Source organism: Glycine max, chromosome 4, assembly GCF_000004515.6.
Source record: "Glycine max cultivar Williams 82 chromosome 4, Glycine_max_v4.0, whole genome shotgun sequence".
Taxonomy (NCBI): domain Eukaryota; kingdom Viridiplantae; phylum Streptophyta; class Magnoliopsida; order Fabales; family Fabaceae; genus Glycine; species Glycine max.
Window position 1 is genome coordinate 37,348,711 of NC_016091.4, and position 72,089 is coordinate 37,420,799.

General features: G+C 36.1%; 3 protein-coding genes, 1 long non-coding RNA gene and 1 other non-coding gene across 8 annotated transcripts; 2 read left to right on the forward strand and 3 right to left on the reverse strand.

Annotated features, from left to right (window-relative positions):
* Positions 1 to 6,175: 6,175 nt before the first annotated feature.
* On the forward strand, positions 6,176 to 28,038 carry LOC100781522 (serine protease SPPA, chloroplastic). Its single transcript, XM_003522930.4, has 13 exons — positions 6,176 to 6,783; positions 7,422 to 7,605; positions 7,699 to 7,836; positions 8,728 to 8,898; positions 8,975 to 9,078; positions 9,622 to 9,689; positions 17,789 to 17,955; positions 18,534 to 18,603; positions 20,968 to 21,122; positions 25,924 to 26,029; positions 27,204 to 27,291; positions 27,386 to 27,529; positions 27,617 to 28,038. The coding sequence occupies exons 1-13, from the start codon at positions 6,358 to 6,360 to the stop codon at positions 27,845 to 27,847; spliced, it is 2,052 nt and encodes a 683-aa protein (XP_003522978.1). The 5' UTR covers positions 6,176 to 6,357; the 3' UTR covers positions 27,848 to 28,038.
* Positions 28,039 to 35,982: 7,944 nt separating this feature from the next.
* LOC121174750 (uncharacterized) lies at positions 35,983 to 39,868 on the reverse strand. Of its 4 annotated transcripts, XR_005891043.1 has the most exons (4): positions 38,408 to 39,855; positions 38,215 to 38,261; positions 37,628 to 37,740; positions 35,983 to 36,347 (listed from the first exon to the last, which is right to left on the reverse strand). It is a non-coding gene; the product is annotated as an uncharacterized lncRNA (long non-coding RNA). The 4 variants fall into 4 exon arrangements; XR_005891042.1 differs by lacking the exon at positions 35,983 to 36,347 and having other exon boundaries at positions 37,556 to 37,743; positions 38,408 to 39,849; XR_005891041.1 differs by lacking the exon at positions 35,983 to 36,347 and having other exon boundaries at positions 37,556 to 37,740; positions 38,215 to 39,868.
* Positions 38,530 to 38,686, reverse strand: MIR4397 (microRNA MIR4397). Its single transcript, NR_048732.1, has one exon. It is a non-coding gene; the product is annotated as a microRNA MIR4397 (primary transcript).
* A 2,524-nt stretch (positions 39,869 to 42,392) lies between the features above and the next one.
* On the forward strand, positions 42,393 to 44,024 carry LOC102665781 (pentatricopeptide repeat-containing protein At1g18485). Its single transcript, XM_014774705.2, has one exon. The coding sequence runs from the start codon at positions 42,621 to 42,623 to the stop codon at positions 43,410 to 43,412; it is 792 nt and encodes a 263-aa protein (XP_014630191.1). The 5' UTR covers positions 42,393 to 42,620; the 3' UTR covers positions 43,413 to 44,024.
* A 4,608-nt stretch (positions 44,025 to 48,632) lies between these two features.
* LOC100809300 (WD repeat and HMG-box DNA-binding protein 1) lies at positions 48,633 to 58,849 on the reverse strand. Its single transcript, XM_003522218.5, has 12 exons — positions 58,439 to 58,849; positions 56,619 to 57,721; positions 51,455 to 51,631; positions 51,137 to 51,250; positions 50,808 to 50,912; positions 50,509 to 50,643; positions 50,350 to 50,405; positions 50,156 to 50,255; positions 49,950 to 50,069; positions 49,686 to 49,812; positions 49,461 to 49,591; positions 48,633 to 49,377 (listed from the first exon to the last, which is right to left on the reverse strand). The coding sequence occupies exons 1-12, from the start codon at positions 58,713 to 58,715 to the stop codon at positions 48,838 to 48,840; spliced, it is 2,985 nt and encodes a 994-aa protein (XP_003522266.1). The 5' UTR covers positions 58,716 to 58,849; the 3' UTR covers positions 48,633 to 48,837.
* Between the last annotated feature and the right edge of the window lie 13,240 nt (positions 58,850 to 72,089).

A 72,089-nucleotide genomic window follows, 5' to 3' on the forward strand; every position in this document is an offset into this window, starting at 1 on the left:
TCTCAATGCCCCACCACAAAAACCATGATTATGAGGGGCCAAGACATTTATAGTAGCCAAGATAAGGCTACTACTTCACCTTCCTCTTGTGAAAGTGAAGAAGCAAAAGGGGAAGAATCTAGTGAAGAAATCTACCCCCAAGAAGATGGACAACCATTAGTGGTTAAAGAGAAGTGTAAGGAGGTAAGTGTCTCCTCCAAGAGGTTAGCTAAGAAGGAAACTCATTTTACAATAAAGACAAACATTAAAGAAACTTTCCCTCTTAGACAACCTCCACATTTTCTCTTTTGTAAAAAGACACTTGTTAGCACTACCACACCTCTTGGGCTTGAGGTTATTTCTCAAGTAAAGGAGTTGTTGGATGAGGGTTTGGTTCATAAGAGCTTAAATCCTTGTGCTTTGTTGGTGCCCAAAATAGATATTATTAGGCACCAAATCCCTACAATAAGTGATATGATGAATGTGTTGAGTGTTGCAACCCTCTTTTGTAAAATCAGTCATGCACCCAACGTCTTCATGATTGATGTACATAGGGACTCATTAGGTAGGTTTGTTCTTATTTTTGGTTTTATTACAAACTTAGGTGCTCATATGGGACACCTTAGGTTTGTCGTATTTTTTTGTAGGAATAATCAACATAAAAATACAAAAAAACGTACACTTTATTGCATTACTTTCCTTAATTTTTTAAATAGTGATCATGGGGTTCCCACAGACCCAAAGAGAATAAAGGTCATTCCTGATTGGCCCCCTCCACCAAGTATAAGGGAAATCTGGGGCTTCCATGACTTAACAAACTTTTACAAAAGGTTTGTCCCATATTTTTCTATACTTGTAGCACCACTCATTGAGTTGGTGAGGAACCATGTTTCCTCATGGGAAGATGTCCATGAAAGAGGTTTTCACACCTTACCCTACTCTAACATACCCAACACCACTAATACATATGTTTTTTTTACAGGTTTCGAGGGAAGGAGCCTAGAGTATGAAGAACCTCGGGATTTGAGGTCAAATCCTTTCCAAGGTGGAGGGGATGATGCAATCCTACCCCCCAAAGGGTATTGGATAGAAGACTCCAAGAGGCTTCAACTAGAGCTACTAAAGAAGGCCCTAGGGTTCTCATGAACCTTAGGGTAGATTTTTTAGCCCATGGGTCAAGGTTGGATCCATTCTTCTTTGTAAATGTTAGAATTGGTTTTTCCTTCTTTTGGGCCTTGTATTTTGGCCATTCTAGTAGTATAGGGTTTTAGCCTTGTATTTCAGGGCATTTTGAGTAGTCTTTGTAATAGGGACTTTTTTTTATATATTTTCATGTATTTTGGCATGGGGGTGAGCTTAGCTATTATAAAGGGTGTGTGTAGCTAAGCTCTAGCTTCTTTAGGAATCTTCTCAAGAAAGCTTCTCAAGGAGGTGAACTTAGTTATTAGAGGGGTGTGTGTAGCTAAGCTCTAGCTTCTCAAGGAAGTTTTCTCAAAGAAGCTTCTCAAGGAAGTTTTCTCAAGAAAGCTTCTCAAGGAAGCTACCTAGTCTATAAATAGAAGCATGTGTAACACTTGTTGTAACTTTGATGAATGAAAGTCTTATGAGACACACTTCAAAGTTCCACTTCTCTCCCTCTTTTATTCCTTCAATTTCGTGCTCTCCCCTTCTCTCTTTCTTTTCCTCCATTGAAGCATCATCTCCTAGCTTCTTATCCAAGGGTCATCTTGGTGGTGAAGCTCCTTCTTCCATGGCTTATTCCTTAATGGATGGCGCCTCCTCTCACCTCTATTCCTGTCTTCCGCTGCATCTCCATGGTGTAAAATCACCATTGAAGGACCTCATTGAAGCTCAAAGATCCAGCCTCCATAGAAGCTCCACAAGCAAGCTTCCATCACTTTGTTAGTTACTTGTTTCTTGATTTCTGTTTTTCCTCTTCACTTACCACTTTCTCTTTAGTTCTTCATTAGTCACCACTTCATTTTTTTCTTTTTCAACTTCTTCCTTTTCATCATTTTTTCTACAACTCCTTCATTTTTCTTTTTCTCAACACCATCCTTCAAACCAACCACAGTCCCCCTCCTTGTTGTAATTGCTTTGCATTGTTCCTTTAGGTTAACCGGTGTGTTTGTTGAAAAAGATCCACTTCCATGCTCAGGCAAATGTTTTGCAAGCTGTCCAACCTGAACTTCAAGATTTTTAATGGAAGCATCAGTGTTCTTCTAGTTTGTGATGGACATTTTCATAAATTGAGTTAAAGTATCTTCTATTTTTGACATTTTATTAGGCTAAGCTTGTTGTTGTTGTGGTGGTGGACCCCTAGTTGAAGGATCTGCATAAAATTTGTTAGAAGGACTTGCAAAAGAGTTAGTGGGCCAGAATGTGCATTATTATTTTGCTGCCTCTAACCATAAGGATGATTTGAACCTGAGCCACCTCCGTAGCCTTGGTAATTTCCTTGAAAGTTCTATTGAGGTCTACTTTTGATTCTGCAAATAATGGGCCTCCTCTTCCTATTGGCAATCACCAGGTGCTGAACAGTGGTCATTCTGATGGTCACCACTATAGAAATCACATCTTAGAACTTGTTGAACTTAATTAGCTTGGTGCATTTTTTGTGATCCACTTTGCTGAAATTGTTGAAGAAGTTGGCCTATCTGTTTTGTTAATGCTTCTATTTGCTGAGTCAAGAGTTTATTCTAAGCTAGAATTGCATTCTAAGTATCTAGCTCCATTATGCCTTTCCTTTGAACTAGAGCCCAATCATGGTGACTATGATAATCATTAGTTGCTATGGAGTCAATGATTACAATTGCTTCCTCAGGGATCTTGGACATCAAAGTACCCCCAGTTGAGGCATCGAGAATCATCTTTGTTTGAGGTCTCAAACCACTATAGAAAATATGTAGTTGTGCAACAATATCAAAACTATGGTTTGGGCACCTCCGCAGTAAAGAAGCAATGGTTGATTTTGCACTAATGAATCTAAATGAAGGAAAGAATCTCACAATGAATTTTTTTCTCCACTTCTTCCCAAGTGTTGAGACTTTTGTTTGGATGTGATTGGAGCCATGTCTTCGCTTTACCTGCCAAGGAGAATGGGAAAGCTCTGAGGTAGACAACTTCAACATCTTCGTCAGAAGCTCCCATTGTACTGCATAGCTCCATGAAGGTAGACAAATGTGTGTATGGATCCTCATGATCCATTCCAGCAAAAAGGTGTGAACCAATCAGATTGAGCAATGTTGGCTTCAACTCCACAACCTTGTTGCTGAAAGAAGGAATGACTATGTTGTTGTAATGCTTTGGTCCTTGTTGATAAGCATAGTCAACATGAGTCCTCCTTGGTGGTCTATTTCCTTCTCCTCTATCAGCCATAATGTCAATTACAAGTGGCTTTTCTAGTGAAGGAGAATCAATAGAAGAAGATTCACCCGGTGGCTTAATGGTTGCTTGTTTCTCTTTCTTTCTGTTCTTCTTCTACCTTGGCAATTTCCAGGTCAAATAGAAATTTATTTGCATAAACTTTTACCTTGCATAAAGGAAAAAGAACAAACTACAATAATCTGTAAACACCTAGGTTAGCGAAAATAAAATATAACGAGAAAATTTATACAAAATCAAAATAAAATAACTAAAGTAAAGAAAATGGCCTATTAAACTAAAAAATTAAATTCGAAAGAACTGAGTGAGCGATTAAAGTCCCCGACAACAACAACATAAACTTGTTAGACTATTGACAAGCGTACCAATGTCGTCGTAGGTGACAAATTTTATAAAAGAGATCGTCTCCATAAGGACTTGAGTTACTCAGCTTCTCCAGATAAAAGTAAACAGTTCAATAGTTATGTACAACAAATTTAATTGAAATCTGATGCGTTTAATGGAAATAACAAAATTAGTGCGTCGGAAATACATAAAATTACCAAAACAAGTAAAATGAACTTAATCAATTCAAGAAAAACGTAGGATTGGATTTCATCATTCATATCCTAGTATCCAAATAATATTAATAAATATGAATCATTTTCTAACATAACTGATGCACACATTAAATCACTCCAAACCGATCCATCACATTCGAGAATCCTAAGAATATTTACTGAATATTGATTCCTTGCATATGAAATAAATATCCTAACATTACAATCATAATCTCGTGTTATTTGCAATCAAAACGTTATGTTTTATTCCTAGCAACGTAATGTAAAGAGAAAATTCATTCAATTCAAATTCTAAGAGTACTTTCCAGTCAAACTTAAAATCCAATTTCATGAAACTAGTAATTAAATAGAATCAAGCATTACAAACATAATGAAATCACCAATAATGAGTAGAAAAGATTCATATATATATATATATATATATATATATATATATATATATATATAATATAAAAAAAGATACATAAGGGTATGAAAATTACATCCAATCTTTTAGAGAAATTAGCCGATCGATCATTGTGTAGAGCACAAAATCAACAAAAGAAATGATGAAGGATGCAATTCACAGTCACTTCTCTATAGCTCTAGCTCCACTTTTCTCTCTCTTCTCTCTTTGTTTGTGTTTCTTCCTTTGGTTTTTGCACTCCACATTTTGTTCTTCTTCTTTTGCATGACTTTTAAATAAAATGGTCCAAGAGGTGCCAAACCAACTCACTCAAGCGAGTTATACTCACCCAGGTGAGAGTTGGTTCCTTCAAGGTGAAGTAACCTTATTAGCCTAAGCAAGGCGATTGCTAGCCTGGGAGAGTGGCACTATGAAATTCTTCAAAAATGACCCTTTTGCTCTTCATGTTGACTTGATTTCTGAATTCAACAAACAACCATCAAAGCATAAGAAATGTATGGATGAATCTTCCATATTTAAACAAAAATATTTATAAATGTACAATATATAAAATAACTAGAATTAAGGGAAGTTTATAAGAAAATTATTAAAATCAAAAGATAAGTGCTAATATTCTAATCCCAAAAATAACTAAAATAAGACACATATCACATATGCTCTAAAACAATAACTTTGATCTAGTTCATTTGATTAAGTAGAATGTGTGAATTATTATAAATTTCGGTACATATCTTTGATTCCTATGAATTAAAAAACTAACCTAAGGGAGTGTTTACTAGAGGGAATATTTTTTCATTCCCAAGAATCATGATTGTTGGAAATCATGGAATCATGTTAATCATGATTCTTAAGTATGAATAACATTTATTCAGTTAGTCATAAATATTCTTGAAAATATTTAATATTTATATATAAGTTTTTTAGAATCAAAGATTTAGGGATTATTTTTAACAGTTATTTTAATTATTTATCACATTAAATAATACAATAAAAGTAATGTGATATTTTTCCCCTAGTAAACAAAATTAACTCAAAAAAGTTAAATTTGGATAAATAATCAAATTCATTGTTGAAGGTATGAGGCAATAAAAAATTTGTTCCTGAAATATTAAAAACTCAAATTTAGTCATTGAATATACAAAAAGTGCAACAACTTAGTTCCAAAAATAATTTAATGACAAATTGATTCCTAAACTTTGCAACTTAATGTTAAATTGGTCCTCAAAAAATACAACTTATTGTTAAATTAGTTGTTGAACATTACAACTTAATGATAAAATGATCTCAAAATTTAATGACAGAATTAATTTGTCATGTTTTTTGCACGTTTAGAGACTAAATTTATATTTTTCACCTTTCAAAGACAATGTGTCATTGCATCACAGTTTTGGAGACAAATTTGACTATTTTACTTATTAGATTTTTACCTATGACTATAAGAAAGGCTAAAATATGTTTGTTTTCTCATAAATATGAAAATGTTCATAATTCATTCATGTAGAATTTTTAGTATATTTTTTTATCCTTATAAAATTGAAATGTGTCATTTTTAGGTCAGAGATAAAGTTTGAATATTAAAATCGCGGTGTAATGTTTTTTACATCAATTATACGTATGATTGATGTAAAAAAATCATCATCGTAAATTCAAATTTATCCAAATTATACCCTAGAAAAAAGTGACAATTTTGTGAAAACGAAAAATATATTAAAAATTTTCCAATAATAAATTCTGAACATTTCTATATAAAACTTATTTTAGTTCATGAAACTTCTTGTTTTTTTTTTTTTTTTTCTTTTTGTAAACTTAACTAAAAATTTGTTCCATACCAAAATTTCCCCGAAGGCTTAAAGAATCCCCGTTCCGGATGAGATAGATAATAAATGAAATGAAATGGCAGGCTGACAGTAAACGACGACGTGGAGGAAGGTGAACCTCGTCGTATCATCCGCTTCCTCCACTTCCTCCACTTCCCTTTCCTTCCCATTTCATTCCTTTCCTGCCACACTCATTCATCCTCCCTGAGAAATGTCGAAGCTGCTGCTTCTACCCACTCCTCCCCTCACCACCTCCATTCACCGCTTCAACACTTCATCTTCGGCTTCTGCCCTTCAATTCCAATGCCGATTCTCCCTTTCTCTTCTCTCTCGTCTCCACCACTCTCCCACTTCCTTCCGCTCCCTCGTGCGTAGAACAAGAGACCTTCCCCTTCGCGCTTTCGATTCCTCCTCCGATGCCAATAGCGAAGAAAAAGAAGAAGTAAAGGAAAATGAAGAGGGCGTTGACAACCGGAGTGGAAGTAGGATTGCCGACGAGGATTATCCGAGCGGCCAGTTTGACTTCGAACCGGTTACCGGATGGAGAAGCTTCCTCGTCAAGCTCAAGATGCTAGTCGCGTTCCCTTGGGAGCGTGTCCAAAAGGGCAGCGTCCTCACAATGAAGCTTCGTGGCCAGGTTACTTTCTCTCTCTTCTTTCTCACCCTCCTTTTTCATCCCATAGGAAGAAAAAATAACCAAGCAATTGTATTAGTCTTTGGATTATTTTAATTTTTTTAGAAAAAGGTTATGCACTCACAGTGTAACACAGTCTTCGCATTTGTAGAAAGTTTTCAAACGACAATTTGTGATTGGATGATGGTATAAAACTGCAAAGGCATTGAACTCTTTTTTTTTTTTTTTTTTGAGTAAACCATCAATTTAGTCTTCGAAGTATCACCTTATAGTTCTTAAACTAATGAAATTATATTAGTAGTTATTGAATCCACCAATTTAGTTGCTAAGTTGATATATTTTACCAACGTGACTAATTTGAAGAAATCTTCAATACTGAAGGAACTATGCAGCGTGGTTTCTAATATTTTAGGGACTACCTATATAAATTGACAATTCGAGACTAAATTGATGGTTTATTCGAATTTTTTTTATACACAAAAGTTTGGGAGATGGTGCAGAAATAAAAAAAGGTAAGGTAATAATTTTGTAATTATTTATGCAGAAAAACTAAATTAGTTCTGACAGTAGCGAATATATTCACACATTTTTCTAAAGTGATATGTTTGAATTCTAAATGTTGTGTTGTTTCCCATGTTCAGATATCTGATCAAGTGAAGAGTAGGTTCTCTCCAGGACTTTCTCTGCCTCAAATTTGTGAGAATTTTTTGAAAGCAGCGTATGATCCTCGTATTTCTGGGATCTATCTTCATATTGATAGTTTAAATTGCGGGTGGGGTAAAGTAGAAGAAATTCGAAGGCATATATTGGATTTCAAAAAATCAGGTAATGCTCTGGACTTGTGTTGCAACTTTTGTATGGAACGAAGAGGAATCGGGATTTTGAATGGCATTCTTTGATAGTTGATTATGCTTGTAGGAAAATTTGTTTTGGCTTATGTTCCTTTATGCCAAGAGAAAGAGTATTATCTTGCATCTGCATGTGAAGAGATATATGCCCCACCCAGTGCTTACTTTTCTTTGTTTGGATTGACTGTTCAAGCCTCATTCCTCAAAGGTAAGATGATTTTTCTAGTTTTCTTTTCCTTGCATTTTTACAAATTTGACTTATAGTGATTGTCCTTGATTTATTTTTTCTGTTTCCTTACAGCATGCCCTACATGTGTGCGTGTGTGTATATGTATAGCCATGGGTGTGTATGTATGTGTGTGTATAACTGCACAAGACTCCAATTTCGTCCTTCAAAGATCATGCAACATAATACTGGTTCTGCATTTATTAGTGACATCATATTGTTTCTTCAATCCTGATTAATGTCACTAGTTTCATCCTTTTGTAATATCTTTGCCATTAAATTGGTCATTTCACTGAAATCTAATTGATCCTTTAAAGGACAAAATTGATGCTATTTAATATGTGTCTGATAAAAGGAGAACAATTCAGATATATGTTTGGAGGGCCAATTGGATATTTACTTTTTGGGCAAGTGAGAGATGGGCATAGTTGGAGGTGGGGGAGATTTCAAACCTCCTAAAAGGTCCTCCTATTAGCAGTTCCCTTAGAAAACCATTTTTGTGTGTATTATGCGCATAGATTCTAGAAAGGGACTTACTAGGTATATTTCCTTTTCTATGAAGTTCGTACAGAATTTGGTACAATAAGTCTTACTATGATAACCTGAATTATAGTCAGGTATGGATATGCTTTGTATTACATTAATAGAAGTATGAAAGTCGTGCTATGTTAATTTCCCACATACTATTATAATGCTCAATGTCTCTAAACTTTTTTTGGTTCTGGAAAAATGTTCTGTACTGTCATGCACATGCTGCAGATGCATGTCAGGAAATTATTGAATATTAATAAATCATTTTAAATATTTAAATTCTATGATGGCTATAAATAAGCCTAAACTTGTGTTTGACATCATTTTATTACTTGTTTTCAGGCGTTTTAGATAACATAGGAATTGAACCACAAGTGGAAAGGATTGGAAAATACAAAAGTGCAGGAGATCAACTAGCTCGAAGAACCATGTCTGAAGAAAATTGTGAGATGCTGACCACGTTACTTGATAATATCTATACAAATTGGCTGGATAAAGTCTCTTCTGCCAAAGGTACATTGGCATTTGATGTTTTCATTGAATCTTGAACCATTATATTAACTTCTGAACTTCTGCAAGTTTAATACAGGAAAAACAAGAGAAGATATTGAGAACTTCATAAATGAAGGTGTTTATCAAGTAGACAAGCTGAAAGAAGAGGGACTCATATCAAATATAAACTATGATGATGAGGTACATAGTTATTCCCCAGTGCCGTTACATGAACAACCAATTTGATCTTTGATTGCTAAACTCATAGGCATAGGTGTGAGTCTAAGCCTTGGCTAGGGGTGGTGTTTAGTTAAAGCCCCCCTCATAGTGGCAGACTTATGGATTAGAACTTGTAATTTAATGTTGTTGGTAAAGTTCACCTAGGATCACTATCTATTTCAACTGTGACCAACCATCAGGTTATATGAAAGACTATTTGTGCATGTAGTTTGTCATCTTTATAATTATCAATAGAATAATATTTAGATGGAATCTCATCTAATGATTTGTGGTGGGTATTTTTTAATGGAAAAAATCCTGAATATAAAGAGTTTTTGTTCTTTTCACTAAAAGTTTGTTGGTTTTATTGCTTCTTCGTGTCAGAATTGTGGATTATATTGTATTCACTGTTGGTTGTATTCATATATATTGATAATTAACACTGGTTAATAAATGTTTTGAAGGATGTGAATACATCTCAAGCAAAGACGGTTAAAAGGATAAGAAACATTAAATGTTTTGCAGATTACTGCCATGTTGAAGGAGAGACTTGGAGTGAAATCAGATAAAGATCTGCGTATGGTGGATTACAGGTAGCAATTTCTATATGCTATTATGCTTTTGAGAATGTACCGTGGTTTATACTATTTATTTGAACTGGCTCGAAGTTAGCTTTAGAAATATCTTACTAGGGAATTTCTCATTCCATTCCATGGTCTCATAAAGAACACCTTCTGCCTCTTACAAGTTTCATTCCCAATCATCACTTTACTTTCAACATTAGAAATTTAGACTATTCAAGGGCTGTAATATTTTCTATGATCAAATAAGTTCAAATCAAATTTCCCATTAATAGAATCATTCATATCAATGGCCATTTCTTTTCTTTTTCACCCTAATTTGAGGATTATTCTAGAACCCTAGGTTTCCCTGCACATCTTTGCTTCAAAGGGGATGCTACCAGACATTAAGTTACTAAGTTACTAATTGATAACAACACACTCGGCAGGCACCCAGTTCCTTCTGCTCCTTCTCCCCTCCACCATAATCACATCCAGAAAGTTAGGCGAGATGAGGGATGGAGAGAGAGAAAGAGAGAGAGAGAGAGGTCTCGTGAGAGAGGGAGACAGAATGTGAGTGAGAGAGAGAGTTCTCGAGAGAGAGGGAGATACAGAGTGAGGTAGACACACAGAGCATGTAAGAGGGAGAGGGAGAGGTTGCGAAATTGAGAGAACGAGGGAGAGCGATGGTGATAGGACCAGAGGCAGAGCCTCTCCTACACCAAATAGAAGATGGACAAGAAGGTGGCAAAGCATGGGTCGAAAGGAAAAGCCAGTTATCGGGATGCACTTCAACAACTGCAGGCGGGACAATGCTGGTGATGAAGAAGGAGCATGGACAAAGGTGGTTAGTAAAAAGACCGCGAAAGATATGAAGAAGATCCTGAAGGTTGACAATCAGACGCAGAACCAAGTGGTAAGGGGGCAACATACACGTTACTATATGAACTGGAGGGACAAGGATGACATTACGTCATACTTTACCCATTTTCCTGAGGAAGCTGATGAAGAGATACTGTGGAAGCATTTTAAAAAATGGGGTGATGTGAGGGAAGTCTATATAGCAAAAAGGCGCAATAGGGAAGGTAGAAGATATGGTTTTGTGCGTTTCAAGGGAGTCTTGGATGCAAGAGGGTTGGAGGTGAAGTTGGACAATACTTTCATCAATGAACACAAACTGTTTGTCAACTTACCTAGGTTCACGAGGACAGCTCGGACTGATGGGACGCAGCAAAATACTGTTATGGGAAGAAACAGCACTAGCACCACTTCTAAACTCTGCGATGCCCCTATCGATCCCTACCGGAGATCGTACGTGGAAGTGGTGTCTAATGGGAAGCTTTCAGGACATACGACGAGCAACGCAGCTGTCGTACCTACTATAACGCTTACCCCGTCTGCAGGAACGGGACTCTGGTGTAAGGATGCATGGGTGGGGAAGCTAAAGGAGGTTATGGCAGTAGACACCATAGAGGATCGTGTCGCCTGGGAATTGGGGTACAATGTTCGTACCAGATTTCTTGGAGATGACATGATTCTCCTCTCGGGGTTATCGGATGACAAAGCCCAACTCATCATCCAAACGGAGAAAGAGGATGGCAACTCACTCTTCTACGCGTTGGAGAAATGGAAACCGGGGTGTCGGTCTAACAACAGGGTGGCTTGGCTTCAAGCATGGGGCTTTCCGTTAGAGGTTTGGGAAGTCGAACACTTCAAGAAAGCTGTCTCCTTCATTGGCGACGTCATCGAGCTGGATGACGACACAGAGGACCGAAGAAGGCTTGACTGCTTGGATGCTGGTGAGGGCACCTCTCCCGCCATCCATAAGGAGCGAGGTTGCTGTTCGAGTGGGTGAGTTCGAATACCGGGTGTGGCTCGTGGAGGAGATAGGGACACACGGAGGGATGAAGCGGAACGGATTGTCTCCGTCCGACGAGTGGTCGGAGGAGATAACCTCGGACGACGGAGGAGACTTTGGCGGTGCCGACGACGATGATAAGGAGACTAACTTTTCCTTCTCGCCGGAGTTATCCACTAAGACGGGTTTTGGCATTAACCGTTGGTCAGGGGAAGAGGCTGATGGGTATTGCCGTGGCCCAATGGGCAATACCCAATATCGTGATACCCATCGGGACGAGGCAGAAAGCACCGATAAACAGAGTTTTGACCCTGATTTGGCAAAGGTTGACCTTGAACCTAGCAGGGCAGTAACGGATACCCAGAAGGACTTCACGAAAATGGTAGCTTGCAATATGGCTCAGACTGCTGCTCTAAAAGAAAACATTAAAGAAGGAAAAAATTTGAATGAAGGTGATAAAGTGAGCTCTGAAGGTAATTATAATGGGGAAGCAGAGGGAGAAATAAGGTGCCTTCAACCCCAATCGGAATTGTGTCCCAAACAGTTAACTACAGGTGTTGGGCCCAGTCATAACTTGGGCCCATTACTGTTGCCTGGGAGGTGCAATAAGAAAATAGATTGCCCTACAGCCCAACCCCCTCTACAGACACCAGATAAATACTCTAGAGTCTATGTTAGACAAAAATACCCCCTGAATAAACCCAGCAACATGCAATTTGTGGAAAAGTAACCCCAACTACAAAAAGCAGACGACGACAGGGAGACTATCATTCATAATTGCGTTAAAACACACAACCCGAGCCAGCTTGAGCCAAATAACAAGTTAAAAAGCAAGATCAAAAGTAGCACAGAGGTGATGGAGGAGGCCCACCAACTATGGGATGTTGGAAAAAGATTAGGCATGGAGGCTGAAACAGACCACTCTGAATTCATTAAACACTATGCTAACATGGAATCCAGAGATCGAAAGGAAGCTATGGAGTTGGGCAATAGGAAAACTCATAGATGAATATCCTATCCTATAACATTAGAGGGTTGGGTAGAGGTATTAAATGGGCCTCTATCAGGAACTTGGTTGGGAAGCATAAGGTGGATCTTCTTTGTTTGCAGGAAACTAAGAGGGATTCTCTTGATAAGGCAGCTGTTCAAGCCTTGTGGGGACACCCAGATTTTGCTTGGGAATGGTATCCAGCTGTGAACACTGTTGGGGGGATGTTATGCATTTGGAATAATAACAATTTCAAGGTTGATTTTAGACTATCAGAAAAGGGTTTGATTCTGCTGGAAGGGGTTTGGATGGCTGAGATGCAGAGAGTGGTTGTGGCTAATATTTATGCCCCATGTGATTTAGAAGGTAAGAGACAGCTATGGCAGTCTTTGAGCACAAGGAAGCTTCAATCTCAGGTGGAGTATTGGTGTCTTGTAGGGGATTTTAATTGTATTAGACATCCCTCTGAGAGAATGGGTAGCAATCATAGTAATTCAGACTCTAATCTGATAACTGAATTCAATGATTGGCTACATGACATGGAGGTTGATGATATCCCCTGTGTGGGCAAGCAGTTTACATGGTTTAGGCCAAATGGAACCTGTAGAAGCAAATTGGATAGGGTGCTGGTCTCTGATGCTTGGTTAGCTAAGTGGCATGACACTTCTCAATTTATCCTTCAAAGAAATTATTCTGATCACTGTCCTATATTTATGCAATCTAAATGCATTGATTGGGGCCCTAAGCCTTTTAAGGTGTATGATGGTTGGTTAATGAACAACGAATTTTACAAGGTTGTGAGGGATTGCTGGTCTGAAGCTCAGCCTACTGGGTGGGGTGGATATGTGCTGAAATGTAAACTGCAGAACCTCAAGCAAAGGCTGAAAAACTGGAGCAAAGATAACTTTGGAGACATGGGTAATAAAGTTAAGCAGTTTCAGCAAAAGCTAAATGATCTGGAAAATTCTCTATCAGCACAACCCACTGATCAGCAAATCCAGGAACTCAAGAAGACTCAAGCTGAGCTTTGGGAGAAGGCAACTATTCATGAGTCTTTTGTAAGACAGAAATCTAGAAGCAAGTGGATTAAAGAGGGAGACAACAATACAGCATTTTTTCACAGAACCATTAATTACAGCAGAAGGAAAAATGCTATGAGGGGTCTGCTGATTGAAGGTTCTTGGGTAGAAAACCCTAGCAGGATTAAGGCTGAAGTAATGCATCATTTTCAGAGCAGATTTTCTGAGCCTCATTTGCTTAGACCCAACTTAAATGGAGTTGCTTTTAATGTCCTGGACCCAATTCAGAGGGATTTGATGGTGGAGCCATTTAAAGAGGAGGAGATATATTCTGCTGTGTGGGCTTGTGGCAATGACAAAAGCCCAGGGCCTGATGGGCTGAATTTTAGATTTATCAAGCAGTTTTGGAAAGAGCTGAAACCTGATTTCTTAAGATTTCTAGCAGAATTTCATGTGAATGCTGCTTTTCCTAAGGGCCTCAATTCTTCATTCATTGCTCTTATTCCTAAGATCAAGGATCCTCAAACTATTAGTCACTTCAGACCTATATCTCTCATAGGATGTGTTTACAAGATTATTGCCAAAATCCTATCTAATAGGCTAAGTAAGGTTCTGGATCATCTTGTTGATGAAAGACAGTCAGCATTTGTTAAGGGTCGACAGCTGCTACATGGAGTCTTGATTGCTAGTGAGGTTGTTGAGGAGGCTAGGAGGCAAAAGAAATCTTGTTTAGTGTTTAAAGTGGACTTTGAAAAAGCTTATGACTCTGTGTCCTGGCAATTCCTATTTTATATGATGAGGAGAATGGGGTTCCATGAAAGGTGGATTGGTTGGGTTAAAGGCTGCCTTTCATCAGCTTCAATATCCATCCTTGTAAATGGAAGTCCGACTGAGGAATTTAAGCCTCAAAGAGGTTTGAGACAAGGGGATCCCTTAGCCCCTTTATTATTTGTCTTGGCTGCTGAAGGGTTAACAGGTTTGATGAGGGAAGCAGTCTCTAGAAACTTATTTCAGAGCTTTTTGGTAGGGAAGAATAAGGTCCCAGTGAATATGCTCCAGTTTGCGGATGACACCATCTTTTTTGGGGAAGCTTCTATGGATAATGTTAGTGTTATCAAGGCTATCCTTAGAAGCTTTGAAATAGCTTCTGGCCTGAGAATCAATTTTGCCAAGAGTCAACTGGGAGCAATTGGTCAATCTGATCAGTGGATCAGATGTGCTGCTGATCTCTTGAATTGTGGTCCACTGCAGCTTCCTTTCTGCTACCTAGGGCTGCCTATAGGTGTCAACCCGAGAAGGAAGGTGGTGTGGGAACCTATTATCAACAAATTTGAGGCTAGACTGAACAAATGGAGGCAGAGGAGCATATCCATGGCTGGTAGAATCACCCTAATTAATGCTGTCTTAACAGCTCTGCCATTGTTTTACATGTCTTTTTTCAGGGCTCCTTCAGCAGTGACTAACAAGCTCATCTCCATCCAAAGAAAGTTTCTTTGGGGTGGTAACCAAGAAGGGAAGAAGATAGCTTGGGTGGCTTGGAGTCAAGTGTGTGCAGCTAAAGAAAGGGGAGGATTGGGAGTTAAAGACATTACAGCTTTTAACAAAGCTCTCTTAATCAAATGGAAATGGATGAAGTTTCACCATCCAGACCAATTGTGGAATAGAATTTTAATTTCAAAATACAGGGGATGGAGAGGATTAGATGAGGGGCCCACAAGGAAGCACTTCTCATTCTGGTGGTCTGATTTGAGGTCTACAATTAATCACAGCAGTATGGCAGATGTGTCCAGACAATTCATTTGGAAGCTGGGTAGGGGTGATCAAATTCTTTTTTGGGAGGATTCTTGGGTGGAAAGAGGGATAAAGCTAAAAGATAAGTTCCCGGAATTATACCAACTCTCATCTCAGAAATTTCAGACAGTGGCAACCATGGGATCCTTCTGAGAATCTGGGTGGGAATGGAGCTTTTCTTGGAGGCGAAATCTGTTTGATAATGAAATGGGAAGAGCCTCAGAGTTTATTGATCAAACTGCTGCAATTAGGCCGTCTGCAGTTTTGAAAGACTCATGGTTGTGGGGAGCTGACCCTAAAGGAATTTTCTCTACTAATTCTGCCTATCTTTATATTAAAGCTGATCACCTTCATGAAGATCAATGTCTTGGTTTCCATCACCTATGGAACATCAAAATCCCTCCTAGAGCCTTAGTCTTTGCTTGGAGACTTCTATGGGACAGATTGCCCACTAAGGATAATTTAATTAGGAGGCATGTTACCATTGAAAATGATTTGTGCCCTTTTTGTCAGAGCAAAGCTGAATCTGCCTCCCACTTATTCTTCCTGTGTCATAAAGTTATGCCTCTATGGTGGGAATTCAGCTCATGGGTAAAGGAACCTAGAGTGCTCCATTGGAGGCCTATGGATAATTTCATCCAGCACTATTCCATGTCAGGATTGAAAGACACTAACAGAAGGTGGAAAATCGGGTGGATAGCAGCTACAACATCAATATGGAAGCTTAGAAACGACATTATCTTCAACAATCAGCCTTTTGTCATCTCCAAGCTGGTGGATAATACAATTTTCCTCTCTTGGTCCTGGATGAGGGGGTGGGAAAAGGATTTTACTGTTCCTTTTCACCAATGGTCCTCAGCCATGACTGTAGCTTTTAAGTAATGTTTGTCATGTTGGGATGGGTTGTATTGTTTTTGTTGGGATGTTAGATACTGTTTATTGCTGTTTGACTCAGGAGACACTACCTCCTGTGATTTGTTGTAGTACCTCTGGTACTATGTATCTTTTATTTTCAAATTAATATATTATAATTTTGGCCGTTCAAAAAAAAAAAAGTTATTAATTGATGATAAGTTGGTGTCATGTATTTGACTTTCTTGGTTCAGTAAATATATGTTTGGCATGGTGCCAGCGCTATTCATTATACCGTCTTTCGAATTATGTTGTTGCAACTCTATAGTGTTCTAATATGTAATGATGCTTAGTTCACTGGCTATTTCTATTTTGGAATTTTCATGCAAGATTTTATTCTATAATAAACTATGTCAAATGTAACACAGTTTTCCTGTTGATTACTAGCACATCCAATACACGTGTATAGTTTTAAAACAGAGTTTGATATAAATACACTGTAATAGTATATTGATTAGTTTTAGGGGGGCATTTGGAAGAGATTCTATGAGATTATGGGTCCATTTGTTACAAATTTTTTTCGTAAAATAATCACTTTGTTAGTTTTTGATGTGTTTGTTTCAGCTTTTCAAAATAATCAAAAGCTGAAAAGAATATAAAATCTAATTAAATTCAGAAACCATTTTGAATTGCTTCTCATAAAATTAGCTGCTTCTTTTAAGAAAAGTTATTGTTATGATTGTAAACAAACATAAACTAGCTCATGCTTTTTTAAAATCTCTATAAAGTATAACCACTAGATTGTTTTACATCAAAATTACTTTTGTTTTTTAATCTGTAATAAACTGTCTCTATAAAAGAAAAATTGGTCCTATAAAAGTAACTCGTGATCTTTCTATAAGCTCTTTTTAGCTTTTTGTTACCAGCTACACAAAGAAGTATATCAAAATAAGATCTTTTTAGCTTAGTTTTGTAATCTTCACAATAAAAAATGTTAATAAACTCTCATGTTGTAAGCTCTCATGTGCTTATTAAGTTGTTTACCCAAACATGCCTTTAGTATTAAACTTCAGAAACAAAATCTAGAATTAATTTTATAAAAGTTGGAGACAACTTTAATAAACGTATAATATTTTAAAAATTTTCATTTGAAATATCTATTTTTATTCAGTCCCTGCTTGTTTGGTCCTGGATCTTTCTTTGGCTTATGCTTTTATGGATTAACTTATTTGGGAGAAATAGTCATTTTATTATTTGTAGCTTCTCCAAAAAAAAGTGATTATTTTCCAGAATTAACCCTTCCCAAACATGTGTTTGTTCCTGGATCTTTCTGTGGCTTATGCTTTTTTGGAATAACTTATTTTGGAGAAATAGTCAATTCATTATTTGTAGTTTCTGGAGGGAGCTTTTAAAAGCAAAAAAAAAAAAAAAAAGTTATTATTTCCCCAGAATTAATCTTTCCCAAACATGCATGTATGTAAAGTTCAGTTTTCATGTGACATACTGTTGCTTCCTTTTTCTTACCTACTTTTGTTGCAAGCGGATGCTCCTTTAGATAAATAAAATATACCAAATAATTCATATTGATGATATAAAAATATTTTCTTGCATCAATTAAATACAGGAAATACTCTAGAGTTAGGAAATGGACTGTTGGAATACCAGGTGGTAAAGAACTTATAGCCATTATCCGAGCATCGGGGAGTATTAGTCGTGTAGAGAGTCAATTCAGTGTCTCTAGCTCAGGGATCATTGCAGAGAAGTTCATTGAGAAGATTCGCACTGTCAGAGGTACTCAACCTTACAAGTTACAAGTTTCCCTTTTAAATTTCAATGGAGGAGGCTGATTAAAATTGACACTTATTCAACGGAATATTATCAAGCTATACATATTGATTATGGAAACAGTTGTTAATACTTCATATATAACTTTGTTTTAGTTGAGTAAATATTAATCACTGATGTCCCTATAATCAATAAGAAGGAAACCAAGAAATTACACGTCTTTTGAAACTTTCACTTCCAAAAATGGCTTTAGAAGTTTGGTTTTTCTTCCCAATACTATAGTATAAGTTGACAAATGTAAGAACTAAGAATAAATAGATTATGGAAACCAAGTTGCAAGAAACATATGACTTGCTGAACCTTTGTTCATGTGTTCCAGGAAGTAGAGGGGTTAGTTCTGTTCAGTTTAGTAACTTGCATATGCGACAGCAACATAACTAACCTATTTACTTTTAGGAGCATAAACATAAGCATACTTGTGGTTTTTAGTGTCCATCAATTATGCTGTTTGCCAAAAAAATGCAACCTTTGACAGTGTTATTATTCATTATTTTAATTCCCTCATCAGTGTTCTTTCCCCTCAGAATCAAAAAAATTTAAGGCTGCTATCATCAGAATTGACAGTCCTGGAGGTGATGCTCTTGCTTCTGATTTGTAAGTTCTGGTAAAATTTCCCCTTTGTTAATTATATGTTCAAAACTGTTATTTAGTTATTTAATTAGAAATTGTTGATTTTCTTTGCATTGGTTTGAAATTATTGATTGTATTGATCTAGATTTGATTTGTACCATGGCATAATACAGTGTGAGACCTGTACTGCATTGATTTATTCTTTGAAAGAATCTGAGAGAATTTCAGAAAACTATAGTGAGGTGAAATTGTTGATTGTATTCAACCCAACAGAAAGATGATTACACCTCAGTATATATAGACAGTTAAACAACTGTAACAGTTAACTAGCCTGAGTTAGTTAGTGACAGCTGTCAAACAGCTGTCCTAACAGATAACTAACTAACTATTAACTCGAGTTTAGCCTTTACAGATCAGTTTAAGCAAAAAGAAAAGTCGAGTAAGTATACTCCTGTATTCTTAATTGATTTTTTTTGTTGTTGTTGATGATAATTGTAGCATATATCTGTTGGGTCATAATAATACTGATTATTTTTATTCACTTAACTTACACTCGTACAGGTGATGGCCTTTCATAAGCAAAATTGATACAATATGGTTATCAAAATGAGATTCAAATCATTAATCACCAAGCTAAATTTTGAATCATGAACCATTATTTGTATTGAATTGTAAGATTTGGAGACAACGAAAAACTTCAAATGTATCATATATAGATGATATATAGCATTCAATGTGATAATTTTAGCCTAGAAATGGATAAAACAACTTAACCATACATCTCAATACAAAATTACTGGTTATATTTGAGTTTGTGAAGCCTCTACTTTAGTAGAATAGAAATGAAATAGCAAAACTGCCAAATAGAGTGTATGAAAAATAAAGTAGTAGAATAATCAAATAGGATAAGCTCAAAAGTGCTCCTTTAATCCCATTTCATTTTACAGTTTAAAGTTTTAAACATATATGACTTTTCAATTTCTTTCATGATGTTAGATTACATAATATTCTCTTATTTATTATTAGATACCAATTAGGAATTTATTCCTTATTACTCTCATTGTTAGATTGATCCTATGTAATCAATGTTGATTCTAATAGCTCATTATAAATAAAGGCTTTGTGTGGTCATCCAAGATACTCATAGTTTCTATACAAACTCTATATGGTATCAGAGCCTATTCTAGATCCATTAAACGGGCCACCCACCATGTCATCCACGCACCAAGCCCAATAGTGTTGGGTTAGACGGGGTGTATTGGGAAAAACCCAAGTCTCACATCGGCTAAGAGATAAGGCCAAAAAGGAATATATAAGTAAAAGACAATCCTCATCCTATGAGTTAGCTTTTTATTTATATATTTTTTTTTTACCTTATCTCTAGCCGATGTGGGAATTGGATTTTTCCCAATACACCCATTCACACCTAACATCATTGGGCTTGGTGCGTGGATGACACGTTGGGTGGTCCATTTAATGGGTCTAGGATAGGTTTTGATACCATATAAGAAGAGTGATTTACTGTATTGTGTGTTATTACCACACACAATACCTTTATTTATAATAAGAATGGATACATAATAAGGGAAACGTAATAATGAAGAGTAAATAAGGAAATCCCTTATTTTAGCTACACAATCAAAGCATATCAATCATATCCTAAATGTATATTTCACACATGAGAATTATTGAAAGAAAAGAGAAAAGAAATTGTTGATTTGTGTGATTCGTATCGACAATACGAAATTGTATAAATTCATTTATGTATCATAAGATACAAAGTCATTTGAGATTCATCTTATGATAAGAACCGATAGGTGACTGAATTTTATTGAATTGAAGGATTTGAACCGTGAATCATAGGATTCTAATAACTATCCAAGTGATCACCTTTTATAAGCAAAATTTAACAATATAATGATATTAAAAATGCCAAACGTAAGACTAAGAAGGGCTGGTGGTGGCAAGAATTTTTTGCCAAGGAAAAAGCTAACACCAGCAATTTCTTGCATTTATTTGCATAAAAATAGGCGGTGCAAGCTCAAGCAACGCAACAGTATACTTGCTGAGCAGTAGCTTAAACAGTCCTCTAGAATTGGTTTTCAAAAAAGACTATGTAGCACTTTCTCTTCCATGCAGTCCAATTTCAGCTATTGTATGTGTAGATATTTAAAATCTTGATTAAATAATTTTTTATTCAATGACAACAATTTTAGATTGGGTAGGAGTTAATCATATCCTTTATGTAATGGTCTACTTCAATTTCAAATACATCTCCAATTGTTGTCATGATGATAGTTTTGCTAAGTTTTCTGTTGATTTGCATGTTTAGGTGATCATATTATGATGCCAAGAATCCTAATCATTATATGGTGTCATGATCTGCAGGATGTGGAGAGAAATCCGGCTTTTGGCTGCTTCAAAACCAGTCATTGCTTCAATGTCTGATGTGGCAGCAAGTGGAGGGTACTACATGGCAATGGGAGCTGATGTTATTGTTGCAGAAAGTCTTACCTTAACTGGTTCAATTGGAGTGGTAACAGGTGAAACAGTGTTTTATTGTTTTAGTAAGTGAAATAAAGGCAGAAAGATATAATTATTTAACTGAAGTTAAAAATAGAAAATTATTGAAAAACTCTATGCACATAATGGAATATTTGAAACAGCAGTTATCATCTCCGTTCATGTAAAATTGCCAATTATTTGATTTTTCCTTACTTTTAAAACTCCCGTTTTCAGTCCCTACAATTTATAAATACCCAAATTTTTGTCCCTCAGTCTAACTTTGTTAAGTTGCTGTATAGTTGCTTGCTGATCTTTCTAACAGGCATCCTAGTCAAGGAATACATGGATTTTGTATGGTGATGGGACATGTTGAAGTCCCACATCGAATAAAGATAGTGCTGAGATAAACTATATAAGTGAGGAGTAATCCTCATCTTACAAGCCGGTTTTGTAGGATTGAACTAAGCTCATGAAAAATCCACTTTCTGACATGGTATCAGAACCGAACACCGACATCCTCTCCAATATAGGAATCGGTGCTTCTTTATTTCTTTGAATATTTCTAATGGCTCCTTTTGATAAAAATCAATCAGTTTATGCTTGACAGTGAGTAACTCCATGGCTATCTCCAAATACCAAGGTAGACGCTACTTCCAAGAGCCATGGAGTAGTGAGTGGATAATTGATTCAGGTGCTACTGATCATATGACTTGTGATCCTCATAAATTTATTAGTTTTTCTCCTAAATGTTCTAAAACTTTTATTATTAATGCCAATGGGGTCTCATCACCTATTGAAGGTGTAGGTACTGTATGCCTCTCACCCTCCTTATCGATTCCTGATGTTTTATTTGTTCCTACATTAAACTGCAATCTTCTCTCTGTTAGCAAATTAACCAAATCACATTCTTGTGTTGTCTCGTTTTATCCAATCCATTGTCTTCTTCAAACCATCCATTCCAAGGAGAAGATTGCCAGTGGTAGAGAGAGTGAAGGACTGTATTATCTGGAAAATTCTCACAACAAACCCATAAAGGAACATTGGCTTGTCTTGCGAATGAACACATACAAGATAAAAACAAAAAGGAAATATGGTTATGGCATAGATGATTGGGACATCCCTATTTTGGTTATCTAAAAAGATAAATTTTCCATCGCTATTTCATAAATGTAATATTTCTGATTTTCTTTGTGAAACTTGTGTAAAGGCAAAAAGTCATCATGCTGTGTTTCCTTTAAGCAATAAAAAAACTGATATTTCTTTTTCATTAATTCACACAGATGTTTGGGGCCCTGCCCCACAATCTATGCATAATGAAAAAAAATGGTTTATCAGTTTTGTTGATGATTGTACTCGGGTAACCTGGGTGTATTTGCTTAAACATAAAAGTGATGTGTGTGATGCGTTTCGTTCCTTTCATCAGATGATAGCTACACAATTTAACGCATATATTAAGGTCATTAGATCAGACAATGGAGGGGGATATTTTAAGACTGAATTAATAGAGTTCATGAACTCTAATGGAATCTTGAATCAAACCACATGTCCTTATTCACCACAACAAAATGGAGTGACTGAGAGAAAAAATAGACATATATTAGAGGTGACAAGATCACTTTTGATAGATGGTAATGTACCATCTCATTTATGGGGTGAGACTATGAGATATGTAGTTTATATGAATAATCGAACCCCTTCTAGTGTGCTTAACTTTAGAGGGCCTCTAGATGTGTTGTCTAATCATTGTATCCTTCCTTCCATGATTTATTTACCACCTCATGTTTTTGGATGTGTTATATTTGTTCACTTACACCTACATCAACGTACAAATCTTGAAGAACGAGCTATCAAATGTGGTTTTGTTGGGTATGGATCAACTCAAAAAGGTTATCGTGCTTACCATCCACCATCAAAGAAATTTTATATCTCTATGGATGTGACATTTAATGAGCATGATTTTTTTTATGTTGATTCTACACTTCAGGGAGGAAATGAAAGTGAAGTGCATAATCATGATATTATTATGTTTGATATCTCAGATATAAAATTATATAGTGAAAATAAATTATCATTTGAGGATCATTCTACAGGAAGTGAGCCAATCCCAAAGATGGACAATTCTTTTTTGGATAATACAGTGTCTTCTGATCATAACCAATTGGCTCAATCTTCTCCACAGGTTCGGCTTAACTCTTCAGAGGTACCTTTTGATCCTATCTCTGATAATACTAATCTAGATGAAACCGATCATGAAATTGATCCTTGTCTGTGTGAGACCACTAGCATTCCAAATACTGAGTCTACTATTGTCCAATATAGTCTTCCACCCCGCTCTAATCGTGGTCAACCTCCAGCTAAATATGAACCAGACCTCCAAGCCAAAGTTAAATATCCCATTAGTAAATATGTGTCATATCACAAGTTATCCCAATCATATGCATCATTTGTATCTCAATTATCTTCAATTTCTATTCCTAGTAATATACGGGAAGCTTTGGCAGATCCTAGATGGACCGAAGCAATGGTTGATGAGATGGCAACTTTAGAAAAAAACAACACTTAGGATCTTGTGTCCTTATCAAGAGGGAAGAAAACTGTGGGCTGCAAATGGGTATTTACATTCAAACACAAAGCTGATGGAACTATTGAGAGGTATAAAGCATGACTTGTGGCTAAAGGTTACACTCAGTCTTATGGTGTAGATTACCAAGAGACGTTCGCATCGGTAGCCAAGCTCAACATTGTGAGAATACTTTTGTCGCTAGCGGCAAATCAAGATTGGCCTCTTCTACAATTTGATGTGAAAAATGTTTTCCTACATGGAGAAATTTTAGAAGAAATTTATATGGATTCCCCACCCGGCATGACAGATTCAAATGGAATGAAGGTTTGCAAATTAAAGAAGGTTCTATATGGATTAAAACAATTCCCAAGAGCATGGTTTGCTTTTGGCTATAGAACAAGTAACTCTGATCACACCTTATTTTTGAAGAGAGGAAAAGGAAAAAATTACAGCTTTGATTATATATGTAGATGACATGATTGTTACAGGAAATGACCAAGATGAGATTTCTAGTCTGCAACAATACTTTGCATCTGAATTTGGGATGGAACAACTTGGAAACCTCAAATATTTTTTGGGTATTGAAGTAGCTAGATCAAAACATGGTATTTTTCTATGCCAAAGAAAATATACTCTTGACTTACTATCGGAGACTAGGCTGCTTGGAGGAAAACCAGTTGATACACCAATTGAACAAAATCATAAACTCTTTCAATGCTCAAATTCAGCAAGCATAGACAGAGGGAGATACCAAAGGCTGGTAGGAAAACTAATTTATTTGTCCCATACACGTCCATATATTACCTATGCAGTGAATGTCGTTAGTCAATTTATGCATGACCCACAAAAGCTTCATATGGATGCAGTCGAGAGAATTTTGAGATATTTGAAGTCCACTCCTGAAAAAGGAATTTTGTTCTCAAATCATGGAAACTTGAAGGTAGAAGGGTACACGGATGCAGATTAGGCAGGTTCAAAAGATGATAGAAGATCTACCTCTGGATACTTTACTTTTGTAGGAGGAAATCTTGTAACTTGGAGGAATAAAAAACAGACCGTAGTAACAAGATCTAGTGCTGAAGCAGAATTCATAGGCATGACACTCGATGTATGTGAACTTTTGTGGGTTAAAAATGTACTATCAGATTTGGGTTTTAAACCAAATGAAACTATGAGTTTGTACTGTGACAATATGTCGGCCATAGCAATTGTTCACAATCCTGTCCAACATGATTGAACAAAGCATGTGGAGATTGATAGACATTTCATCAAAGAGAAGCTTGAAGCTGGAATAATTTCCTTTCCCTTTGTAAGATCTGAATTGCAGTTGGCTGATGTTCTCACCACAGAAGTGTCAAACAGAGTGTTTAATGAGTCTATTCAAGTTGGGAATGTGTGATATCCATGCACCAACTTGAGTGGGGTCTTAAGATATGTCAAATATTCTATTAGCTAATATTAAGCAATCAAATATTATGTTAGCTGTAATTTAGGCTTTATTACAGCTGAGGTAATTTGTGTAGTTTTCATTCCTTTAATAGATGAGGAATTATAGGATCCTTGTATATATATACAACATTATTCTAAGTAACTATACAGTAACCTAATAGAGTTAGACTGAAGGATGAAAGTTTGGGTATTTAGAAAATGCAAGAACGAAAAGTGGTGGTTTTAAAAGTCAGGCAAAAACCAAGAATTGATAATTTTATAGGGACTAAAAACACTATTAATCCTTTTTTTCTCCCTTGCCATAGGCAAATGCATATGATATCACTAGATGTTATAGTCTTAGTCATTGTTGTGGTCCTGTAACTATTTTCTTTTGATTGAAATTTTTTGCTCTATTTATCTTCAAAAACTTTGATTAAAAGGAGAGGAAGCATTAGAAATGTACATAGTACAAAATATTTGTTTACAATTTTAAGGGAAATCTCTGTTCAGTGCTTTTGTAACATAACTCGTTTGATGAATTTGCCTTTAAGCACACTAGAATGTCAATACTAATTACATTTATTTCACTAATTATTCATATGAAAATATAGCATTTTGAACCTGTTTTAATGAAGAAAAATATAACAATTTGTGCTATTGTTTGAATGATAATTACATGCAACCAAAGGAAATTGTAGCTGAAAGCAAATTATTCATTTGAGCTCTGAAATAATGAGATAAGATATAAATTATAATATCATGAACATCCAGTGCTCAATACATTGTTCTTCAATTTTGTAATCTGTTAATTATTTATACTATTTATGTAACATTTGTTTTTGTAGGAAAATTTAACCTGGGGAAACTGTACGAGAAGATCGGCTTTAACAAAGAAATTATATCAAGGGGAAGATATGCTGAGCTCCTTGCTGCTGAGCAACGTCCTTTCAGGTAAATATTGTTTCTTCATTTCCTTGTTTAGAGATTCTAGTGGATAAGGAGAGAATATTAGGCAGTGTATGAGTGTAATGTGCCATTTGATATCTCAACAGTTAAGCACTCTATCATTAAGAAGCAAAGATGTTACATATACTTTCTTAGTAGTTTCCATCTTAAATTATTTAAAGAAAAAAATCACTACAAGTTATCTTAAAACATTAATATCCTGAAAATAGTCTGTACAGTGTACTCAGTTATACTTATGGGCTGGGGCTTCATAGTAGTCCAATTGTTCGTAGTTGCAAGTGTTTTGCTATTTGCTTTTCTTCCTTACCTTTATTTTTGATGAATTAAAAAATGATAATGAGGATAGGTTACTTCAATTCTACCAATCAGTGTGCCAGTCACATACCTGGGACCCAAAAGGCATATTGGATTGCCTCCAGCTTATTCACTCAAGATTTTTCAGCATGGAGGCTTACTTAACTGAGGTCTCTAGGTTCTATGGATCTCCCTTTCGGAGTGATGATCACCGAGGAAGATTACTAATGAAGGGATGATTCGAATCCTGCACTTGGGAAGTGCAAAATCTCTATAAACTTTGAACTAGTTCAGCCAGCCTGAATTGGCTTTTTGTGCATTCACCAAAATCCCCCTTTTTGTTGGGGAGACGGCCATATCATGAGTAGCATTAGTTGGACCCCATTTTGGCTTCAATATATTTTTAATTCTTGTCACCAATTATTAGGAATGTTTACTCCGCCAAGAAGTTGACTGTGATAGACTTTAGATAAATCTGGCATGGATTGCCGTGTACTGATGTATGTAGTTGACACTTGACAGTAGCAACAATTGTAGGGTTCCCTTTCCATGATCTCTGAAAAGAAGGATCAAGGCATCCCTGAAATTTCCTTGATATTTGATAGCAATTATTGCAAGGAAAATCCACTGTACAATGAACAATCTCACTATCTGTTACCATCTGGGCACTACAACATATAACCTAAGGAGGCAGAGTTTCTGCTGCCATTTATGATTTCAATTTTTTCTTTCCTGTAAATCTTTTATTCATGGGCTTTACAGAATTACAGGGTTGTTATTTTTCTATTATATCAGAGAACACTACATGCTTCACTTCCGAGACAGACAAATATAAACTTTTTTCGATTTTCTTGTTTTGGTACAGACCAGATGAAGCAGAGCTATTTGCCAAATCTGCTCAGCATGCTTATAAACAATTTCGAGACAAGGCAGCTTCATCCAGATCAATGACTGTATGTTTTAAATTTAACAAGCTAATCCCATGCTTTTCGTTCATCCTTCTGGTAGATCTTTTTCACAGGCTAACAGCTAGTATACTGTCACTAGGTAGAAAAGATGGAGGAGTTTGCACAGGGAAGGGTTTGGACTGGTAAGGATGCAGCTTTGCGTGGTTTAGTTGATGCTATTGGTGGCCTTTCTCGAGCTATTGCCATAGCAAAAATGAAGGCTGATATACCTCAAGACAGACAGGTAGGTTTGAAACCTTTATTTTTGTTATATGAATGTCATGTACAAGTATAGATACAAAACATGGTGGTTATGCTTGAGTTTTGCCAGGTTACACTTGTGGAGATCTCTAGAGCCAGCCCTTCTCTACCCGAGATTTTGTTAGGCGTAGGGAGTTCCCTCGTTGGAGCTGACAGAACGGCAAAGGAACTGCTTCAGGGCTTGACATTTTCTGATGGAGTTCAAGCCCGGATGGATGGAATAAAGTTTCAGACATTGGAAGAATATCCTTTTGGCAACCCTATTTTGTCAATAATAAAAGACATCCTCAGTTCCCTATAGCTGTCCATAGTTCATTTTAATCATTTTGTCTCACTATATTCATATAGTTTTTCCTATATGTTGTGTCAAGGGGCAATAGACGAGAAAGGTTTCCTCTGTATCTTGTTCTGTTTCTTCAAATGTCTCCCTCAAAACCCTTGTAAATGCATGATGTAAAGATGGAAAGTTCAAAGCGTTGTTTTACGTATCAACTCAGACGGAATTTCTTGTCCTCTGCGTGTTTGTCTTTGATTTTTCCTATAATGCTCATACAGCCCTTCCTATCCTCGTAATATTTAAGGTTACTCTTCTTTTTTTTTACTGTGCATTTGGACAAACGTTAAAAGGTAATGTTTTATGTGTGTTTTTTGCTTAATTGCACACTACGGTCACGTGTTCCAATTTTTGCACATCAAAACGTCTTTTTGCAAAAATTGGTAACAAAATAGTGTTATGCTTTTTCATTTTAACTTTTTTAGTGACGCCAACATTAGTAAAATAAGGAAAAATTGAATACTTGAATGGTAAAATTTATGAAAATTAAACTTGAGTGATAATATTTGTGAAATGAAAGTTAAGTAAGGGTGATAAAACAGGTTGGCCTCTTGCTCCGCTGTCAGCCAGCAAAAAAATAGGTTAACCCATCCAGTCTCGGTGTTAGTATGCTTTATTTTTGTCGGATTGGCAGGTTGACATGTCAAACTTTAAATATAAGAAAAAAATAAATAATAAATACATTTTAATTAATTTTATCTTTTATAAATATAAAATTTATTTAAAAATTGAATGTATTATCTTAAATTTTTAATAATAATTTATTTAGACAAAAAATAAATTAATTAAAAGTTAATAAATATATGTATAAAATATCAAAATAAATATTAAGTTATTGTTTAATAAAAAAATAGGTTGGTGGGTTGATCCATTTTACTTTTCTCAATTTATTTTGGGTGTTGCTAGGTGCACCCTATTTCCTTAATCCTGAAAATGTCCCTACCTGGTTTTCCTTTTTAAGTTGGTGTTTGTGTTGTTTTTTTTTTTTTTTACACTTTTATGATTTTGTGCTCCGGTTTCTCCCTTTGGTGTTAGTTTTCCATTATTGAGAGAGATAGCGGTTCGGTGGAGGTGAAATTGTTACTGGTTGGTGATTGTTGCAATTATTGGTTCGATTTCGTCAAAGGTATACATTTATCTGGTTTTTCTGGCTAACTGGTGTTCCAGTAGATTTGATTTTTTTCACATACGGATGAAGTTCATCCGTAAGATGTATACGGATGAAGTAGATCCGTAAGTACGATTGAAAGCATACGGATGTAGTTCATCCGTATGAGTTATTTATTTATTTTTAAATTCCTTAAAGTTTTAATTATTAATATGTTAAATTAATGATTCGGTCCCTATAGTTTGATAGTGTTTTTTTAGTCCCTATAATGTAAACTTTTTTGCAAATTATGAATTATTTAGTTATTACAAATTATATATAGTATAAGTATATAATTTAATTATTTAGCTACAAATTAGTTATAAATTATAATTTTTTTTGTATTACTTGGTAATATATATGTAGTTAATTTATTTTGATAATATTTATCAAATTTTGATGGTAAGGACTAAAATGGAATTAAAATATAAAGTATAGGGACTAATATAAGATTTTTGTTTATTGATATATATCACTATGAATTTTAGTTTGTATAATATGGTGTGCACTAAAAGAGTATGTAGACTTGTGTATGATGTCAAAATTTTTGATTTGTTGTTAAGATGAACGAAGATCAATGGATGCATGACAGTATAATGCCTAAAGAAGTTGATATGGATGATCAAAATGAACAAGAATGTGGTGTGAATGAACCACATGTTGATTGTTCGGATGCGTTTAATACTTCTTAGGTAATAATGTTCGTTATTGTGAGTGATTTCATAAAATGAATATGTTGTAGAAAACTAAAATTGCCTGGATTGCGTTGTAGGTGTTTGATACCTGAGATGATGTTTTGCAGTGGGCTTGATCAGTTGCTCATAAAAATGGATTTGTTGTAATCATTATGAGGTCTGACACAGACTGATAGTAGAGGAAGGAGTTCATTTGTGTTAATTGGTTGTGAAAGGAGTGGTCAGTATAGGTGTAGGAAGAAAGAATTTGTTAGAAGAGATACTGGAAGTAGGAAATGTGAGTGTCCCTTCAAGCTTCGTGGAAAACCAGTGATTGGAGGGCAAGGTTGGATGGTGAAGTTGATGTGTGGGTTTCATAATCATGAATTGGCCAAGTCATTAGATGGACATCCATGCGCTGGGCAATTAACTAAGGATGAGAAGACAATTATTGCTGATATGACCAAGTCAATGGTTAAACCAAGAAACATTCTGCTAACGTTGAAGGAGCACAATGCCAATAGTTGTACAACAATCAAACAAATATACAATGTAAGAAGTGCATACTATTCTTCCATTAGAGGAAGTGATACTGAAATGCAACATCTAATGAAGCTTCTTGAACGGGATCAATATATTCGTTGGCATAAATTAAAGGATGAAGACGTGTTTCATGATATATTTTGGTGTCACCCTGATGCAGTGAAGTTATGCAATGCATGTCATTTGGTGTTTTTCATAGACATTACCTACAAAACAAACAGGTACAAACTCCCACTACTTGACTTTGTTGGGGTGACACCAACGGGAATGACATTCTTTGTTGGGTTTGCATATCTGAAGGGTGAACGTGTTAATAATGTGGTATGGGCTTTAGAACGGTTTCGAGGTCTATTTTTAAGATGTGATGGCCTCGCTATAGTTATTATGACTGCCAGAGACCTAACATTGATGAATGCAGTGAAAATTGTGTTCCCTGAGTGTATAAACTTGTTGTGCAGGTTTCACATTGAGAAGAATGTCAAGGCCAAATGTAAATCCCTAATTGGTCAAAAAAATATTTGGGAGTATGTCATGGATGCTTGGGGAAGTCTGGTTGATTTTCCTTCCAAACAACAGTTCCATGAATGTCTTAAGAAGTTTGAAATTTCTTGTTCACCTTGGCCAATGTTTGTTGACAATGTTAATGATACATGGATAATCCCCCACAAGGAAAAATTTGCTATAGCCTGGATGAATAAGATGATGCACTTAGGAAACACAACAACAAACAGGTATTAAAATGTTCAACCTTTTCTAGTAAGGTTAATGAATTCATGGAATTTAATTAATGTATATGTTTATTGTTTATTGTTTTTTGTGTATTTGAAATGTAGGGTTGAATCTGCTCATTGAGCTTTAAAAAGAGTATTACTTTATAGCCTTAGAGACCTATGTAGTATTTGGGATGCACATGAACAATATGATCACGCTGTAGCATACTGAAATTAAAGCATCCTTTGAAACAAGTACACATGTGGTAACCAATTTCACTTTCAATGTATGCAATTGAAAAATGATGACGATGTTAACACAATGTTAATGTGTAATCATCAATTTTTGTGTGTTGGTCCGATTGAGTTATTATGCATCATTGGTAGAACACCAGATGGTATATTAAACTTACTTGAAGCCACTATGATTCCTACTCATGATGCCCTGCTATATTACAACGGGAGACGGAACATGCAACGCCAACATGAGTTTGTCGGTTACTCGTTCACAGGAAAAAATTCAAAAAAGTTTTACATTCCTTTTGGATGTATCATCGATGAACTGAAGGATTTGATCAAGCAAGTTGCACCTCATGGGATTCCCCCTTATGGTATTAATGAATCACAAACGGTAAGACGATTGTTTTTTTGACAACCTAGCCACTATGAGTATTCAGATAAAGTTATCAAATTTGAAATTATTGAGCTGAAAACTAACGATGACGTGCTAAAGGTCTTAGTACAGTCTAATTACTGGAAACAATTTGGGCCAATAGAAATTTTAGCTGTTTTTAGTAAAAAGGTAATGGAAATGGAAGACGACGTGTCTCGGTCGCAACATGATTCAATGCAAAATTAGTATTAGTTAATTGTAGTTTTTCATGCAAATTTTATTTCTTTCCACTATGTTGAAGTTAATGTAATGTTTGAATTCGTGTCCATTAGCAAATGAAACCGTATGATTATTATTTTTAAAGCTTTTAATTGTTTTGCACTTTTTAAAAATACTTGACTGAAAGCAAAATTCTGAATGTCAAAAAAATAATAATTTACCCAAACGTCAATGCTAATAAAATTTTATGTTCATGGTTCACCTAAATCAACAAATTTGGTATTCATTGGAAGCTTGATATCAAAATTGGTCAACATAAAGAGAAATGAATAAGTGAACAAACCCTTTTGTTGTGTATGTGACCATTCTATTCCAAATAATAATAATAATAATAATACTAATAATTCTATTTTTAATTTGAAGTCAAACATGTAACAACTTTTCTTTCACATAAACGATTAAACATGATCGTGCTAAAAATTACGTTAAGTTAGATAAATTTTAGATCAATAATAAAAAAAAATATTTAACCAAGCTTAAACTTAAAAGGAAGACACACACAACTAGAATAAACATCAAATAAAAGTTATAACCAAAATAATGTAACAAATACAAAATGTTAGGGAAAAAAAATATTTTCAAATACAAGACAATTATAAACATCATCTACGACTGATCCGTGCACCGTCTTCGTTGCGCCCTAACATAAACACTTCCATCTGTTGTGACACCCCTAGCGATCCTGATGCAGTCTTCCATAACCTCATGTATCTCTGTGCCTACAGTGACTATCCTTAGGTTGAGTAAACGCTCCAACCTTTCTGCAATCACTTGGCACGCATCCTATCACATTCAAAAAAAATCATATACAATTACAGTAACTGAAATAAATAACATTTAATAAAACATTAAAGCAAGTCATCTTACCACTGCATGTCTAGGTTGCTCCACATCAGAAGGTGCATGTGAAGGTCCAGCTTCTGGTGTCGCAGGGACCACAGGGATATCTGGCTCCACATATGTGTCATGGTGTGGGATAGGTGGATGTCTGGGCGGATCAACTGCCTGTGTCGGTGTGATGAACGAATGAGAGATCCTGAAGAACCAATCCATGTAATCTGGTACATACTAGCCAAGCATAAGACAAATTTGTCCCCCTGCTGCTAGATGGTCCGAGTAATGCATCCACCTGTTGTCAATATCTTCAAATGACAAACTGGCACCCGTAAGTAGTGGAGGAATGGTCTGAATGTATCCAAATTGTCACACCATCCTCTCTGGTCGATGTGTGACCACAACAGGGTCCCATCTAAGCTCACCCTGAAAGCATGAAATGAGGTCAAACGCCCTAACTCCTCGATGCTCACCATAAGGCATCCAACATACATCAAGGATCATCAGTGCATCTATACGTGTCTGGTACGTCGAAGCTGGGAATCCCTTCGAATAAGCCTTCGTAGTAAGCCACCAGCAGGCACGTGGTGACATCTCATCATACTCTGGATCAATCACGCTCTCATGAACAGTGGGAAAATGCTCATATATCCAACACTACACACATTACATCAACATAAAAGAAATGCCAAATAAACATATTTAAAACATATTTAAATCATAATCCAATTTAACATATTAAAAACATAAAATTTACCTGTAATAAAGTGATGTAACCAGCAAGCTGTCGACCGCTGCTTTTACAAGCATCATTCAAATGATCATACGTATGCACTAGGGCGACAACTCCCCATGCATAGCTTCCACTCTGACTGAAGTCTCAAAAAGCGTCTAAAAATACTACATGAACATGTGTTGCACTCTTGTTAGCAAAAAGAGTACAACCTAACAAGTGTAGGAGATACGCATGAGCTACAACAATCCAAAATTCATTGAACATTGCTTGCAGTATTGATGATTCCGTTTTCTTTATTTATTAAAAATTATTATTAATGAAAATATGTTTTCAATTATTTTCGAAGTAAAAAACTTAAACAACAAATAAATATAGTTTCTAAATTTTAAAGATAAGAAAGCACGCTATCAAATAGTTCTTCATTTTATTTTTCATTTAAGTTTTTTAAGATAGAAAGCTAGCAGGATCTTTCAATCTTGACTCGCAGTGGTTTGTTTAAGAAAAATGTTACTCCCATCTTTTTTAGAAGAAACAAATCACTCTATTGTTTTGGTCTGTTATAAGAAATATGAATCTCCTTTAATATGTATTAATTACTATTTTTTTATGTCCATAATTTATTGTGAAAGATGCACATTCATTCTCCACGTAGGTGGATACATTTATTGATCTATTAATCATACAAGCACAATGGTGAAAAAAAATTCATCGCTTATATTATGTGTACTGTTATTAAATATTACCACTAATTTATATGAGTATTTTTTAAATAAAATATAAATTCATGATATTATTTATTAAATTAACTAACTTATCTACTTTTATTGATCTTGATGAATTAGTCATTTCTTTTATAGAAACAAGATGGAGTATCATATATCAATATCTTCTTTTAAACACACTTATTAATATTATTGGACAAGTTTTATGCATGATTTATGGTGGACAACTTTTAAATACTATTAGATTCATCTCATCCATACCAAGACCGACCACGGACCTCGTAACAGGAGGATGACCCAGGACATATAGGGAACCCCCAAAAAAATTAAAAATAACTCTATCTCCATTGTTATCTAAACCTTTATCATCCCTTCTCTTTTATTTCCTTTCCTCTTTTGTCAATTGAAGGTATTAAAATTTAGTAAATTTTAGCATGCCTTTTGTATTTTAATGGATACGACCACTTTTTTCTTTTTTTACAAATAAGTCGATAAATAATAAATAAAACTTGTAATTGTAACCTTATAGGTGTTAACACCCAAAATTTTGCTGTAAAATTCAACTGTTGAGGATTCAGCCGAACGACTGTCGGCTAAGGTGGAATTTTGCTAAATTTTATGTCAAATGAATGAGGTGAAAGATAGAATTTGGTTAAATACAAAATTGATGACTTATTAATATTATCCAAATAAGAAGATTAGTAAAACATGGACAAGGTCAATAGACTATCTACAGTGTTAGCTAAATGGCAAAATTCAACTAATATTAATGTTAGTTGAATGAGAAGGAGGTCAATTCATTTGAATATACAATTGACTAATCTTCAATGTTTGTTGGACATGAATGTTAGCTGAACATGGATAAGATCAATACGGTTACCTACAATGTTAGTCGAATTGGTAGAATTTAACTAATGTTAAGGTTAGTTGAATGAGTAGAAGATCAATTCAACTATGTTCAATATTAGCTAAGTAGGAGATTCGAGTAACTTTAGTGTTAGTGGGTCATTTTGGCTACTTATAATGTTAGATGAATGAAAAATTCAACTCACTTTAAGAGTTAGAAAATTAGTTGAATTAAGTCATATTTAATTTAATAAAGATAAGATGATATTTTTCACGATTGTCGGATAGTCAAATGGCTTGTAGTAGTTAAAACTAATTAATGATAGTGCTCCCTAAAAAATAGGAAGCGATTGTCATCTTCAATGTTTCAAATAACTCGTCAATTGGCTTGTGGAAAGAGGAAAACATGTTAGATTTCAGGAGCAGTTGCCAGAAGATCAATTGTCACAGGATTAGTCAAGATCAACTGCTACTTGTTGAGTTCAATTGCCAGAATTAGCCGGATCAGTGTAAAATTAGTCGAATGATCCTCAAATCTAATTGTATAACTCCCAAATCACGTTCTAAGAAGTTAAGTAAAAAAATAATGATTCAATAAGAGATTTGAGTTTTTAGCCAATAAATAGATCATGTATTTCAAATTTTAGAAACACACACAATCCAAAACCCAAGTCTATTTTAGACTGTACTTACTTTATCACTTTTTTTACGATTTCTTTCATTTATTGCTTTCCTTTAAAGTTTTCCTTTACCATCTTTCCTTTGCTAGTTTCATTTATAGCCTTTCAGCCATTACCTTTCACTCAAAATCCTATATTCTCCCTTTCTTTTTGGTTCACCTACACCGAACGCTTTTTGAAGTAGTCTTGAAATCTATAGTCAAGAAATAAATTCCCCTTCTTGGCACAAATTGTCATCATTATTTTGCGATCTTATCAAAATAAGATTGGTCGAAATATATTTTTGTTAACTTTACATTTTTATCCCACAACAATAAGTAATATATAATAGATTATATGATTTATTGATAAGGATCCTGTTATTATTTAATTGTTAGATGACCTTTTTTTGTTATCTATTAATTTATGCTTTATACTTTATATTTTTCATGTTTAGTACCGGAACAATAACCTGTTCTCTACTGACTTCGTTGAATTGGTGAAAAGGCATATTCCTCCGCAATATGGTTTACTGAGCCTCATTCCCATCGCCCAAACACGGACGGAGGGCAAATCATGACCAACCCGTGAATCGGAAGCGCTCCAAGGTTTTACACACACAAACACAACGGTAACAGTCTTGGTTGATGACTTGATGCTGCTTCTATTCAACAGGGCTTGCTCATCATCAAACACTGACGGATCTAGGACCCAGGAGGATCAGTGGGAGCAATTTGTTTAGAAAAATTAATCTAATAATATAAAAGAGGGAAAAAGACATAAAGAGTTCAAACACATAAAAATAAAAGGTGTAAATATAAAATTTTAAAATATATACTTGTAATTGTATTAAAATAAGTATATATATTTATCCTCAGGTGAGAATAAGTCAGATTCAAACATATAAAATTTCAAGATAAATACACGTGATTTTATTAAAATAAGGGAATACATTTACCCTCTCATATACATATAGGTCCGCTCCTGTATTCAAAGTTCAAACACCACTTCATTTACCCAACCAGAGTTGCAACTTGCATTGCAAAGATGATGGCAATCTTGTGTTATGTGAGTTGCAAGGAACCATTCTCTAGTAAAGTTTTGATTTCCCAATTGACACTACTTCCTTATTAACCTCTAATAAGATACACAAAACTAGTGTCTTCATGAAGCTAGAGTAACCACTCATCCGGTTTCTATAATTTGTTGTTCGAGGATGCCAACGTTCATAGTTACTAAGTTGGGATGTTGGCAGGTCCTATGATGGTCCTGATGTTTCAAGATCTTACTGGCCAAAGCCTTAGTTACTAAGTTGGGATGTTGGCAGGTCCTATTTCAATAGTTGTAGAATTGATGTTTTGAATTCTCTTGGGCATTTTAACTCATCACATAACTTCACTTTTTGTTAAATCTGATTATGGCACGGTGCCGCAGAGAAAGTTGAAATTGGATTGTGATGGTAAAGTCCGAGTGTATAGTCTAAATAGTGTTATAGAAAAATGGTATGTTTTGTTGCAAGCAATTTCTAATGGTTGCTTAGTTCATGGGTTTTGTGGAGCCTACAGAAAATGTGGCTATCATGCTAGGAGTGAAAAAAAATGTTTGTTTTCCAGCGTATAGATTTTTTTTGTTGAACTTCCAGGGTATAGATTGAACAACACAGATTAATCATGGGTGAGATTGCCTAAAAGTAATAGTTTCTCTGTCAAAGAACCTGCAATTGAAACTGTATATGATCATGTTTGTTCAGTTGAACTTTAAAAAACTTACATCAAAACCCATGATGCACTTGGAGCTTTTGAAATGCTTTACATTTTTGTGGTTTGGTGCTTCCTAATAAGAGTACTACTTGCATTTGAAGGCATAAGGAGCACTAAAAGTCCAAAACGGCAGAACCAAATCAAAAAGTGTGTGTTCTCTTTTCACACATTCAATTTAACATTTAGGTGCAAGAAAATTGAGTATTGTATCAAATAGAACTTACTTTATCAACAAAAGAAGAAATAAATCAAAGCTGACAGTATCTTTCTGTCTTCATGTTTCAGATTTAAACAAAGATCAAGCAGGTCAAACACCTCGATTTCAACAACCAGGATCCTGCTATCCAAAACAAAAAAAATATATTAGCCACAGATATAAAACATATAGGTACTTACAGTGAGTTGAAGAACAAGTATTGCATTCTAGGATCATGGTGGCCAATTTATATTCAAAATCCAGCATCCCAAAATTACTTTGGAACTTTCTGGGGTGTTCTTTTTTGTGTTTTTCATTATAAAATTCAGTAATTAACTACAAAATGTCACCTTGTTTTCGTTGTGTTTCTTGTATTCAAGTTTAGTAAGGAAATGGTGAAAATTAAGAATTAAAATGAAAACAAGATAGCATTTCAGAATTATAAACGAAAACACATAAACTGAAAATGATAATTGAAAAGTATCCCTTCTTAAAATGTGGATTAAAACTAAGAAATAACTGAAAAGAAAATAGGAACTTTATTAAGTCCCCTGTTCCCATGTCTGAATCATGTAGATTGCAGATCATAGAGATAGTATGCTTATAAGAGAATACCTGTGGTTGGGCGAGAAAATCCCACACTTATTTTTAGTAGGGCGAGGCTACAAGTTCGTTGATTCATCATGAACACAAACAAACCACCAATGGAGTTAGGTCTAATGAAAGGAGTTAGTTCCACAACATGAAAAATCAACATCTGAAAATCCTAAAAAAAAAAAAGACACCCACATTCATTGTTGGATCATACCTCAAGTTAAATTGTTTCTGAAGAGGATATCTGTGGAAAAAAATAGATGAACAGTCAAAGTGACAAATGAGGTCTGATTGGACATACTGACAACCATTCAAATGCTTTCAAATGACAAAAGGTTTTCTAGTATTCGCCACATCTTTGACACTGACGGGACGTACCCTTACTCCCAAAAATTTCTATACCATAATGTGGCTTGTTTATGGCATCCTTCCGAATTCTGAAGGAGATGAAGTACGTACAGTCAGCGTCAACGATGCGGCGACCACTAGAAAAAGTTATATGGTAGTAGTGCTGTGTGCAGCTTGCTGGAGGAGGAAGGAAAGAATGGGTAATTAAAGAGTATGTATGATTGGTGATTTTTGTGTTGTGTTGTCACTTGTTGGGTAATCACTGTTGTGTGAAAAAGTTTGAATAAGAAAGTTTGTGGGGAGCGATGGCTTAGTAATTGATCACTGATCCGCGGATTTTGTGGCGTAACAAATGAAGCCCACGCCGCTCTTTATACCAAACCAAGACAAACATATATAGTTGAGAATCGAGATCCTTCAATGTCAGAAGCACTATTAATTTTTTTTAACTTAAAATACATTTTTTTCTGATATACATTATCGTGCAGATCGTCTTCTTTTTAGACTCAGATTCTCTAAAATAAAATAGAACAAAATGTGATAAAGTAACCAAATTATTCATTAATATAGCACTTAAATTATAAACCTAACGACACCAAATCTATTCCTTATTATATTTGTATTTATATTTTATTTCATTTCATTTATCTTATTAATCTATTATCACGGGCTTGTTCAGTCCAAATTTACAATTCAGGTCAAATACACGGAATCTTCTCCCAAAAATTAAGCGTATTCATCTCATAAATAAATTATTATTGAGCCTAAAATTAGTGCATTAATCCCGCAACCGAATCATATATATATATCCATGTATCTCAAGTCAAAGCTTAACAGTAAACAGTAACATAGGTTAACAAAACGATTGATATTCAAATAGTGCAAACAACCCTTCCTAACCTTAATAACTACACTTTTCAGAACATCTGCATGGTACCAGAATGCAATGCAATTGACTTGAATGTAATGCAATGCAACAAGTACTGGAATTTTTACCTCCAAAACTTGTTATATCATTTAACCAACGTTGGAAAAAATGGCCCATTGACTTTTATGTCATATTTCATTGAAGAGGGTAAATAATAATAATAATAATAATAATTAAAGAAAGCAAGCATTAACAAGACCACAATAACAAGTTAGCGGTACAGATTCTAAGAAGAAAAAATGACGGTTAAATAACATTTTTAGTCTTTTATCTTTTTTTTTTCATTTTGGTCATTTAGGATTTTAAAATGGTTCAGTTTGGTCGATCCAATAGTCAGTCGTTACTAATTTTAATATAATGGCAGCTACAATTGTCACAAAACAATGTTTGAACAAAAAAGAAATTAACTAACCTTCCAGTGTCTTTGTCGATTACCATCGTCACTCGGTCACTTTGGATGTCTCTCTTCTCTATTCGTAGAATCGTCGAATAGTGGTGAACCCCTCTCCCTTCCCTCTCCAGATAGAAACACCATCCTTAACAATTGTTGTTTGGTTCTGTCTAATTGTCTTGCATCCACCCTGGTTCTGTTGCATGTGATGGGCTTGGAGTTATGTCCTTGGAGAAAATCATGTGTCTTCAATGAGGCACTCTCGCCTCCCAACACTCCCGAGAGGACCCAGGTTTTGAGGAATTAGGTTTTCGTAAAATGTTGGGGAAACACTTGTCTAATAATCTAATTGGGAGTGTTCCAAGTAGAAAAGGGGTTGCTAAACCACAACAAGTGAATGCCCCAAGTGGCATTTCTCATTGAAGGGACTCAAATTTGTTTTTGTTTGCATCATTTTTCTTTCCCCTCTTTTCGTGCTTAATGCTTAATAGTTTTGCTATTTCATAACGGCCAAGTTTGAAATGAGAAGTTGTCTTGTTAGGAGATATAACTTTGTTGTGATGTTATGATCCAGGTTTCATTTGCTTGCTGACTTTGATGATGGTAAGTGAAGCTGTTGAAAACGCCTGGCAAGTTCTAATGTGTGTATAGCAATTTCTGTCAATTTTAACAGTCAGCAAATTATTTATACGGGTTTAAAATTAAAAACAATTATTGAAATTTATAAAACGTTAGAAAAACGGTAACTTCAATTTTTTTTAACGGTGAAATTAGCATTTGTAACAAAAAAATCAAACTGAACCATTTTAAAAACATAAAGGACTGAAATAAACCACTTGAAAGGACCAAATGGGTCATTTAATAAAACAAATAATAAGGTAAATGAAATGAAATAAATATAGGTATTATAAGAAATGAATTTGGTGTAGTGAGATCCATAATTGAAGTGTTATATTAACTAAATGATTACTTTACCACATACTTCACCATTTTACTTTAGAGGATCTCTACTCTTTTTTATCTAGTTTTTTCAATAAATTTACTACCCTTCCAGGCTTTAAATTGGAGTTGCGATTGCAATTTTGATGCATTTTTGTGTTGCAGAAAATTGTAGACAAAAGAGTTTGGTATAGCCACAATTGCGGTCACGGGACACTTCCAAAACTTTGACGTTGTGACAGAAATCGTAGTTGCAAATTGTTTTTTAACATTTTGCTCCCTTCCCTTTAACAAAATAGCCTCAACCAAACCATTTTGAAATCGTGTCTGCCAGGAATTTTATCTCTCTAATCTGAGAAAAATTCACTTCTAGTTATTAATCTCGGTAAACAATCTCTTTTCATAGTATATGATTTTGACTATTTGCGGTTTGTAATTGTTGAAATAGAAAATATAATCAAATTCAATAGCAACTTGAAAAAGATGGATAAAAAATGTTGTTCAATGGATTCGGGTCAAATCTGGTTCAAAGGCGGAGAAACAATCTAAATCTATGGACATCAGACTGAACTGAACAGATAAGCACGATGGTGATGACAACACAATGACAGTGGTGCAATTATAATGAGTCCAACACTCAAGTCAGTGTTTGGGAGAGGTGAAGAACAAATAATAAAAGTTAGAACTGTTTCATGCTTGACTATGACTTATATACTAGATTTTAGGAGGGAAAATCAATTAGGCGGTAACAGCACGTAGCTTGAGTGACCTAGGTACAAGTCGTGTTTTATGCGCGCCCCCTTGTCGGGACAGGTGGCTTGGAGGTTCTCGGTTTGAGTAGACCGAGAATCTTTGAGGTCAAAATGCTACTCTAGAATAGTTGCTCCCAAGTTGACTAGTTCTTTCAAGAAATTGAACTTTGATGATTATGTATCATTAAAACATCTTTGGGTTAGATAAGAGCATTTTCAATGAAAGGTGCTTCCATGATTTTTTAGGCTAAGAAACGGTTTCGTGTGAGTTTTTCTACATTAGATCATAGTGACGTGGCAAAGTGAGTTCCTTCATTGCTAAGAATAGTTTCTTATATAAGAAACTCTAATGTTTGTATTTCTTGCGATTTCTTACGATTTCTTGCTAATAATAATTTCTTTTATAAATGATATGACACTGCAGAGACCACAAAAAGATGATTAAGAAACCCATAATAATTTCTTACATTGGAGATGCTCTTATCCCACATCCCACACATGATCCTTTTGCAGTTTCAAATTGAAAGTAGTCCATATGGAATTACTTCAAGGAATTTTCCAGGCATAAAGATATCATGCCAAAACATGATTGCCCCCAAATCTTGAGCTAGATGGTGTTAAGAAACTACTCCAAATCAGTTGCATGTGTGACATGTGTCACATTTTTAAAGTGTCCTTTCATCTCTTCATCTATTTATCTATTTGGCGATTGTCGATGGGCTCGAGGTAATTACTCATAATTTGAAATTCAAAATTGTGTATGCCCACGTGACATGAGTATATTTATACCTCTTCCCCCCACTTTATTTTTTACGAAACTTTCTATCTTCTTCCAAAAACCTCTTCTACTTTTTGGTCTGCGATTTCTCCTCCTGCTTTGGTGTCGTTGCTCGTAGTCTGTCTCCATTTCAATGCTGACTCTTCAAATGCTTTTTGCTTCTACAACCTCTTACTACAAAGGTACTATCTTTTTTCCAATTTTCCTTTCAATAACTTCAAATAATACAATATAATAACGAGATTAAATGTGGATGCATTGCGGCTGGGGAAAGAAGTTCACTCCTTTGCAATGAAACCTCGTCTTTCTGAGGATAACTTTGTTACTTGTGCATTAAAAGACATGTATGCTAAATGTGGATGCTTGGAACAATCTCGGAACATTTTTGACAGGGTAAATGAGAAGGATGAAGCAGTATGGAATGTTATAATTGCAGGATATGGTATCCATGGACATGTGCTGAAGGCTATTGAGCTGTTTGGATTAATGCAAAATAAAGGATGCAGACCGGATTCTTTTACATTTCTGGGAGTGCTAATTGCCTGTAACCATGCTGGCTTAGTAACAGAAGGATTAAAATATCTTGGTCAAATGCAGAGTTTGTATGGCGTAAAGCCAAAGTTAGAGCATTATGCTTGTGTGGTGGATATGCTTGGTCGAGCAGGGCAACTGAATGAAGCTTTAAAGCTTGTAAATGAGATGCCAGATGAGCCAGATTCAGGGATATGGAGTTCATTGCTCAGTTCCTGTAGGAACTACGGGGATTTGGAAATTGGAGAGGAAGTTTCCAGAAAGTTATTAGAGTTGGAACCAAATAAAGCAGAAAATTATGTATTGCTATCAAACTTGTATGCTGGATTAGGAAAGTGGGATGAGGTGAGAAAGGTACAGCAGAGAATGAAGGAGAATGGCCTATATAAAGATGCAGGCTGCAGTTGGATTGAAATAGGAGGAAAGGTTTATAGATTTCTTGTTAGTGATGGATCACTTTCGGAATCAAAAAAGATTCAGCAGACTTGGATTAAATTGGAGAAAAAAAAAGCAAAATTGGATATAAACCCGACACAAGTTGTGTGCTCATGAACTGGAAGAAGAGTAAAAGATTAAGATGCTGAAGAGCCATAACGAGAAGCTTGCAATTTCTTTTGGTCCATTAAATACGCCTAAAGGTACAACGTTCAGGGTTTGCAAAAATCTACGCATATGCGTAGACTGTCACAATGCAATTAAATTTGTATCAAAGGTTGTTAAAAGGGATATTATTGTAAGGGACAACAAGCGCTTTCATCATTTCAAAAACGGTTTGTGTACCTGTGGAGATTTCTGGTAGTTGGGGGACTGTCAGTTTTTAATGATTATTTTCAATGAGTGAAGGACTCCATTAAAGATCAATGGAGTTGTGGAGAACTGCTTCTGCTTATCCTCCACGTTATATAGATATGTGAAATCCAATTCTTTCCGAATTATACTTTGCAATTGCGTTGTTACTGACAGAAAAGATGAGCCATGCAGAATTTATCCTTAGTCTCTGACTTGTAAATAATTAATTAATTACCCTCAGTGTGAACTTGGGTGAATATTTTTCACTGTAAATGACAAGCGATTGCATAGCATACTATGAAAAAATAATGTGATATATATGTTGAAGAGGACTACCATTGAAGAAAAAAGAACAATTCAAGAATTTCAAATGCAGATGCATAGCTCATTGCAGTCGGATTAGGAGTACATTTTGTATTTATACTGAGAAAATAAATATTTCTGAGGAAGGAGGTAGAGTTCTAATATTTTCTTTAGAGGCTGTTACCAGTTTTAGATATTTCTGTAGAGAGATTTCAATGGAAGTAATCATACTTCAAGAGAATTCATCCTTACAAATATTTATTAAAGAATTCTGATGATGGTAAACTTCTTTTTCAGTACTCTTTCCTTACACCCCATTATACTTTTTTTTTCCCATCATATCATCTATTGCATATTCATTGCTTTTTCTTTGTATAACTCTCATTTCTATGGATATATACACTCTTAGTGTCAAATGAAAATTTTCCTTTATTCAACTATAAGGAGGATTTATTTTCAACATTCAAAGTAAGTTTCGCGACAAAGGTTTTATTTAATACTCCATCCAGTCTTTTATAAAACATAAACGAGATCATTTTTTTTTATACTTGATTATAAGAAACAAAGACTCACTTTTGTATAAATTATTAATAATCTATTATACCTTGTAAAAGCTAGTAATGGATGTTCACTCATTCTCTATGGAAATGGATGCATTATTGGTCTATTAACTGAATAAATCATACTCATTGATAGAAAAATTTGGGCGTGTTCATGGTAGAGAATCCCCTCGTCAAAGACACTTAAAGTTTGGTTTGAACTTTAGAGTCTAGTGAATTCTATAATGTGTGACCAAATGTGAATAAAATTAGTGTTAACTAGATTGGCATAAAGGAGTTATAAGGTTGGTTTGATAATGGAAAAAAGAAGGAAACAGTTTAAAATTTCTTTCACTAATAAAAACTAATAAACTAACAATTAATATTTATGGATAAGAAAAAACTAGATTTGCATAAAGGAACTAAAATCCATTATGTTGGGTGTGAAAGGCCCAAGGCCCAGGACTCCTTGTAATCTAGAACTTCTCCCAACCATTAATGCTTTAGGGTTGATCAGTTGTCTCTTCCCCTTTGTTTGGTTAGAGAAGATAAAAAACGAGCAAAAATTTTCAAAAACTAATGATTCTCATACCTTTACCTCTCTACTTTAATTGAAATATTTTTCTTTTTGTCTCTTCTCTTCCATTCTCTTCTACAAAACCAAACTCTCACCCTTTAAGCGTAGATCTGTCCTGGGCTCCTGGCTGTTACTTCCTGCACCCCACAAATTGCTTTGTACGTCTTTTTGGATTTTTTTTTACCTTTCATATTTGCCATTTTGGAAGCCGAAAGGTGTAACCAATCCGAACTTCAATTTTACATTCTGGTCAATCCGGAAGCCAAAAATGGTGTAAACCGGCCTACTAAAGAGGTTGGGCTTGATGAGGGTCTGCTACTCGATCAATCATGTGGTCTGATTCTCAGCAGAACCGTCCAGGCCAGGGTACAAAAAGTAGTGTAACAAAAACAAGTGAAAAGAAATTATATTGTGGATAAATAAAGCATCCCATACTTGAAGTTCAATATAGTTCTCACAGCTATGGTTTCTTGGATTGCATGATCAGAGATCATTGAAAATATAAATATGTAAAGCTCCCAAGTAAACGTTAGAAAGCTCTATGCATACACCTCTATCTCACAATCAACCAGCTAGTGATTGGTTGGACGCTGAAGCAGAAGCAAAAGGCTGGGGTACAAAACCAGTAGGGAAGTGGTGGTTCGGTTCAACATGGCCTAGAGGACCTAACAAATCAGAGTGAAATTAACTTGAAGAGAAGAAACATTGTCTTTGAGTTGTGCATTGTGTTCGAGGATTTGTTGGTTGCATTCCAGCAAGTAAATGATCTTTTCGGAGAGTTGGCGATCCAAAGTCTGAAGATGATCGAGGTGACACTGAAGGGGGTCTCAATTTGTTGCTTTCTCTGCATTCGGGACCTACGAGCAGATTCTCTGTTGAAGAACATCCTCTTCTGCGTTCGGTCTTCGAGGAGAGCATTTGCTTCGTCAGCATTGGTGTTGTTGTTGTTGCTGTTTGATGAGGTGTTTGGACTGTTAGTGTTGTTGGAAAGGTGCAATTTGGAGTAGTATAAAGGAAAAATAGAGTTAAACACTTGAGATGAATCCACATGGGTCAAAATGCGGTCACGGTGTCTCTGGTGGCCTTCAATTGTTTCATTGTTCAGAGTGAAATTCTGGGTACAATGTTGCGGTGTTAAGGTAGCATAATTTGGTGGTCCATGGAGCCTGTTAGCATCATTGCCCTCCATGTTTTTAATTCTCTAAGTTAAGATATGGAACACATAAATAGAGACGAATGGGGATTGAAGGTTTTATAGTGGAGATATTATTTAATGCAAAGAAAGATAGCAAACAAAGGAGATTCTTTTCCTGGCACGTATGTTTGTCGGTTTATTATTAGTTTTTCTACTTAAGTTGGGTGGCGAGGATAATCTTGGTTGTGTATATTTGGAAAGTTAAGAATACGTGAAGATCAAGAATAGTAACAGATAATAGTTAGATAAGCTTTGCATTATACGATGGTCGGGGAATAATTGATATGCAGTGATATTGAAACGAAAGTTGAAGTGGTTTTAGTTGCTGGGAAGGCACTTCTACTGTCTTTTGACTAGCCTGCATCAAATGCGGTTTAATGCATCATAATGGATAGCACCAAAACCAGATTCAGTGGTTCTCCTACACTGACTAGAGCGAAATGAGGCCAAATGTGTAGATGAAAACATATATAAGGGTAGGTTAGTAAAATGCCATATGTAATATTACTTATTACACCGGTGAATAACTTTTAATTATATAATTCTATTTCAAAATTTATCTTTAGATTAAAAGTTCCTATCACAATCATATCTTTTTAATTATATAATTCTATTTCAAAATTTATCTTTAGATTAAAAGTTCCTATCACAATTATATCTATAATTTTTTTTATCTATCCAAAATTATTTGATATCTAATTCATTTAATATATACTTTTAAAATTTTAAAAAATATAAATAATTTTATTATTATTATTATTATATTTTCACAACTTTTGACACTACTCTTGGATTTGATGTTTATAATTGACCAACAAGATCCAATATACTTAGTAGATGGTTGTGTTTCTTAAATATCTTGAATGATCTCTATGCCTCAATAATTAAATGATTTTCGATTAAAAATTATACATATCTATGTAGGCAGGTGTGTGTAGCTGTGTCCGTGTGTGTAAATTACAAAAGTCTATTGGGAGAAACACGAGAACATAAACCTAAAAGAAAAAATCTGAAGAGACCCTAAGAGTGTGTTTGGATGAGGAAATTTAAAATTCTAAAGAATTTTAAATTCTGAGAATTTCAAATACTTCAATTTAAATTCCTTCATTTCTAAAATTTTGTGTTTGGATAAAAAATTAGATTTCTTCATTTTTACAATTACAAAAGAAAAAGACATTACTCACTCTTTCTCTTTATCTGTTTCATCGCTGCAAATAGAGATGGCGAAATCGAGCAAAGATCCGATGACGTCGTATCTGGCGATAAAGGCAAAGCAATACTTACACAACCCCATTCACTACGCGATGGCGATTCGCGACCACACAAAGCTTTCCAAAATTATTTCTTCGCTTCCTTAGTCAGGAGCGAGTCGAGGAGAAAATCTCCGTTGTCCTGGACCGCCGCGACGTCTCGTTCCGGGAGACGCCCCTCCACCTCGCTGTCCGCCTCAACGACGTCGCCGCAGCGCGCGCCAAAGCCTCTGTTAGCGTCGATATCTCCCTCCACAACGCCGTTGGTTGGAACCCGCTTCAGGAGGCGCTCTGCCTGCGCGCCTCTGACATCATGCAGGTCCTCGTCCGGCTCCACCACTGTGCCGCCTGGGCCAAGTGGTGCCGCCGCCTGCCACGCCTAGTGGTGGCTCTCCGTCGCATGCGTGATTTCTACATGGAGATCTCGTTCCACTTCGAGAGCTCCGTGATTCCCTTCGTCGGAAAGATCGCTCCCTCCGTGATTCAATTTTTTAAAGGCTGTTCATTGGTTTCTTCTGTGGTTTTCGGGAGAAGCTGTTGCAAGAGAGAGAATAGTGAGAGAATGAAGGAGGTTTTCAGGAGAAGCTGTCGTGGAGGTATCCTACAGCACAAAAGAATTTCAAATTCTTTCATAAAATGAAAGAATTTGAAATTCTAATATTTAAGTTAACTAAAATCCCTGATCAAAATACTCAAATTTCAATTTCTTTTCAAATTTTTATCCAAACATCTTATTTAATTGAAAAGTAATTAAAATCCTTTAAAAAATTGAATTATCCTATTAAATTTCTCCATCCAAACATACTCTAAGGACATCTCCAATGGCCAAAACTTCATATGCCCACTTTTAATCTTAGAGCATATTAAATTAATTTGGACCTGGAAAATTAATTTTTATTCTTAAGAAATTTTGGAGATGAATTGCTTATACAAGACACTCAGACTAAAACTTAAGAAATCCACATAGCCAACTAAATTTGCTCCAACAACAAAAGAAAATAAATAACAATTTTTTATTCTAAAAAACTTATCAAACATCTTTAATTGGAGATGGTCTAATCCACCGGGTGAATAAAAAGGGAGAACAAGGACACTTTATATTAAGAAACAAGAGCATGCTTGCCAATCGAAGTCCTAAGAATTAATATTGAATTCAAAAACTAGTTACAATAAAAAAATCAAGTGAATTACGATAAGATTTATATACAAAGGATTTTCCATTTTCTCTGGGCTCTTTTTTGCTTTATAAATTAGAAGCAAAGCCTCTTTTCTGTAAAACACTTAAACTCCCCATTCCGATAATGGATTTTAACTAAACTAGTCTTCACTTGATAGTAGCCTTCAAAAATGGATTGGATGGACGATTTGATTGTCCCAAACTAGTCTCTGACTTCAAAAGTGGATTGGAAGAACGATTTGATTGTCCCAAACTAGTCTCTGACTTCAAAAGTGGATTGGAAGAACGATTTGATTGTCCCAAACTAGTCTCTGACTTGTTAAGTCCACTCTTATTTGAGGACTTCGTAGAGGGATCATATGGATGGGAAGTTTGTTGCACTTGACGTTTATCTCCCACCTTCCCCACCTTTTCACTTGATTCATCCCCTGTCTGCTTTACCTTCAGAGTTTCATTTACCATTGGTGCTTTACTAGTGCCAGCTTTAGCTCCCTCTAGTGTTATGCCTTTCCTTACGAATGATGTAGCAGATAATTTTGGAGATGATGACATGGTAACAGCATTTAATGTTTCAGTGTGAGTTGGGGCCTTGCTTCTGCCAGGAATAGCATCAGCAGTAACGGGTGCAACACTATTTTCTTTGATGTTGGTTTCCATAGCTTTTTTGGCTTCTTCAAGTAGCCTTTCCTATTTTAGACATGCAGGAATTACAAGGTAAATATGGCAATGAATTGTTTACACTGAAATTTTGTTAGGATGTAAGAGACTACCTCTAATATGCAGCTGAACCTTTCGGCCAGGTTTGGAAGCTTCATAGCAGTAACAAGTTTTATTGCACCTCTCATTGATTTTTCCAGAGTCAAAAGCTTCACTAGTTCAGTAGCTCGCACAAGCTTATCACCTGAAATATCCACAAGGTTGAGGCATGACTACTTTTCACTTTAACAATTGAGACTATACAAAGTGGAAAGAAAAACAGACGCATATGAACTCACTGTTGCAGCAAGCTGCTATAAGCCTCAGAATGCATTTATCTTGTGCAGCTTCCAAATTGAAAGCATCATCATCAAGTGAAGTAGTGTCCAGACCAACAGAATCCATTTCGTCCATTGTTCTCTGAATCTGCATGTACCATGTTCACAAATTCAGGTATTGGACAACAGTGATAAAAACAACTCAAACTCAGGCAAGACTTAAGGCAGGCTCACTACAAAAGAATAATGATCATTAAATTTGAAAAGGGTATAAGAAAAACAAACCTCATAGAGATGCAAGCTATTCATCATAAACTCCTTTTCATGGGATTCAGATCCCCCCAAATCAGAGGAAGCAAGAGGAAACGAAAGACTCAATGGAGTGAGAACTGGCTTAGGCATCACCTGGTAAGCAAGTGAATACAAATGATGATTAGTTGCAAGAAAAATGAGAAAACCAGAATGCATCAAACTGTTTTACAGTCTTATACCTGAGGGAAGCCTTCAGGTTTTTTGCATACCACGCAAAATACCTTGCTTGCATTCAACCCCGTCACCCAATAGTTTTCATCTGACTTCTCTTTAGTAGCACTGCATTGAAAGTTAAATAACAAAAATCACAAAATCTCAGGCATGAGAATAATAGGCACATAAACCAGTGCACATGGTTAAACGATTATTGAACCTGAAGAGTGGAATCCATCTACCCCCAAATTTGCTTGTATATGATCTTAGCACACCCTATATATTATAATTACCAAATCAGCTAGTATAACAAGATGCATTCATAAGCACAGGGAAATAAATACCAAATAGAAACAGTAACTGCAAACACGATTAATACCTTCGAATCGTATGAACACAATTGGCCTTCTTCACTAAACCCAAACCAACTTAGGGATGAACCAGGGGATAGTGGCAAGCGACCTTGAAGAAGTTGGGTCCCACGAGGAATATTAAATGCCATAAACTCTAACATCTGCATTTTAAAAATAAATATATCATTTTAGTCATGAAGATATAGCATCATATTTCATGAAGTTGTAATGTAATATAACCAGATGGTTGTGCTCTATAAACAAGATAGCCTTTTTCACAAAGGTCAAAAACTAAATACTAATAAAACCACAATATCAAATCAACCTGATCATTTGAGGGAAGGCCATCAGTAGCATGAGTGACAACTGCAAGCTTATCCTTGAAACCGGATGCTGTAACCACTGGCCCATCTAGTGAAAACACGTCTCTCTGCAATGAGAAAGATTCAGAAATGTGTAAATGCTTCAGAACAACTATCGCCAACTAAGATTGTTACAAGAGTTAAGATTACAAAAAAATAGTTAAACATTTAACAGGAATATACTTATTTACCCTTTAAACCCATGGATCTTTTACATTTGGAAAAGTATCATGCCTCCAGTATTCAGTTATTGAAAATGAAAAAACATGTAAGATAGGAATGTGCAACAAACCTGCATTCCACCTTCAGAAAAGATGCGAAGATAGTTAAAACTAGTTACTGCTGCAACCCAAGCAGAACCAAGTGCAACAACCTTCACTTCTTCTCCTTCAAAGCGCATAGACCACTGCAAAAATTTTAATCAGTGAGAATATGGTAATCTTTCACATCATGCAGAGTGTTGTAACTTATAAGAACTGAAATGCTGTATGTCCTAATATTAATAACCATACAAAACTAAAATTAGTATAATTACATATCTTCTTTCATATGTGTTTTCATCTATAAAAAATCGATGAATTTTTCAACTAGGTTAAACACATAATCTAACCTCGCTATTATTGGCCCAGCTACTAAATGGACGATACATAAGGGTGCTCATGTTCTTCTCCCCCTTACAAGGATTTGCAAATACGCTCCCACTCTCATTCAATGCTGCCATTGTAAATCCAAAATGATCAGTCATTGAAGGAACTCGTGGAGTGCTTCCAGTATCATGAAAATCAATCTGTAACAAAGACATGTCAACTCCTTAATTTATGCTAGAAGTGATGATTTAACTAAAATGTGAGATGATGGTAACTCCAAATGAAAGCTAAGCTTAAACTATTTTTAGATTTAGAGAACAGAGAAAGAGAGAAAAATCTTGAGAAATGAAACTGATATTATTGAGTCTGAAACTTGGTTACAAAGTTAGTTACAAAAGAGGTATTTATAGACCTCTAGTCCTTCAGCCTAAGCACAAAACAGAATAACAGAATTCTGTTAGTAAACTAACATCCTGATACAAGTGTAGTGCTGTTAGCAAAAGCTAACAACCCTTGCAAACTATTTTCACAGTTATTTACATATACTCTAATACCCCCCTCAAAGTCAAGGGAAAGATTTTTCAGAGGAAAAACTCTTCACATTGAGTTTGTCCCTTTTAGAATTTCAAATCTTGCTGAAGAAAGGGGTTTGGTCAAAACATCAGCCCACTGATCTAAAGCTAGAATATGCAAGACTGAAAGCTGTTTAGCCAGAACCTTTTCCCTCACAAAGAAGACATCAATTTTCATATGTTTCATGCGACTGTAGAACACTGGATTACGAGCAATGGATACAACATTTTGATTATCACAATAAAGCACAGGAGTATGGAAGGAAACATGTAATTCTGTTAAAAGAGCTTGAATCCAAGTCAAATCAGTAGAGGTTTGAGCCAAGCTGCAATATTCAGCTTCAGTACTGGACCTTGCTGTGACTTTCTGCTTGCGAGACCACCAAGATATCAAATTTGAACCAAGAAAGATGGCAGCCCCTGAAGTGGAACGCCTATCATCCACATCTGATGCCCAATCAGCATCACAGAAAGCATAAAGAGCCAAAGGTTTCACAATGGGAGCAGGCTGAAAAGTAAACCATGAGACAAGGTACCTTGAGATATCTCAAGATCCTTTTAACCACTGCCCAATGAGAGTCCAGAGGATTGGCCATATACTGACAAAACTTTATTAACAGCAAAACTGATTTCAGGTCTAGTGAGAGTAGCATACTGCAGAGCACCCACTACTGATTTGTAGATTGCAGGGTCATGAAATAAATCAGCACCATGTCTGGACAGTTTACAGTTGGAAACCATGGGAGAGGAAATAAAGTGTGCCTCAGCCATTTGAGTTTTGTGAAGTAAATCAGGAACATATTTGCTTTTAGTCATTAGTATAGTGTTGTTAGGAAGATATTTGATCTCTAGTCCCAAAAAATAATCCAAGTGACCCAGCTGCTTAAGAGAGAAGGCAGTGTTTAGTTTGGAAGTTAGCTGCTGAATAAGAGAGACAAAACTTCCTGTGATGATGATGTTATCCATATAAACTAAAAGATATACAATATGCTTTTGATGTGTGCAGATGAACAAAGAAGAATCACATTTGCTTCCCACAAACCCAAGCTGAAGCAATGTAGATTTTAACCTGTCAAACCACTGTCTTGGAGCTTGTTTTAAGCCACAGAAAGCCCTATTAAGCTTACAGACCAGGGATTTATCTCCAACCTCAGCCTGGAGGCTGAGTCATAAAAATAGATTCTTCAAGCAACCCATTAAGAAAAACATTGTTGACATTAAGCTGAAATAACTCCCATCCTTGAGAGAGAACAAGAGTGAGAATAACATGAATTGTAACAGGCTTTACCATAGAAGAAAATGTCTCATGAAAATCAAAACCATGAACCTAATAAAAACCCATAGCAACCAACCTGGCCTTGAACTTGTTAATAGAACCATCAACAATTTCTTTTACTCTAAAAACCCATTTGTACCCAATAGCTTGTCTATTAGCAGGTAAGGGAATTAAGTCCCAAGTTCTGCTTTTTAGTAAAGCATTATACTCCTCTTGCATAGCTGCAAACCATTCTGGATTTTCAAGGCCTGTTTGACATTTTTAGGTTTAGAATGAGTAAGGAACAATGAAGGATGCAGTCTAGGATTATGAATTCCAGACTTGGATCTAGTTTGCATAGGACGAGTATTAGTAGGAACTGAAGTTGAAGCAGGTATAGATTCACTGTGAGACCCTATATTGGATGACCGAGGATGAGCTGAAGTAGACTCAGATGAGGGTTGATTTGAGGCAGAAGAAAAGCCAGGGGGAATAGAGGGAGCAGAAGGTGAGTGAGAGGAAGGCAGTTGGGAAAGAGGAGGTGTAGGAGCTACAAAAGGAGGAGACAAGTCAAGGTTAAGACTCAAATAGGAGTTAGTGTTCTGTACTGGGCTAGAAGATAAGGGAAATAGATCTAAATAAGGAAATCTCAGCTCATTAAACAAAACATCCTTAGAAATATAAATTCTGCCAGTTGAAGACAAACATTTATAGTCTTTATGAAATGAGGAGTAACCCAAAAACACACACTCCTGAGAACGAAAACTGAGAACGAAAATTGAGTTTATGAGTATGATAAGGTCTCAACAAAGGAAAGCAGGCACAGCCAAAGGTTTTAAGAAAATGGAAGTCAGGATCTTTGTTGAAAAGAGTGACAAAGGGAATAGCAAAGTTGAGAGATGCAGTAGGCAGTCTATTAATTAGGTAGACAGCAGTAGTAAAGGCATAGTCCCAAAATTGTAGAGGTAAGGCTGCATGATGTAACAAAGTGAGACCTAGATCAACTATGTGCCTGTGTTTTCTCTAAACCACACCATTTTGATGATGGGTTTGAGGACAAATTAATCCGTGAGAAATACCATAGGAGGTTAGGGGAACAAAAAAGGGTCGATACTCACCACCCCAATCAGACTGAACACTTTTAATTTTGGTGTTAAGCTGCAGTTCAACTAAGGATTTGAAATCTTGAAAAGCAGATGTAGTTTCAGCTTTGGTTTTAATAGGAAAGACCCAAGTGTACCTGGAAAAAGCATCAATAAAGGATACATAGTACTTGAAGCCAGAATAGGAAGTTAAATGAGATGGCCCCCATAAATCTGTAAAGATAAGTTCTAGAGGAGAGTAAATAGAAGTAGAAGAATGAGACGACAGCTTGTGAGATTTTCCCATGCAACAAGAAGCACAAAAATCTGAAAACATGTTATTAGATTGTGAAATTTTACACTGGTTGAGGACTAACTTCAGTACATGACTATTTGGATGGCCTAACCTAGCATGCCATAGACTAACAGTACTAGGAGGTGAAATAACAGAACTAGAAGCCACAATAGAAATTTTATTAACAGTAGGAGATGTGATTGAAGTAGAAGTGGAAGTTGATAATAGCTGAGGAGAGAGATCATGAAATCTGATGTTATGGAATGAATAGAGACCATCAACACCAACAACACCCTAAAGGAGAACTTTATTGGTCACCTGTGATTTAACAAGACATAAGTGAGGATGAAACTCAAAGAAAACATAGTTATCTTTAGCAAATTGACTCACACTTAACAAATTTTTTGAAATCGAAGGAACAATTAATAACTTATTAAGTTTGAAAGTGATATGAGAGTCATTAGGCGACACAAAAGACGAGGAACCAGCACTAGAAATACTCAAACCTTCACCATTTCCTATAAAGATTTGGTCAAGTCCATCAAAGTGTGCAAATATGCTGTGATTCACCAGTCACATGGAAGCTAGCTCTAGAATCTGGAATCCAAGTTGAACCAGCTTGACCATTGCCATGAGAGGCTGAGTTTGTAGGCATAACACTAGGTTGATTGGTTGGCTGAGCAACAGGTTTGGGATTAGGATTAACCCAAGTGTTTGAAGATCTAATCAAACCAGATGAATAAGGAATAGGTTGAAGTGTAGTTGGATCAAGAAAGGTAAGTGATCATGAGGTTGAAAGTTCATGTCAGCTCGAAAATGACATACATTAGCAGTATGTCCATATTTGAGACAGATTTGGCATTGGAAGTTGGCAAATCTGCCACCACCACAACCACCATTACCTCAGCCATACACTCCTCTAGAGCCACTGGAATCACAGATTTATATGAACTTGAATGCGAATAACCTTGAGTATAATTCAAGGATGGAGAAGTGAGCAATTGAGTGTCTCTGTTGTAACAAACAAGACGAGTTTCGTGACCGTAAAACAGAGCTTCAATCTCAACAATGGATGGAGTTCGTTTCTTGCTTTCGATCACTAAGATAACTGGCGCATAATCAGAAGGGAGACCTTCCAGAATTGCATCAACGTACTCCTCATGGCGAATCGGAACACCAACACCGGCAAACTCATCAACATTACCTTTAATCTTATGGAGATATTCATCCATTGATTTTCCTTCAAGCGAAACTGCGCGCAACGCAATTTGCAGCTGGTGCGCTCTCGATTTGGTGTGAAGACTTAAATGCTCGTGAGTCTTCTCCCACACCTGATAGGAGTGATTCGAGCCTAAAACACGTGAGAGAATGGACTTCGAAAGAGTGGATTGGAGCCAAACGAGGAGCGTTTGGTCCTGAACTTCCCAGGCCTCGTACTATGGATTGACGCGATCGGCAATTTGATCATCTTCCATGTGATATAGAGGCGGAACAATCAAATTCACCACAAATCATTGCAGTTTGTGCGATTTGATTACTGGTTCAACATGTTGTCGCCAATGTAGGTAGTTTGAATCGTCTAGCTTCTCAGCGATGGAGGTCTAAAAAGAGTGCAAAACAAAACCTTGAGATGTGGAAGCCATGCATGTGGAAGAAGGAACTGGAAAAATCGAAGAGAAGAGCTTTCACGAAAAACTGGCTCTGATACCATTTTAGATTTAGAGAACAGAGAAATAGAAAAATATTGAGAAATGAAACTGATATTATTGAGTCTGAAACTTAGTTACAAAGTTAGTTACAAAAGAGGTATTTATAGACCTCTAGTCCTTCAGCCTAAGCTCAAAACAGAATAACAAAAATCTGTTATAACAGGATAACAGAATAACAGAATTTTGTTAGTAAACTAACAGCCCTTGCAAACTGTTTTCACAGTTATTTATATATACTCTAATAACTATCAGCAATTCATATGCATTACATTACCTCAATATGGGAGTATCCATCATGTTCAATAGAGGTTATACATCCTAGCATATTGTAGCATAAGAAATGCCTTTTTCCAGGCTGCACAGGAGTAGATCCTGGTTGAAATGCCTCCTGCATCTTTGCCTTGGATGTTACCATGGTGCTTCTAAATCCCATATTCCCACTATCCAAATTTTCCTTGCCTGATCGATTTCGTTTCTTGTGAGTATCAACCTTCAGATATGATACAATTTCCTCACCTCCATCCTCACCTAAATTTTCCTCACTCAGAGAGTGTTTACGCGATCTTTTCCTGCTAGGTGGCTCAGACTCCTCATTACTATTTCCACCAATATCACTCAAGTTTCCACTTGCACTATTTTCAGGATCCTCCTCATCAAAATAAACAACCCCATTGCTTTTGTTCTTCACCGGTATATCCTTGGTTGGAGACTTCATAGACGAAGGAATAACATTGTCCCAAATACCATACTTCCCCATAACATCAATGACAGCCAATGCATTCCCAGTTGGCTTCCAGGCCATGCAACAGACTCTCTCATCAAACTTCTGTCTGTCAATGTCCTGCTTCTTGCTAACATCCCAAATCAGAACCTGCCTGTCTAAACCAGAGGTAGCAATGTACTCACCATTGGGTGACCAACACAAGAAACATATTGGCTGTATGTGATCACCTCTCAAAAAAAACACCTTCTCGGCAGTGTCCCTATCATACATTACAACATCATTTTTCAACCCAGGAACAGCTAAGGTCTCACCATCAGGACTCCAGCAAAGAACATTCATAGTTGAAACATCCAGCCCAGTGCCAGGAGCTATGCCTTTAAGGTTATGAATGATTTTCCCAGACTGAAGCTCCCACAAAATAACAGTTCCAGTTAAATCCAGGGAGGCTAAGTATTCGCCATTAGGGTCAAAAGCCAAGCCAGTGATAGACCCTTTATGTCCTTTGAGAACCCTCGCAATGGTACCATCAAATGTATTTATAAGTTTGATACCCTCATCATCACCAGCCGCAGCCAGCATGCTCCCTGATTTGTTAAACGCCAGGGAACGTATTGGAAGTGTAAACCTTGTAATATTTCTCTCAAACTCTCCACCTGCCAAGCATCAATCCTAAAATCCTTTAAAATTAAAACATTGAAATATGTATCTAAAAATTTCAAACAATGACAAAAGGAACACTCACTCAAGTTAAGTGCACTGGGAAGAGCTTATGAAAATAAACCATGTATATAAGAAGCTATTTTCAACTTATTTCAATGAACTCTCCAAAACAGCATATGACCTTCCTATTTTGATTATATAAACATCTTGTGCATAAATACTCACATGATAATCACTCATTCGATAAATACTTAATTAACTTGTTTAGCCAAACATATGGCATAGTACCAGTCCAAAATGAAATTGGTCAAATTAACTCAGTTCATATTCACAGTTAATATAAAAACATCTTGTAAGAACTTATCAAATTAACTCATGACATATACACGTGTTTTTTGTTTTTTTATTTTTACCGAGAGACATTCTTAACATATTAACATAGTATTAGTCCAAAATGCAATTAATCAAATCCCTTGCGTGTAGATGGTCAATTTAGTCCCTAAAATTCTTTTTGCTGTCATACTAGTCTTGAAATTGAGAAAAATGCAAATTGTATTTGATCCCTGAACATACATTATTATCACTTAAGCACCTGGACTAAGGACCCAAAAATTAATGTGACAATGAGATACTAATTCAAGTTATTTGATCAACCTTTTGCCAAACCCAATTGGTTCAGTTCCCAAATAAGGAAAAAAAGAGTAGAATACCGGGATACTTGTAGAGTTTGACGGAGTGATCGACGGATCCAGAGGCGAGGCAAGTGGAATTGGGGCTGAGGGCCAGGGCAGTGACGCCATCGCGGTGGTGGCGGAGGGTTTTTGGAGCGAAGGAGGGGAAAAGGGGGTCGTGGATGCAGACGGCGACGTCGGAGGAGGACGCGGTGACCAAGTGTTTCGCTTTCTGGTCCCACAGGACGGAGCAGAACGACGCGGGGCCGCCCTTTGCGGCGTGGGCCTCCTTCAGCTTCATCGACCGGACCTTCATGGCGCCGTCGTCGTTAATGGGTTCGGTTCGGTTCGGGTTGGGTGGAAAGGGCGAGGAAGGAGTGAGGTTTGGTTTTGAGCGGAATGAGAGTGGGAGGAGGAGAATAGACCTAAAGCTGAAGGTGAATTGTTTTGCGCGCCAAATGGGGTTTTTGTGTTTTAGGGACTTGGCGGGAGGGGTGGAAAGGTAATTTACATGTTTGTTTTAGACTTTTGAGTTTGGACGGGGATAAGCAATGGAACTTGTTCTAATGGATTGTGGCCACATAAAAATTGATTCGGGCTGATTCGTTTTTTTGAGATAACAAAATGGGCTGCCATTCACAGTCCAGGTTTTGCTCTTCCCACTCTCTACCAGGTTTTAAAATTCCTTTACAAAAATATCATTCTCGGAAACTTGTTTCTAACACGTATTTTTAAAAGTATGACCTAGTATTATTGCATACATTACAAAAAGTAATGGAAAAATTTACATTATAAAAATATTTATATCATAGAAACTAATTTCTGAAATGTAAAATTTACATCACAAAAACTAGTTTTCGTAAAATATGTAGAAAAAAAATGAAAGATAAGATAGTTCGAGAGAAAGAAAGGAGAGGGTGTATATTTTTTTCTTTTGTGTGTGTGTGAAAAGAGAGGGCGCAGATGATGAGAAAGAGGGGGAGGGTGAAAGTGACAGAAAGAAAGGAAAACGATGAAAGGAGTAAATTTTTTGCATCTAAATTTCAAATTCCAATTTTGGGTTTTTTTGGTTTTACAATAGTGACACTGAGATTTCCTACAAAAACAGTGACACTAAGATTAGACATATGATTTCATGTATACTAACCAACCCCGGTCCCACCGTTGTGCATTTATTTTATTTTTCAGAGATTAGACACATTGATAATCATTAAGTTTCTATTTAATGGTTATTGCTAGAGTTTACATTTACTTAATTTTGTCACAATTTAAATAGGCAAATATTTGTGTGTGTGTGCATTCATTCTTTAAAGTCTTTTGCACCTTAGATTAAATAGACCAGAGATACACTATGCAATAACTTAATGTCAAAAAACAAGTAAATATAAAGCGATAGATAAATGTATGTTTTATTTAACAATGTGGATATAAAAAGCACAAGGACAGTTGCACGCGTTTGGAACATTATTTATGTCATTGTAAATTATGTTTCATATTAAGTCTTTTATGTTTGTTGTGTTTGTAAAACAATGACCATTTGAACTGAAATTGTTCCCGAAAAAAATACCCATGTGAGAGGCAAAGACGAAAGGAGACATGGTTGTTAGTGTTGTGTTAACAGTTATGTGACACTCGATGACAGTGGTGATGCAGCTTATGGTGTGCGAAAGTCGGTTGCAATGTCATGGACTAAGTGTCTATACAACAAATTTTAATAAAATTAATTTTAAACTTTTAACTTTCAACATAGATGGGTTTAAACTAATCTCAGTCATATATTATGTTTTGAAATATGGTGAGAAAATTAATTAGTAAATGGACCATACGTTTTGCATATGTCTCATCCCGTTTTGAATTTTGGAGAATTTGTCAAGAAGTTCTTGCAATAGGATTAATTAATGTATTGAGTAATAAAGATGCAGAATGAAGTCTACTTGAGTTAGATTTGATTAAACTCATCAAATCAAAATATTTTGATTTGGCTTGTGTCATATCTTAATTTCGTCCGGGGACCATTGTTTGATGACATGCAACCTTTGCTTGACCGCTTCGAGGTACTTGGCACCCATTGTTGCACAATACGTGAAGTTCCATAACGTGCCAGAAGTCAAAAGAAAGCATTGTTCCACGATCCCTGAAGTTCCATAACATGCTGGAAATCAAAAGAAAGCATTGTTACACAATCCGTGAGGTTCCGTAACATTCCGAAAGCCAAAAAAGGGATGATTACGTAATCCGTAAGATTTCGTAATATTACGGAAGGAAAACAAGTATCGTTACGGAATTCGTAAAGTTCCGTAACGTTACGGAAAAAGAATCAGCAAAAAAAAGGCAAGGGGTGTATTTAGTAAATAGGGGGTGCAAATAGCAACCAAGTCCACTTGGGCCTTCCAGGAAGTTCCTCCAGAAGGCGCCGCCTTATGGAGGAAGCAACCTAGCTCGCTTGGGCGAGCTGGGTGGCAAGCTTCTTCCTTTTTTCCCTATAAATAAGGGGAGGAGGGAAGAACAAAAATGTTCAACCCTCCTGGTATCTGAGGATCACTTGAAATTAGTGAGAAAAATCGTTTCCGTGAAGATAATTCAAGCCGAGACGCTTCCGTAACGCGTCCGAGACGTTTCCGTGGGTGATTTCGTGAAGATTTTCCGTCGTCCTTTGTTCGTTCTTCGGTCTTCAACCGGTAAGTTCCCGAAATCGAACTTTTCAATTCATTCTATGTACCCTTGGTGGTCCCCTCTTGTTTCGCGTACTTTTATTTTCATTTCATTTACTTTTCGTACCCCCTTTTGACGTGCTTTAGTCATTTATTTAAGTCATTTTCTCGCCTAATCAAAAAATAAAATAAATTTTCACCGATCATTTGAATTGTAACATCTGTTAATTTATGTTAAAATGAAATCTGACCATTCGGTCATGCCGTAACCACGTTGGAAACCAAAAAAGAGGTAAAATAAATAATATAATAATCAAAAAATATCTTTTAGTAAAATGAAACAAAAAATCAATCGGACGTTTTCTCTTTGGGATTTTTCTTTCTTAATTGAATTGACTAATAACTAAAGTGAAACTAAGGCTAAAATCAACTTACAAAATCAAGTCTTGTCCGTAAAAATCACTGAAAAAACGTTTTAAGGTCCAACGCCTTAAACGGTCCTTTTTGCTTTTTATCGGTTAACATGAACCGTTCGAAAACGTAAAATCAACACATCACTGCCTTTTGAAAGAACTACGCAGGTCTGATTTCCTCTTCGATGGAGGGTACGTAGGAGCAAGAGCCCCGCTTTTGTCGACCTCAAAAAATTAAAAGAAATAAAAGTTTAGAAACATAATTTCACACAATTCTAATGTAAGGCTGTTGTCATTTGGGACAAACGTGAGAGGTGCTAATACCTTCCTCAAACGTAAAGATAACTCCCGAATCTGGAATATTCTTCATGACCGGTTTCCTTTGGTTTTTCTAACGTTTTTCTTTCAATAAACGTTGGGGGCGACTCCGCGCATTTTCCTCCTATGGAAGACGCACCCGTGAGCCTCGCCTCGCTCGCTCGCAAAAGGGTAGGTTGCGACAGTTGGCGACTCCACTGGGGACTGTTTTTGTGAGTTAGACCTATTTTAGGAAAGTGTGGAATTATGAAACTTTGTGTGTGCGTTTTTTCTTGAACTGTGTAAAAATAATAAGTGTTGTCTTTTCCACATTTTTACACCGCATTCTAAGCACCCACGGGTTTGAGTAAAAAAGGAGCCCTATACCCGGGTTCATGGAAATCTAAGGAGTGGAGGTGGATCTATGGTCATGCTAGGTCTCCGACTTGCTTGATAATAGTGAAACCTCGTCTAGAGCTTTCTCTCTTTATAATGTGTTGTCGCTGGTATTCCATACCGCCGCAATATTATTATCTTGAGTGATGATACCTCTAGAAAACAGCCATGTGAGATATGGATCGTTGGGAGTAGTTATTAGAGACCCCTAGATATTATCCTATAGGTCCCCAAATAGGGGCATGGAGCAAGCACGCTCTGTACCATTTGTTCTCATGCATTCTTCTGTGAATAGCACATAAATTATAGTTTTGCTGTATATCTAGTGATATCTTGTCTCTTTAGAGTAACGCGTCACTTTTTAATGCATACGTTGGGGCGCCGCAATGCCTAGAGCGTAGTATTAAAAAGATGGATCTTTTTCGGTCTCGTATATGTAAATTACCACTTGTTTTTCTTCTTTTCGTTTCATGCATGTGCATTGCATCATTCATATCAGAGCCTTGATTCACCCCTATTTTAGGTAAATGATGCGGACAAATCAAATCAGAAAAAGATTCTATCAAGTCAAGATTAAGGGCCTAGATGTCACCAGCCTTAAGGAGTTGGGACGGTTGATGGGACCCCTCCAGCCATTGAGATGCTTCATGTTTGGGGACTTCCAAATAGTACCGACTGTTGAAGAATTTGAGGAGATTCTAGGATGTCCTCTTGGGGGAAGAAAACCGTATCTTTTCTCTGGGTTTCTTCCCTCCTTGAGCAAGATTACAGCTGTGGTCAGGGATTCGGCGAGAGAGTTGGATCGTATAAAACAAACTCGAAACAGCGTAGTGGGCCTACCGCGGAAGTACTTGGAAGGCAAGGCAAGGGATATGGCGAATCAAGAGGAGTGGGTCCCGTTTGCAGATGTACTAGCTTTGCTAATCTTTGGTAGCTATCTTGGCGGACTTATTTGATACATTTGACCGAAGGTGCGAGAAGAACAGCGCACGGATTGTCTGCTGCTTACCCGCTCTTTGTGTGTGGTTGGTTTCGCACCTATTCCAACAAGACATAAGGCACCCATGTCCGCTCCAAAGTTATCGCTCGTGTGTCGAAAAGAGAAGAGTAGATTGGGACCAATACTTGGCTGGGATAGGAGGCAGAACAATCAAATGGTTTCCTTGATGGAAGGAAGGAAAGGAGGGAGTTCTCTTCTCATGTGGGGACTACCCAAACATTCCGTTGATAGGGACGAGGGGTTGTATTAACTACAATCCCGCACTTGCTATAAGACAGTTAGGGTACCTCATGAGGGGAGCACCGACGGAAGAGAGCCTCTCGCCTTTCCTTGTGAGAGATTTCGGCGCGCAAAGTTTCAAGATTGTACAAAGAGTCCACAAGGCGTGGGAAAGCCCGTTAAGGAAAGATAAAGAACTTAGGGGCATCCGTAATGGCATCATCGGCGGTTATCATGAATGGCTGAAAGTTCATACACGAGGGTTAGATTGGCTCTCCAAGTTGAAAATTATCAACGAGGAGAACTTCGAAGCTCCGGAAGAGGATGAAGAAGTCCGAGCTCTAAAAACAGAGGAGAACTTCGAAGCGCCGGAAGAGGAGAACTTCAAACATTTTTTTTGACACAAAGTCTGAAAGAAACAAGAAACAAAAACAAGAATGTGACAAGAACAAGAACAAGAATGCAAATAACAAAACAGGAAAAAAAACAAGAATGCAACAAGATGCAAACAAGAACGAAACAAGATTTAAACAAGAATGAAATAAGACGCAAATAACAGAACAAGGACAAAACACGAACCTAGACAAATTACAAAGAAAAAGAATTGGATAGGATAGAACCTGTATCAAGAGCCGAAGCTCTGATACCAGATGATGTGAACCTAACTAGGAGCGAATCACTTGATACAGGCTACGAAGTTTTGGATGACTCCACTTCCAAAGAGGAAGATAACTCAGGGTAGACGTCACAAGGAATTACCTTGATAAGTCTGAGATTGGTTCAACAAGGAACCCAGAGAAAACCTCTCACCAAATTTTATCAAATGCCAAAAGTTTTTTTTTTATTGAAAACCGAAAACAATATATATAGTGTACCTGAAAAAAAAAGATAGAAATAGACATGGGCCTTCTAAACAGTTTGGGCCAAAAACTTATAAATAAAAAAATAGAACATATTTGGTATGGGCCTTCAAATTAGTCTTGGCCTTCAGCAACGATTAATATGCTTAGTTGTGTCTCTGCTTCTGGGCCTTCATCCTTCTCCACTTGGGCCTTTGTCCTTCTCCACTTGGGCCTTCGTCCTTCTCCACTGGGGCCTTTGTCCTTCTCCCCTTGGGCCTTGCTAAATATGTCTGCTACCATTTGTTGGAGGGTATCCACTGACTATTTGGTCCTACTCTTGGTCATAGGTTCTTGTATTTGAATAGTTTTAGGATTCTTGTCAAGAAGATTAGGAAAGATTGGTGTAGGAAAGAGATCAATTTTTGTAGGATCATGATCATGTGCTTATTTATATTGTTTTGCTACTATCTTTTGTATGATCTTATTTATTAATGAAACTAATCTTGGATTAATGGTTATACCTTTGTGTGTTTTTTGTTTCTATCTATGCATTATGGTGTGTGATAATTAATTTGTTACTTATTATTATAATGCATGAATTGAGGATGATCTTCCCTACTAATTGATATGAAATAAAACTGATGGATACTCCTAGGGGGAGTTAACAATTAAAAGTTCAGAAAGGTACTCTCACCTTTTAAATTTGCTCCTAAGGGTTTGTCATCATCAAAAAGGGGGAGATTGTTGAACTCACATCCCTGGTTTTAATTATGAAAAATCGTTAGCAATTAAAATTGTAAGGATAATGGGTTTATGTGATGACTAACATTTTGCTCAAGTAATTTAGTGTTAAACTTATTAAGAAGCATATATGTCCATGCATTTTGAGGTTCTTACAATAATGCTTGGAAAGGTTGTCTCAGAATATTTATCAAGAGTAAAGAACTCAAAAGATACTTTAAATCCCATCTGCATGATGAAGAATGCTATTTTTTGAATACTTGTTCATGGAAATGTACAAGACATAAAGGCCTTACAAAGAAGATACATAAAATGCTACAAGCAGAGCATCCAACATCAGAATAAAGTTGTATCAGAGTCTACATCAAGATGATTAAGAACTTGAATTTAAAGAGTGAACTTTGGAATAGAGTTCAAAATGCATCTCAAAAGATAGAATCTCACTTTCCATATCTTGCCACACTCATTGAGGGCACATCAATAAGTGGAAAGCTAACTTCATTAGAGATGCAATCAAGTTGAAAGCCAAAGTTGTCCATGAGAAGAACTTATGTGGATCATCAAAATGGAATACTGAAAGACATTACACATTCTAACCTTGAACAAAATTGAAATAACAACAATCACACTAGAAGGGAGGTTGATTAGTGTGTTAATCAAAGATAATAACTTTATAAAAAAAAAGTTTATCACAGGTTCAAAAGGATACACACACACACATACACACTAGAAGGGGGGTTGAATAGTGTGTTAATCAAAGATAATGACTTTATAAAATAAAAAAGTTCATCACAGGTTCGGAAGGATACACACACACACACTAGAGTCATCCACTTATACGAAATAAGTTTTGATAAAGCCAACTTTGATCGTCCAGTAAATATATGAACTAAAGTTTTATAACAATTTTTCAAGTCAATACTTGGTACAAAAAATGTGACAAAAAAAGCTAAGAGAATGCCTAATAAAACCATTAAGGAGAGATGTAGAAACACTTGGTTTATACTAGTTCACTCAAACAAAGTTACATCTAGTTCTCCTTTACACAACAATAAAGAGTTTCACTAATCAAAACTTTGATTACAAATCAAGTATTTTGTCCTGCCACTCCTGGCTATACAAGTATTCTTCTAGCCACTTCTGGCGCTATCTTAGACACTCCCCTCAATCTAAGAAAACCCAATTATTTTTTAACAATAAGATATTCCTGGCTTTCACAAACAATAGTTTGAATGAATACAAAGATTCAATAACACTCAACGAGTGGATAAACAATAAAGCTCAAGTACAAAGTAACTTTTCTTAGCAAAGGATAAACAATGAAAGATTAAATGTATCATCCAGCAATTTCTACTAAATTTTGCTTCAAAGATATTATTGTTTATGTATTTTTGTGTTTTTCTTTTGGGGTAGAGATGAAATTTTATAGACTTCAGTACAGGATCCATTATGGGATTAGCGCTGAGTCTTTGAAATGATTGTTGTCTCATAGTGGGAGGCAAGGTAGCGCGGCACGCTTTGATTGGAAAGAAAAGGAATAAAGGTACAAACAACAACATGTGCTCCTCGTCCTCATTGAAAATGACCCTTCAGGAATGTTCTGTATATACCTTATATTCTCTTCTATTTTGTCCTTTCCTTAAATTCAAATGTTAGAAATTCAAATAAAGAGAGACAAAATGAATTTTTATGACCGAGAATACGTGTACTTCCCTTTTCGGCTAGCATAACCTTTTTGTACTTTTATGGATGTCATATATAAGAGTGTGTAAGAGACTTATACCAAATGGACACAAGTGTTGAACACACTTAGTGTATAACATTGGCTATCATAATGAGTGGACGTTATTAATTTTACAGCACATTGGATGCTAGTTATATCTTAAAAGAGCATTTTCCACTTTAAGTATGGATGAGATATGTAGATAATGATTAAGTCCTTTAATAAAGTTGGTCCTATCATCTTAACATCAACTCTTTAGGTTATCAACAATTTATACTTTTGTAAGCATCAAAATCTATGGTGTGAATGGTCATCCAAACCTAACAATCTCCCTATTTTTATAGTGACAAATAGTATAAATTTTTACTAACATAAACATAATCAGGATTATAAGAATGTAGAGAAGCATGATTATGTAAAGCATTTTAAACTCCCCCTGAGTTCAGAAGTTTTATAGCATGATGATGATATGAGAAAGATACTAAAGCATGCCAACATACATGTATGGCAACAACGGAACAATACACACACACACAAAATGCTCCAAACAACTTTTATTTATCAAGTATGCTTACAACCAAAATTTATTCTTCTCCCCCTTTTGTCATAAGCAAAAAGAAGATGGTTTCAAAGAAAGAAATAATGATGGATATCATAGTCAATCTTGAACTTGAGGTGGTGGTAGAGGTTGGGTAGGTGGAGGTGATAGTGTTGGTTCAACGGATGGTGGTGTAGGCTCAAGTGTTGGGGATTTTGGTGTAGGCATGAGTGTAAGTGCAACAACAACTCCTAGCATGGTCATTTGAAGAAGAACAACTTTGAGGTTGGAAGACTAATTAGTAATGAAATTTTGTATGGAGAGCTTGAACTGCTTGTTTTCTTGCCTTTGACATTTAGCAAAAGATTCCATTGCTTGACTTATCATTTCTTGCACTTGATCTTTGGTCATGACAGTGGGGGGTGCATAGTTCAAGGGGGTAGGTCCTGAGCTTGTGGAGTAGATAATGACAGCATTAGGTTCACCCTTCTCCCTTGATGACAACCTTGTCAACTAGAGTTATATCGAATGCTTCTGGGATCTCATCCATGACACCAATGTCTATAAGATCAATAGTGACCTTACATACAATGTTGTTGTCCGCAGCTTTAGCAAAAGCTTAAGCTTGTATGGAAGCAACTTTGTTCTTTTCAATGGCAACAATAACTAACTCTTCTTATCGAGCTTTCTTCTCTTTTTGAGCATCATGGAGCTTATTCACATGATCTATCATCCCTTTTTCACTTATCTTGAAAAGATTATAGGTTTCTTCATATTGAATAATGGGAAGATCTAGAAGGTGTTAGACATGTGGCCTCAGAAATCTTAAGAAGGGGTGAATTAATTTCCCACTAACAAACTTTTAACCCCCTTCTAAAAGAAGAGATAGGCTTAGAATGTAGAAGAAGCAGCAATCAATTTAATAATGTTCTTTAAATATGCACGACAAAATTGATTGCAATAAATTGAATGATATAAGGGAAGAAAGAATGCAAACACAATTTTTATACTGGTTCGGCAAAGTCCGTGCCTACGTGCAGTACTCAAGCAACCCACTTGAGATTTTCCACTCCCTTTGTAAAAATTCGTTTAAAAAGTCTGAACCATACAGGGACAACCCATCCCTTGTGTTCAGGAATCCTTACAACTTAAGAGACCCTCAGTCCCTTAATCAATCTCTTTGAAAGAGAAGAAAAAAAGAAGAATTCTCTCTTGAAGAGAAGGATATTACAATTGAAGTCCATGGAGAAACTCTTAATGGATTTGCAAGTGTTTGCCCTAGAGTTTCTTTTGAGAGAGCATTTGGCAAGGATAAGACATTTTGAACAAGCAAAACTCTCTCTTTAAAATTCGTGCCCAAGTCACCTATTTATAGGCCTTTGATGGCCATTCACAAATCCAATCAAAAGATGTGACTGTTGGCAGATTTTCTGAAAACTCTCCATTGGTAATCGATTACACAATTATAATTTGAAGGGTTATGACTTTTGAATTTGAATTTCCAAAGTTCCGTTGCTGGTAATCGATTAAAAACATATGGTAATCGATTACATGTTCAAAATTCAAATTCAAAACCCTTTTCAATAGCTCTTTTTCATTCTTCCCTTCTGGTAATCGATTACACTTCCTAGTAATCGATTACCAGAGCCTTGCATGACTTTGAAACCCTTTGTTTTGAGACAAGGCTTGATCTTTAGTGAATCTTGAAACAAGGCTTTGTTTGTTGAAGCAATCTTGAATTAATCTTGAAGCAAATGCTTATCCTTTGAAGCGACCTTGTTTTATTATTCTTTGGCATCATCAAAATTCATGTATTCATACATTCACATTCTCCCCCTTTTTGATGATGACAATCAAGTGATTTCTTTTCGAGATCATCAAGATATGCATGATTCACATTCTCCCCTTTGTCAAGCAAATTCTTCTTGACATCATCAAAATCTTCATGATTTACATTCTCCCCCTTTTTGATGATGACAACCATTATTCAAGGCTTGATCTTTTTGATATCATCAAAATCTTCATGATTTACAGAAGGCGTAGGATGAATGAATAACTGTCAACATCCTTTGTGAAACACACGCAAGCATCATCAAAGTGATACTTCCTGACTGGTCATAACACTTGAATGATATCGTGGTGAACAACATTTTCACTTCCATCATAGCCAGACAAGGAGGCCTTCAAGGTGTCAGCCCACACAATCTAATTCTAGAAGGTTTTGGCGTGTATGTGTTTGGAGCTTGAACAAGCTTCTTCCCACTAAATAGGGAATTGCAATTCCTTGGATAGTTGATGACTTCAACTTTCATTAGTCATGAGGGCATCTCTTCATTGTAGTAAACCTTGAAACCCTTTTTGTTAGCAGCATCCCAAATGGGTAGACGAGGACACACCATATCTGCAACGATATTGATATCGGTGGCCTTTGAGATGTGTCATCCCAGTGGGTAGGCAGTGGCTTGATCTCTAACATACATTTGTGCATGAATTTTGTCAAGAAAAGAGTAATCTTCTAGGGAAAGGTCAAGATATGTTGGATGTATGGGTAGAAGCTTTGTAAAGGGCATCCAAAGATTGACTTTCTTCTGAAACTCACTCTTGGGTGGTTCCACTTCCTATGAAGGATCCCTCTTATGTTTCTCAAACAAATCCCCAGGGAATCTGAAGGTTTCCTATTGGTGACTTGTGACTGCATTGGACATGTCCACTGAGGAAGCTGTAGATGAACTATGGAATCTGAAGGCTTTAAATAGGGTGTGCACATAGTCATATCGCTTCCAATCTGGTGCTTGTATAGTTACACATTCTCTGGGAATGGGTTCTTCTTGGAGGGTTTCAAAGAATGAAAATAAAGAAAGGGGATTACCTTCAATGAATGCTAAAGGAAATCTCTAAGCATTTGTTAAGGTTTCCTTCAGTTGAACTGATCTTCTAAACTTCTCAAAGTGAATAGGGGATGGAGGTGGACGTGGTTTGGGTGTGTCGAATGGACGGTTAGGAAGATGAGAGATGGAAGTGGCGTTAGTGAACTCACTATCTATTGAGGATGAAGCTGAGTTCTCCTTGTTTCCAGTGAATGGGATAGTCCATTCTTTCTCACCAATCTTGGGATTGGCTTTAGTATCCCTTGTCTTGATGCATCTCGGAATGGTGGACGAAATGATAGATTCTTTGTGCAAGAGCTGGTTTGACAACTTTTGTTCTTTTTGGGGAAATAGCAGCTTGGGCCATAACCTTTTTCTTCTAAAGAGCAGCCTGCACAAATCCTTCATCATCGTCATCATTTTCACTAATACCTTGGTGGTACTAAGTTCTTTTTTACTGGACGCTCAGGGATGGACGCACTAGACTACTCATGCCTCTTCTTGGTTCTGTGCTCCCTTGCTATCAATTCATTCTCTTCTTTTTCCCTTTATGACTGTTTCCTCCTTATCTTCTTCTTTTACTGTTCATTCATGATTTTTTTTTGAATTTTCTTGGCAATGCCAAAACTGTTGAGACCTCTATCTTCATCAGTGGTAGCCGTGGCTAGCCTTTTTTGCTTCCTCGTGTTGATGGCATCCAAGTCCAGTTGTGGAGCTTCCTTCAGGTTTTGTTCTATTGCAACCTTCATAGCCATCAGGCTAGTTTTGCTGAATTTATGTCATTTAGCAACAATAGATCCTTTGGCTATGATGGGGTACTTGGATTCATCGTCCATCTAGTCATAAACACAATAGACTCCTTGATCCCAAAACATCTTGTTGATTAGGGCAACATAGTAGATGTTGTCTAGACCACTTAAAGCCTTCAAATTCCTAAGAATGTTGATCTAAATTGTGTGAGGCAAGTCAAATAGAAGATTCTCCATCAAGTGGAAGAGCATAAACTTGTAAAGATTTGATAGAGATGTCTTTGACCTTGCTTTGTGGATAACACTCTTGTTAAGAATGTTAGCCCAAATCTTTGTCCTCGTACACATCAGATTATAGAAAATAGTCTTCTGATCACTAACTTTATTTTCATTCCTTGTACAGAGCCCTTGCCACATGGGAGTCATAGTTCTTTTCCCATCCTTCTTGATAAGTGTTTCCCTCATGAAGGCACCTAGTGGCCTTGCCAATAGATTCATTGGAAAGCACCACCTTGGTTTATAGAACTTTGGATAGAATCACTTTGTGGTGTCAAACTCAGCATTCCTATAGAATGTTCTTATGAGTTTTTGATAGATGGTTTATGATTCATTGAAGAAGTGTCTTGCTCCACAGAAGAGAAAAGTCTCATTGAGTTTGGGACCAACCTTCTCAAGTTCCTAGATATCGAAGAAGTGTTCAACGTGTATAGAAGGCTCATTCTCAGTATGAATGGTGGTTATCTCTATAACTGGAATAATTGTTAGACATTGGACGATCCATCACTGGACGACCTAGACATCTCTTAATGTTTTGATGAAAACAAAGATATAAATTTGTATTAAATATTATGTTACATGTTAGTCAACAAGTTTGATGACTGGAAGAACCACCAGGTGAGATTTATCCATTAGTGGATAACTCGTCTATTAGAAGTAGGAAGTACTCGTCTAGTCCATCTAAACACCTATTGAAATACAAACACTTATTTGATTTATAAATTTATTCCATTTTATATGATTTTGTTTGAAAGGAACATATACACGAATTTATCTTTTTTTCCTTTTATATGTCTAACAGTTATATTGAGCTACGAATGATACATATGAAAAGTTCTGATTCTATGAGACAGTAATGTGCAAAATTTATTTATTTATGGAAACCAGATCAATTTGCTCAACAGTCATATAATTCAATCCCAAAGATACTCTCCATAATTACGAGTTTGTCTCTACCTGTAAATACCACATCAAGGA

Excerpts from the sequence above, each read along its gene's own strand:
- LOC102665781 (XM_014774705.2), top strand. The coding sequence starts at position 42,621 with ATGAAACCTCGTCTTTCTGAGGATAACTTTGTTACTTGTGCATTAAAA.
- LOC100781522 (XM_003522930.4), top strand. The coding sequence starts at position 6,358 with ATGTCGAAGCTGCTGCTTCTACCCACTCCTCCCCTCACCACCTCCATT. Across the intron at positions 7,837-8,727 it reads TCAAGCCTCATTCCTCAAAG|GCGTTTTAGATAACATAGGA; the intron begins GTAAGATGATTT and ends ACTTGTTTTCAG. Across the intron at positions 9,690-17,788 it reads CTGCGTATGGTGGATTACAG|GAAATACTCTAGAGTTAGGA; the intron begins GTAGCAATTTCT and ends AATTAAATACAG.
- LOC100809300 (XM_003522218.5), bottom strand. The coding sequence starts at position 58,715 with ATGAAGGTCCGGTCGATGAAGCTGAAGGAGGCCCACGCCGCAAAGGGC. Across the intron at positions 50,070-50,155 it reads AACCTGAAGGCTTCCCTCAG|GTGATGCCTAAGCCAGTTCT; the intron begins GTATAAGACTGT and ends CTTGCTTACCAG. Across the intron at positions 49,592-49,685 it reads TATAGCAGCTTGCTGCAACA|GTGATAAGCTTGTGCGAGCT; the intron begins GTGAGTTCATAT and ends TGGATATTTCAG.